General features: G+C 39.5%; 2 protein-coding genes across 3 annotated transcripts; both read left to right on the top strand.

The window, feature by feature from the left end:
- Nucleotides 1–13,243: 13,243 nt before the first annotated feature.
- LOC146374744 (kinesin-like protein KIF1B) lies at nt 13,244–25,486 on the top strand. Its single transcript, XM_084949221.1, has 9 exons — nt 13,244–13,357; nt 13,460–13,613; nt 14,152–14,260; nt 14,379–14,445; nt 15,183–15,267; nt 21,960–22,074; nt 22,175–22,308; nt 22,394–22,449; nt 22,630–25,486. Exons 1-6 carry the CDS (start codon nt 13,244–13,246, stop codon nt 22,025–22,027), a joined length of 597 nt encoding a protein of 198 aa, XP_084805347.1. The 3' UTR covers nt 22,028–22,074; nt 22,175–22,308; nt 22,394–22,449; nt 22,630–25,486.
- Nucleotides 25,487–41,724: 16,238 nt separating this feature from the next.
- Nucleotides 41,725–45,732, top strand: LOC146374743 (kinesin-like protein KIF1B). Of its 2 annotated transcripts, none has more exons than XM_084949182.1 (4): nt 41,725–41,809; nt 44,065–44,179; nt 44,280–44,554; nt 44,735–45,732. In XM_084949182.1, exons 3-4 carry the CDS (start codon nt 44,537–44,539, stop codon nt 44,999–45,001), a joined length of 285 nt encoding a protein of 94 aa, XP_084805308.1. In that variant the 5' UTR covers nt 41,725–41,809; nt 44,065–44,179; nt 44,280–44,536; the 3' UTR covers nt 45,002–45,732. The 2 variants fall into 2 exon arrangements, with proteins under 2 accessions (XP_084805308.1, XP_084805307.1); XM_084949181.1 differs by lacking the exon at nt 41,725–41,809 and having other exon boundaries at nt 42,395–44,179; nt 44,280–44,413; nt 44,499–44,554.
- The last annotated feature ends 26,357 nt before the right edge of the window (nt 45,733–72,089 follow it).

Raw genomic sequence — 72,089 nt, 5'->3', positions numbered from 1 at the left:
TGGCCACGTTATTGTCCTGATCCTCCAATTTTCCCTTTCCAATGTGACTAAATAAAATTCAACTTTTTTTTTTTTTAAATAAAAGCAGATGAACACCCAGATATTTCTTACACTAAGAATCCTCCAACAACCTTTCAAAAGAAACATTTTTTGTCTTTCCTCAATTTTGAGAGTAACTGAAGCCACAAACCTGAAGCTCGAGACCCCAAACTAACCAAATTTAATGTTTCCTTAATCAGCACAGTAATTTTTAACTCTTTGTGTGTTATGTTTACTCACAGTTTTGATGCTTGCTTCTTCGACTTGATCCACGATTAGCTCTTCACCATCGCTCTGCTGTTTCTCTCTCCTCATGCTTCTCCTTCATGCGTCCTGTCCTCAAATATAATCCAACCTGCCTCCTTGTTTCCTCCTTGACTTGTATTAGCAAAATTTCCAGTTAAATTAAGAGAAATCCAGAAAAGTTTTCCTGCTTCAAAAGCTCTTCCAGTTGCCTGTCTTCTTGTCCTCCTTTAAATGTGCATTTTTCTACATTTGTATTTATTTGACTTCATATTGCCATGACAACATAGCACAGAGCATCATGGTAGATTAAGGCAGGGGGTTCTGTCCTCTGCAGAAATGCTGGTGTTCCATAGTGATGTAAAAGTATGTTAATAATCTTTAAACAGACACTCACTGATCCTGTAAGAGCAGGAATTTAACTACAAACCCTCACAGTCCCCATCAGCATAGCTGGACTGGCCATCGGGCATACCGGGCATTTGCCCGGTGGGCCGATGGTCATTTTTCGTTTTAAATGGGCCAATGTTTTGTTGTTGTCTTTTTTTCGTAACCGTGTAAACAGTGAAAGGTGGCGGATTGGACAGATGCTGGCAGACGTGTAAAAATAACTCAATTGTTTGGTAGTGGCTATGGTGGAGCTTACACGGATTCAGTAAAATTAGCAAGTGGTGGAGGCCAGCAGGTGGATGGGGGAAAGGGGTGGCGGAGGTGGAGAGACCCAAGGCGGCCGCCAGTCCGACTGTCAGGTGAAATGAGCTTCAGGTAAGAAGTTATGACCTGCAGTCTATCTGGGTCAAACCAAGTTTAGGTGTAGTTTATTTTCCTTGTGCTAACTTGTGCTAACGTTGTGCTACAGTCAGTTACAATAACTGGTACTGTGTACTAGCTAGCATGATGGAGTTTCTGTACAGTTGGGTGGGTGCTATGATGTTACTGGTGAACTTTATTTTATTCATATGGTTACTTAGTAGAGTTGCCAACCGTGCCATAAAAAACGGAATCCTCTGGTATTCAGAGTTAATATTATGCGTTTTGTATTGAGCTGAAAATAAACGCGATTTGTCCCGTACTTCAGCTACAATAAAAAAAGACACAAAGCTGGAGTTATTCTGTGTCTTTACGCTGTCAGCTGCCTCTTCTTCTCTCACTCTCCCCCCTCCCTCTCCTGCTGCTACTTCAATCATGAAACTGATCAATGATCAGCTGATCGGCGTTTCTGCCACAAGTCCCGTCTCTCTTGCTTGTTTATCTCCCGCTTTGCGCCAGAAAGAGGAAACTAGCGGAGGTCGCGTTAAACAGCAGAAGCGCCTTTAAACTTGATAAGCTGTTGTTAGAATTTATTTAATATTACTTTCTAGTATCAGCTGATGTTTGTTGGAGCCACAGCTGTAAAAGCTGCTGGTCACGATATCGGTTTGGTTATCTGGTGAGAGGGAAACATGAAGATGAAACCAGGAGATGTCCTTACTGAATCATCAGAGCTGAACAGGTGATGGAGAAACAGGTTTGTGGTAAATAAATAGTTGATGAAAATATCACTAAATCTGTCATTTATTATTTTTAATATTCAGTAATGGTCATGTCTCACCTCTAGTCTTCTCTGTCTTAATTTCAGGTTTCCACCATATGTTGTAGATAGTTCAGGAAGTTAACTCAACCAAGCAGTCTTTGGGTTTCGGCTAAGTACTGTTTAGAATAGCAGAATAGGGAGGATGGTGTAGGTTTAAGTTTATTAGATTGATACATATGTACCAACAAGACAGTGTACATCACTGTCACAACGACGTTTGTTTTCATTCAAAGGCTTTATGGTTTTTCCTATAATACCTGGTGGGCCGGTCTCTAGTCAAAATGCCCGGGCTGATTTTTTGTCCCAGTCCAGCTCTGCTGTGGGGTAGTCCAGTTTACTGAAGAACGCCTCAGGCTGTCCAATAAATATAAATATCATGCTTTATTGCAGCTTGAAAAACTCCATGCCCTTGGCTACAAACCAGCACTGCTTCTTGGGAAGAAGAGCAAAAAAGGAGAACTCGGATATGAAATATTAACCCCTGGCTGCAGACTAACAGCCTATGTTCAGGAATCCCTTCAGAGGATGGGCTGATGTTATGAGTACCTTTGTAAAGGTAAGATTCAGATCCTGCAGTTTTAAAGTTATGATTTATGTTTAGTGTCTAAAAATATTTTCTTATGTTTACCTGTTAGAAGACCATTTTACTGTAAAAACAGAAATTCAATCATCAATCCTTCTCCCATTTTCACATAAGCAGCACATCATTTATAAGTGTTGGTTTCTTCCTCAGCAGTAGTTAACAACATATGGTGGCTTATTTTTCCTTTCCAAATCTTGAGTGACAGCCACTTTTGCTGCTGTCACGCTTAAAGATAGAAAGAAAGCAAAGTTATCAAAAGACTGATCTGCAGATTGCAGCTACTTAGACAACTGACAATCTGTTTGTGCCTGTTTTCTTCCTTCATTGATATATGTGTAACTGATACATGTGATGTGTAACTGATACATGTGATGTGTGAATGAGAATCTATGTTAATTAAAGTAGTATTAAAGTACTTACACACTGTAAATGGCATAAAATCAAGTGATGGTGTAGCTTAATAAAATAGTGATGGGTATAGATAACGTTGCATTGGAACCTTTGTGGATATTTAAATGTTAGTAATCTGGGCAGAAATGATCACATTTTACTTTAGTTTGTTTAAAGAGCACATTGTACACGGGCCTTGAAGAAAAGGTATGTAGTCTTAAGCACGATGTTTTGGTGGAGTCAGGGGTCTGTAGCATTTTGCACTTCCAGTAGACTGACGTTTGGTCATCATCATCATCATCATCACTGAGTCACAACATCTTCTCCTTCACCCTCACACTTTAACTCCACTCTGTTCCCTTTCATACGTCATATATACTTAGTCTGCTACAAACCAGGAGGCGTAAAGCAGGATAAAGTTCAAAGTTTGACCCATTGTGTAAACTAACTCGAATGATCAACAACCAGGAGGAGGCAACAATTATGGAGCCACGGGAGGTGAGGACCACGCAGGTGGAGGAAGTGAGGAATGTGATGGAGAAGATTGAGCTCAACAAGGGACAGGATGACCCACTGAGCACTTCAGAGGGGCAAGTGGAGCACGCAGGCAACAAGACCAGCAAAGGTGATTTGTATGTTTGTATGTATTGTATGCTTTATATTTGGAGTCCAGGCTGAATTTTAGAGGAGTACCTGATGGCTGAAACAACAGTAATTTATGTTCCCTGACCAAGGATCAAGGAACATGTATTTTACACCAGTTGATACATGTACAGTCAAATCTATTGAATGTTGATATTATTACATTTAATGTAACCATTTAAAATGATTTTGTTTTTGTTTTTCTCCTAAAATCACATACGTCAACACAGGATCCACCAGGGGGAGAGTTTTTGGTGAAAGCCACAAAAAGACAAAGATGGGTATGTCATTGTTTGTGGAAGTATTTAGAATAGTTTGATACACTGTAGTAGAGTGTGTATGGTAGTTGATAAGAGATTTTTTAGTTTTGTGATTATTGTTTAGTTGTAGCTTCATTTAAGATAGGAGAGCTTGTGAGTTGGAACCACCACAGGAAAGGAAAGTGGAACCAGATGTGTAGAGGAATGCGGTGACATACATACTACATCCTGAGTTAACGGTCACCCCCCTCTCTCACTCTCCTTTTAAGGAAATGTTTAAGTTTCTATACATACCAAGCTATCTCCTATTTCAACAGACAAGCTAAAGGTTTCTCCTATTATGGAAACGTTTTTGTATACTGAACATACCACTCCCACTTCCTTGAAAGCTCACTTGGAGTATAAATAAAGAATGCGCTGAGAGCCCTGGGCGGTTTTTCTGTCACATCTGTTGTGCGCACTTTGACAGCAGAGCAGATCGGACTGACCGCCCATGCGCATGTAAAAATTAGATATCTGAGTGTGACTTCATTTGCCTTTCTAATAACTTTTCTCTTCACATTTTCTTGGTCCTCCGAGCCGGAGAGGAAGCATCGGCCGCTGTGTCCTGCCGTCGTGGAAAGCTGCACTGAAATCTGTCCTCTAGGTAGGAGTGAAAAAGTCCAGGGACGCTAAAATTCGATTCCTGGCCAGTGTTTTATCAAGTGGTCCACGACGCTGGGATCCAGTGGCTGACTTTCAACATAGCCAGAGAATCTTGGGAAGGTAAAGGAAGTCACTCATTTACACTCGCGTAAAACGAACTTTGGTCTCACCCGCCGAAAGGGTGTAATTAGTCTAATCCACTGCACGGATTTGTAAAAGCGCTGGGGTGATCCACCGAACGGATTTGTAAAAGCGCTGGGATGATCCACCGAACGGATTTTCAAAATAAAAGCGCTGGGGTGATCCACCGAACGGATTTGTAAAAGCGCTGGGGTGATCCACCGAACGGATTTTCAAAATAAACGCGTTGGGGTAATCCACCGAACGGATTTTCAAAATAAAAGCGTTGGACTGATCCGCCGAAAGGATTTTCAAAATAAAAGCTTTAGGACTGGCCTTCCGAAAAGGTCTGCGCGATTGTGTGAAATGTCTGTTTAAATGTTTGTGTTTTCTGTGTGTTGAGAGTGAATTGATTTAAACAGCACAAATACGCTGCTGAATCACTCTCATTGTTATTGTCATTTTATTTCCTGTCAGTAGCTGAAGTACTGGTGACAAAAGAGAACGGTTGAGTTCCGCCTCATAAAACTGACACCGCTCCACTAATTAGAGTGGAGTAGAAGGGCGTAGTCAGTAACCACTCTTTAAGTCTAATACCAGAGAAGGCTCTGCAGTTCTGTTTTAATGGGTAATCAGCCCACTAAGTTTACTGTTGACGAACAGTGGTTAGGAAAAAAGTGTCCAGGCGCCGGACAAATTAGTGTGCAAAGATGGAGAAATTCTAAAAAGACTAAATGAGAATGTAGCCCATCTGCATTAATACAACTTAAAGAAGCATTACTGAAAAGAAATAGGAGAGACAAAATAAAGAAAGAAAGAAGGAAAACGCACGTAAGAATTGGAATATTTCCAAGCATGGAAGAGAGAGGCAGATAGACGATGTGAGAATAAACAAAAGAAACACGAAAAGAAGAAAGAAAAGGCAGAGGTATTAGACCCCCCACCATATGCTCCACTCGCTGCTGCGAGGCCGACCCCCACTTTTGCTGCTGTGAAACCAGCCCCCACTTCCGCTGCTGCGACCCCCCTTAAACAATCCTGTGATCCGTTCAGACCTCAACCTGGTCCTTATGCAGAGGCACAAAACATGTTAGATAAAATAGCACTAGGTGAAAATCCACAGAAAAAAAAAAAAAAAAAAATAGGAAAAGATCGCTACGGACGAGATATGGGAGGTGATGTTGATCCACCTGGTCCTCCCGGCATTTTTCCTATGATAGCAGTACTAAACCCCAGATACGGCCAACCCGCAGGGGAAGGTGGAGAAGGTGGAGAGGTAACAGACAGGGACAGAGGAGGATTTAAAGGAAAGGGCCAGAGATATGTAGGACAGACAGACTTACGCGAAAGAAGTGAAGAAAGAGATAATACGTGTTGGAATTGTGGCAAGGAAGGGCATTTCGCCAGAGATTGCAGACATAAAACAGACAAACGGCAATATTCAAATGAATGACTAAATGAGAAAAAGCCAAATGAAAATGATAAAAGTGACGCAGAAGTATTTACTGTCTATCAATTAGTGTCTGAAGTAAAAGGCAAACCTACACTGACAGTATATGTTAATAGCAAACCAGTGCAGATGTTATGTGATACAGGAGTATGTAAAACCGTTTTGAACAGAAGACCACAGGAAGTACAATTCTCAGAAGATACTCTAATAGTAAAATCAGCATCAGGTCACACTACAGTGCAGTGACTAATAAAACCCTTATTAAGTGAAAACTAGAGATCAAAATAGTTTAAAGTAGTTTAAAAAGGTTGGAAACAGACCCCACCGAATAGATATAAATATAAGAAGTACAAAAATAAAATAAATAAAGACAAAATTATATTAGAACTTATTTTTACCGTATTGAAACTAATAATAGGAAAGATAACAACCTGTAAGCTGATATTAACAATGAAACATAGTTGGCATGACAATCATGCCCAGAATGTATAAAATCAATGAAAGGAAATAATTCACACGAAAACTTTTTAAATAAAATAGAGAGATGCATAAGGTACATTAGGGCTGTGTCATTGTTCAGCCAAGGAAAGTGTGTGAAAAGGTAAATGTCTCCAGCTTGGGAAAGGGTGAAACTGCAGATCACCCGAAGCCCTTGATGGATACAAAATAAAATATAAAATATATAATAATAAATTGCTTGGTTCGTCACGCAACAGAGAGAATGAATGTGACTGAAGGTTGGATCTGAGATGAGACAAACAGAAGACCAGTCTAAAAAGTAGGCACAAACCTGTTCAGAGAAAAGCAAATTTGTACAGATTGGATGAATTCTAAATTATCTGTTTGCTGAGTAAGATGATCCTAACTGTTAAATCGGCTCAGTAGTAGTATAGTGGTATACACTAATAAAATATTGTAATATACTATTGTCATAATATAGAAAGACAAAGATGATAATATTAATAATGACATAATATTAATAATGAGAAGCAACCTAGTCAGTTATGATGTGAGGTGGATGATTGTTATGAAGTAGTCTGCATCAAGCTTAAGGTTTGCTCAAACTCAGTATAATGACACATGAGATGAAGAAAATAAAGAAACTATCTAAACTAATTACGTGCATAGAGGCACTTGACCTGCTTAAACATCTGTCATTTATCCTGGATAAAACATTACTGAGATATAGAGCACACCTATAATAACAACTAATAAGCCAAACCCTGTAGACAACAGCTAAAGCTACAGGATTGAGAAGCTGAATTAAATATGTGGACACCGCTAAGTTGATGAGCATGTTACACATTTTCTTTTATTTTTATTTATTTGTTTTTAGAGCAGAAGCTGCATTAAAAGCCAACACACGCAGCTGTCTGTGAGCTCAGTTTTTCCCTCACACTTCTGCTCTGTTTCAGTAGCAGCATTTTTCTTTTGTGTCCTGACTCATGTATGTTTTTTGTTTTTGTTTGATTATTTTATTTTGTTGGTTTGGAAGCGAATTTGTGACCATACTTGTGGATCACAGTGACACATAGTGATTAGGCATATGATTTACAAATGCCTAGTTTTAGAACTGTGAGCAATTCAAAGTTTAAAATATATATATATAAAAACCCTAACTTCAAAGTTTGAAATGTGTGAGATGGGTGAGATGGGTGGATTCTTTGAAAAACTAGAAATTATCTAAAAATGCATTAAGTGAAGATGTAATGTTGCATCTATAGAGAAGAAAGACGAAGCATTCAGTTATTTAAAAATAGGCATTACAGACAGATACAGTTTTAGCACTGCCTGACTATGATAAGCCTTTCTACTTACGTGTAGATAGAGGAGCAGGTTATATGGAAGCTGTGATAACACAGGCATTTGGAGAAAAACAACGCTCGTTAACATTCCTGGTGAAATTTAGACTCGTGTAAATTAGACTCTGTAGCGTCAGGCCTGCCTGCATATGTAAGCCTATGCAGCCGCAGCAGAGGCAGTAAAAGAGTCGGCTGCACGTATGCAGTCATATGTGCATATGAATTGCACGCAGGCCAAAATATAAATATATACACTGACAGCCAGTTTGTTTTTTCAGCAGTGCACCACTTTGCCAAAATTTGGCATAACAGAGGTATGGTCACCTCTACGGATAACCCCGTGCAACACGGCAGCTTATTAAAAATCTTATTGGAAGTGATTAGCTTGCCAAAACAATTGGCACTTTGTAAATGTGCAGCACATCAAAAAGACAATTTTATTGTCACAAAAGGAAATAATTTTGCAGATCAAACAGCAAAGCAGGCTGCACAACAAACGATAACGCTTCTAACATCCGAACATTGTACACAAATACCACTTGATGTACAAAAAACCGAACAAAAAGCTGCAACAATCACTGAACAGAACAAGTGGCTGAAATGTGGAGCACAACTGAAAGATGACTTAATGGTCTGTGATGGAAAACCAATATTACCAGAGTCGTTACACAGGACAGTGGCTGTAGTGACACATGAAGTAATACATGTGTCAACAGGAGGGAAATATAGTATAGATAAATAATACTTTTACACTATAAATTTTGAAACTTCAGCGAAAAATTTGTAAGAACATGCCTATTCTGTCAAAAACACAACTCACAAGGAAACTTAAGACCTAAGAGAGGCCAGTTCTCCACACCATCCACATGGATTTTATTGAATTGAATGAATGTCAAGGATTAAAATATGCCTTAGTGATCATAGATGTGTTTTCAAACTGACCAGAGATATATCCAGTGAAAGCAGAGGCAATCTCCATTGCAAAATGTTTATGTAATCATTTTATTCCAACATATGGTATCCCTTCTCTGATAAGATCAGACAATGGGACACATTTTGTCAATGATGTGATCAGTAAGGTCTCTGAAGCACTAGGATTCAGCATAAGAAATCATTGTGCTTATCATCTATGGAGTGCAGGGTTAGTAGAGAGAACTAACAGCACCATAAAACAGAGACTCAGAAAATGCCTGAAATAGATTAAAATGCAAAGGGTTTAGTTTATTTAAAAGGCAGTGTGTGTGAGAGGATTATGAAATTATTGTGTGAATGACGTTACATTTTAGATTAGAAGTTAGTAGAATTACAGAGGGTTTGTAGACTGTAAATACAAAATGAGTTTGATTAGCCTGTAGAAACACAAAAGAGAGTAACAGGAAGTGTGTGTGTGACAGGAACTTTGCATGCCCATATAAGGAGTGAGCACCCAGAGAGAAAAACAGAAGAGACAGACTCTAGCCAGATGAAGCAAATGGAGGCTTTAAGAAAAGAAATGAAAATGATATTAATGGTATGGTTTAGTGTGTCAATATAGGTCACAAATAAATAAAGGTGGACTTTTCTCAACCTAGAATTTTGAGCATAGCAGCAAAACCATAGATTAACATAATTGGGAGAAAACAAGCCAAAGTTTGGCTTAAAATTTTATAGCTTGACCTCCCACTTGTCCCGATCCTGAAAAGAAGCTCAAAGGACAGTCAATCTCCTGATGAAGACCAACAGAATATCGTGGAATTGAAGAATTAACAGCAGGCTGGTAAGAACAGTGTGACATGACTGTTTAAAGGCACTGAATGTGATATTTTGCCTGGCTGGGACTTAATCTAAAAGGAAGAAACAGAGAAGAAACAGATTGTGTTTGCTGGAGATTTAAGACAACAAAGGACACTTTGAGAAGGGTACAGGGGCCAGTGGGAAGGTGAAGCCCAGAGGAGTATAATTGGGTTGAAATTGAAGCCTGAACTTATGATGGTGTTTAGAGATGTCCACCAGATCACAATAAAGAGGTAAACAAAAATAGAAAACACACATATATAAATTGTTACATGTGAAATTATTTTTGGAAAGAATCAGAAGTAAGATAGTTTGAATCAGACCTCAGTGAAAAGATGCATGAATTGATGAAAGTGAACCAATAGATAAATCTGTTAGAAAGACAACTTTAGTAGAATGAATGGCAAAACTAGTAGAAAATAGGGATATTGTTTTGAACTGCCGTGCGACGCTTCTCAAGTCTCTTGCAGATTAAAACCAGGCGATTGGGTCCTTATACGAGTACTCCAGAGAAAGAATTGGAACCCATCCCGGTGGGAAGGTCCATACCAAGTACTCCTAACGACGCCAACAGCTTGCAAAATCGCTGAGAGGCCCTCTTGGATCCACCAGAGCCATTGCAAAAATGGAAGTGAGTGACAGCACAACCTAAAGACACCACCACCCCGACTCTTTGGTGATCTACAGGTGAAGGGAGGGCTGATTGGGTATATCCCGCCTTCTACTTCTCGCCTGTAGTCTACTCACCAGAGTAAATCGGTGTGTCTGGTCATCATGAAGATTATTCTGCTTACCACCTTGGCCCTGCTGCTTACAGCATGGACCCTGATGCACTTAAAGGATCAAGAAGCCAACATGCATAGAAGAGCATGGACATATGACAACTCACACCTGGCTGAAGTGACACAGGACCACATCCATCCCTGGATGAACAACGCCTGGTATAGATACATATATAATCGCAAAGAAGACAAAGATTGTTATATATGCTCACACATGCCTGCTACAACACAGCATGCTACATTATATGGCAGACTTATGAACATGATTCAAGTGACATGCGCAGCAAGCTTTGCCAGTCTAGGTTATCAATATTCAGGAATTGTCCTAAACCACAGCGACCTCCTGACTATTGGACTATAGTTTTGGACTGTTTTTAAATGCATCGACCAGCATCAACAAAGAGCAAAATCAGGAAATTGATGCCATAAGAATAACTGTTATGCAACACAGAGTTGCCCTGGACATGATCTTGGCAGAAAAGCGCGGACTGTGTTTTGTTTAATATAACTTGTTGTACATATATTCCAGACAATGTGCATTCTGATAATATGACAAATGCTCTACAATTACTTAGAAACGTTAAACAGGCACAGGTAACCGATTGGGCAAATTTACAAAGTAATTGGTGGAATTGGTTTATGAGCGGCTCATGGAGAACACTGATGCTTAAGGTTTTAATGTTTATTGGCCTAATACTTATTATGTTTTGTATCTTTACTACATGCATTATCCCCTGTGTAAGAGGAATGGTATCAAGAATGATATCCCAATCTCTTGTTGCATATGTCACTGTGCCAGACGAGGAAGAAGGAGAAGACGATGAGTATGAAACAAATGTGATGAATGATTATGTTTGAATGATACACATTTTATGACGACCAGACCGAAAGCACTCACAATGTAGGGTCTGTGTCTGAAACACATTGATGTATTTGCTTAAAATCGCTACAAACAGGAGGGAATGATAAGAGATTTTTTAGTTTTGTGATTATTGTTTAGTTGTAGCTTCATTTAAGATAGGAGAGCTTGTGAGTTGGAACCACCACAGGAAAGGAAAGTGGAACCAGATGTGTAGAGGAATGCGGTGACATACATACTACATCCTGAGTTAACGGTCACCCCCCTCTCTCACTCTCCTTTTAAGGAAATGTTTAAGTTTCTATACATACCAAGCTATCTCCTATTTCAACAGACAAGCTAAAGGTTTCTCCTATTATGGAAACGTTTTTGTATACTGAACATACCACTCCCACTTCCTTGAAAGCTCACTTGGAGTATAAATAAAGAATGCGCTGAGAGCCCTGGGCGGTTTTTCTGTCACATCTGTTGTGCGCACTTTGACAGCAGAGCAGATCGGACTGACCGCCCATGCGCATGTAAAAATTAGATATCTGAGTGTGACTTCATTTGCCTTTCTAATAACTTTTCTCTTCACAGTAGTGTATGGTAGATTCGATTCAAGGAACATTATCATATGCAGATGAAAACAAAAGTTGTGCGATCTCTGAAAGTGTTTTGTTTATTTGCTTTTTGTTTGTTTATTGTTTATGAAACTGGTGACTTGGCTGTGATCTTCAGTCCCAGAAGCATCAAGATCCAGACCTAAGAAGAAAAGGCCACTAGTAAGTATGCTTTTGCTGATGCTTTTAATCACCACAGCTCATTTCATTCAGTACAAATACCTGTAGATATGTGATGATTCCAAGTTTACATTACACTAATGGCAGGAAACTGCATACATGTGTCACCTTATACACATACCACATACTATAGAATTCAGTCCCCTTTGCTTTTTGCAGTCTTATTGCAATATATAAGTACTTTTAACAGATGATGCAAGTACAGTTAAATGCATTCACTCCAGTAAAAATGCTTCTAACACAATGCTGTTGCAAGCAGCAGATTTTCTTTTTCTGTTGTCGATGTAGATTAGATAGAACGTTATTAATCCCTCGGGTGGTTCCTCCGGGAAATTCAGTTTCCAGTATCAGAACACTGACAGAAGTTGCATATTACAGAGTTAGAATATCAAGTAAAGGGGAATGAGAGTATGAGCATAAGCAGAAAAATATAGCACATATACACATTTATAAATACAGAATATATAATAGGAATAATAGTGAAATGTACTCATTAATGAGATGAAGACAGCTAAAGTCTGTTGCACAGTGAGACAACACTACAGCTTAGTTGTTCCTGCCCTCCTTTGTCCTCCTGTTTCCCCTCCCTCTCCCCTCCAGCGAGGAATTAACCAGTTTGATGGCGTGTGGGACAAAGGAGTTTTTAAGTCTGTTGGTCCTAGACCAACCTGTCGCTGAGCAGACTCCTTTGGTTGTTTATGAACATATGCAGAGGATTCCCAGCATTGTCCATAATGTCCCGCATTTTCTTTAATGTCCTCTTCTCTGCCACTGTCACCAGAGTGTCCAGCTTCATGCCAACCACAGTGCTGCTTCCCCAGCACACCACAGCATAGAATAGTCCTCCGGCAACCTCAGGAGCTTCCTGCAGATGTTGAAAGACCTCAGTCTGCTGAGGAAGTACAGTCTGCTTTGGCCTTTTTTATACAGGTGCTGTGTGTTGCATGACCAGTCCAGTTTGTTGTCCACCCACAGCCCGAGGTACTTGTACTTGTTGACCACCTCCACCTCCTCTCTCTCTATCTGAACTGTCAGTGGACCCGGTCTGGACCTCCCGAAGTCCACAACCAGTTGCTTGGTCTTTGAAGTGTTGAGTTGCAGGTGGTTTGTGTGACTTCATGTAATGACGTTTCTCACCAGACTCCTGTACTCCTCTTCCTGGTCATCCTAGATACACCCCATGATGGCTGTGTCGTCCACAAACGTCTGAGATTCAGAGTTGTAGCAGACGTCAGAGGTGTACAGGGTGAAGAGAAGAGGGGACAGCACAGTTCCCTGTGGTGCTGTGATCACCAATGTGATGAACCAGAATGAACCCCTCAGTTTCTTGCACCGTCACAATGAGGCTTTTTCCACCAAGCCTCTGAAAAACACTGGCAAAGGAGCTCCTCCGGGCTTTTACCACGTCCAGAATGTGGGTGCACACACACATCTGCACCTACACACACTAACTGTGCTTCAACGATTTTATTCCAACTCAGTTTGTCAAACCCTTTTTTTTTATCTGTTGGAACAGATTTCTGTCAAAGTTACAAAGTCTTTTATTGAGCACATCAAGAGCAAGCCCGTCGTGTTTGAAGTGTTCGGCCACTACCAGCAGCACTCGCTGCACCTCCATGGCCAGGACGTGAACAGGTTGGTGGGGGTCAAACAGCAGATCCAGTCATGCAGTGATAATTCATATTTAATGCAGCAGATTTTGTTAGAAATGTGTAGACGATTGTATTCTAATCACATTGGCTAATTTTATATGCATATATAAATAAAATGTATTTTTATTATGTCAACAGTCCTCCAACAGCATCCAGGAAGTACTATCCTATTCCCATCCGTTGCTTATAAACTGTCCTGAGGAGACAACTTCAGGGTCAATGACATATCATTCACACCAAAGAAGACGTGAATAGAGCAGTTTTCAAGTGTAATAACATTCCTCTCTATCATATTGAGTATAGACGAATGCAACTGTGAGCTTTAGCGATTAGCCCGTTTCAACAGGACCGTGATCCCGATGTGTGAGACAGCAGGGTGCTGCCACTGGTAGTGTTTTCACGTCACCTATCCATCCTCCATTTAGTCACCCAAAGAATGTAGTAAATACTCCTCACTTTTATTCATCTTCTCTTAAATGCAGACAAATTCCAGCTTGATAACGTTGAGCTTCTGTGTGTGTGTGTGTGTGTGTGTGTGTGTGTGTGTGTGTGCCAGTTGCAGCCTCCAAATTGAACACCATCACCAAATCCAACCTGGGTCAGTGTGTCAGCAAGTACGACCTGCTGGTCTGGTTTGAGATCAGCGAGCTGGAGCCCACTGGAGAGTGAGTATCCACCTGGAGTGTTATATTCACGCACAAGCTTTAAAGGAACCATAAAAATTATCTCCACGAAGAATATTATCATTTGGGATGTTGTGTCACCTCCTCCCTCCATGCACAGGTACATCCCAGCCATCGTGGATCACAGTGGAGGCCTGCTCTGCCATGGTACCTACCTGCTGCACCAGGTACAGGATTGGTGCACATGTTTGTTAGAGTGAATTGTTAAATGTTTGTCATTTTTATGTTTACCATTTGTAGATTGTTTTAAGGAATTCTTTCTGTCCTCCCCTCCCCAGATTCTCGAGAATCTGGATGGGGGGCAGTAGTGTTTTTAATCACAGGAACATCCTTGTGAAGCTCTGTTTGATGTTGGTAAACTTCCTCCCCTTTGTATGGCTTCACTGTGTTATCTAGGGTGAACCATCTAGGGTGTGGGGGAGACTACCCTCTTTATGACCAAGGATGTTCCTCCTGCTTTTATGCTATATGACCCTTTGATCAGCAGGAGAACACACACACACACACACACACAAACACACACACATTCTTACTTAAATACAGAAGTTCACACATATTCATACAATGCCTTGTCTGGGCGTGGCTTTGTTCTGACGTGTTTTGTGTGAACTGTGTCTCAATAAAAAGGGCAGCAAGGGAGGTCGTCGTCGAGGTCATTTTCGTGGTGGACACAGGCCTCCCTTGTGCAAGTGATTGATCGATCGACTGTCTTGTTTTCTTCATGATGAATAAGTCTCTAGAATTAGCGGGGCTTGTGGAAACACAGACCCAACAATGTTGTTTTCTTATTACTCACACAGTGGTAACTGCTTCCTTTGTACACAGTTGAATCTCTTCTTTTAAAGCGTAATGTTGCTCTAGCTGTGCTCACTGTGATCCTGAACTCCTGTTATGTTTGCTGCAGGGGATCCAGCAGAGGATCACAGTGACCCTCATCCACGAGAAGGGCAGCGAGCTCCATTGGAAAGATATTCGTGAGCTGGTTGTAGGTGAGCAGCCTACCTTTAGGGTTTAGTCGTACTATACCTCTGTGTAGAAAACAACAAACCCAAAGCACAGAAACAATGTTTTATAGTGTTTGTGTGCTTTTGATAGAGGAAGACAGGACAGAACATCATTAAAGGGATTTGACTTTGTGAGATCACACTGAAAACGCACCACTCGGTTCACTCTGAGATATTTTCAGTCTGGAAAGATGAATCTGTCGGGCTTTAGGCTGCTTCTCACTTTAAGCAGTTCATGCTGTAGCTGTAGCTGATGGACCAAAAAATTACATTTCATATTTTAGACATTCAGCTGCTGACTCTGAAGCCAACAGGCTCTTGAGTGTGGATGGTTGTGTTGGTACTGGATGCTGTGATAAAACAGCTGTTCTGATCTGTCTTCATTCATGCCTGTCGATATTAAGCCTCCTAAGCTCCAAACCAGTAAAAGCGATCTTTGGAGGCAACACCCTTTTTAGTACTTTTCTGTATTTGTTTGTGATTGTGTGACACTGAACCATAGTGCTATGTATATCCTTTGTAACACTCAGATGTTTCCAGATCAATGTTTCCCCCCTCAGCTGTTTCTCACTATAAAGTCTTACCTCAGTAACAATGAGGCCAATGAGGCACCAGCAGAGCATATCTGGCTCTCAGTCTGTGGCTGATAGTGCCCCCTGCTGTTAATAACAGGAACAGTGCAACCTTGTATAGAGCTCATAGTGATGGTCTTACGATTGCTGCTGCAAGGCAGTCATTTGTATCCATGTGTGCTGTATATTCTGAGCATATGCAGTTATGTGAGCTCTCAGGTTTTATGTATCAGGACATAATTTAAAAAAAACAATCAGGTCCTTAGTAGGTCTTAATATGAGGTAAATGCAACCTCAGATGAACAACACATAACACATTATACCAGGTCATTATTTATTTAACAAACACTGAGCCGAAATTCAGATGTGGTGTTTAAAAAACTAAGTACATCCAAGACTATTTCCATAATTAGTTAAGAGGGTCAGTATCAGCCAAGTGCTAATCAAATGCAATAGATCATCAGTAAGTGTAACCACTACTGTCAGTTTGCTGGTGTGGCGTATTCAGGTAAGTGGTAACATAGTGAGGATTAGAGAAGCAGTTGTTGATACCCACGAATGTGGGAAGGCTTTGAAGTCCATCATTTTACAGCAAGAAAGATTATTCGCAAGTGTGACCAAGTGGTCGGCGGGGTTAGATAAAAAGAAATAATAAAATGACAACGCCACCTAGGGGAATTTCACCCCCAGGAAATATATTTAAGAAAAATGGATAAAAGGAATAAAAGGAGGCCGCAAAAACTATATTAACACAAATTCCAGTACTCGGAGGGAATCTAAGGTTAAGCGAGAGCATACCTGTAGCTGTCATATGATCTGCTCTTGCTGATCAGTCCGTCGCAATGTGCCAGCATTTACTGCTGCTTTGCTCTGAATGCACGGGAGGAATGATCCAACAAAAATCCCGGCTTAGCTTTATAAGGGCTAACGCCATCCTGCAATCAATATGCAGGTGGGTTCCCAATTAACCTAGTTGTGCAGCGAAGAGAACGAGCGCAGGAGAGAGAGAGAGAAAAAAAAAAGGCGAGTAGCCCATCTGGCTACATCTACCCCCCCTTTTTGTATTGGCGCCCCGACAACTTAAGGAACCTAACACCATGGCCTGAATACGGCAAGCTGAGCATTAGCGACTGGCGCAGATTCAACAGGACGTGGCAAGTGATGAACATTTGAGTGCTGACCAGCTGTCGAACGTGCTGTTCTCCGCAAGTGTGGCCCACTCACCTCAGACTGTTCAACAGAGCCTGAGGAAGAACCTGGGGGAGCAGAGGTCGAGGGTGCTACAATCACACTGGGAGTAGACCTGAGCTCCACCGATGGAACTCTAGAGGCATCGGGAAGTGACACCACAGGTGCTACAGGGTGTGAGGGTACCTCAGGGACAAGGAGCCACAACTCGTCGTCACTCAGAGAGGTCTGCTCTGAGTCAGCAGGCACAGGTGGGGGTGGAACCTGTGGACCAGGTGTAGGAGGCCCTAGGCTGACCTGTGCCTTCAACATGTCACGATGGACATGTCGAACCTTCTCCAAGTCTCCCACGGGGGCGATGGTATAAACAGCCCCGTTCTCTTGGGGTGCCCTCAACACCTGATAGACCACAGAGCTCCAAAGGTCCTGGATCTTGTGCCGGCCCCGGGCGCTGTGATCTCGAAGATACACCAGCTGACCGACCTTTAAAGGAACAGGGTGGACTCTCTGGTCATACCGCTCCTTGCGACGGTCAGCGGCCAGCGACAACCGTGCCCGAGCTCCCTCAAAAGCCACCATTAACCTGGCTTGGTGCTCGGCCACCCAGTCCTGTACCTCTCCAGGCACTGGGTCCTGAACGCGGCCTAGAAGGAAATCAATAGGCAGCCTAGGATCCCTGCCAAACATCAAGAAAAACGGTGACTCTCCAGTGCCCTGATGCGGTGTGCTATTATAGCAAAAGAGCACATGCGGTAAGCATGCAGCCCAGTCACGTTTCCGAGATGATGGCAGGGTCCGGAGGAGGTTATGGAGGGTTCTGTTAAACCGTTCGCACTGCCCATTACCCGCTGGGTGGTAAGGGGTTGTACGGGACTTGGCTACCCGATACAACTCGCATAGCTGTTGCATCACCAAACTCGGAGGCTTCCATCCTTCTTGCGGACCAACACGATGGGAGAGGCATAAGGACTGCTACTCTCCCTAATTACCTGGGCCTCCAGTAGCTGGTTGATATGGGCCCTGACAGCCTCATAATCAGAAGGAGGAATTCGCCTGTACCTCTGCCGGACAGGTGCGTCATCGAGCAGCGGTATGTCGTGCGAAATGAGGTTTGTGCAGCCCAAGTCTCCCTCATAAGTGGAGAAAACAGAGCGGTACTTCTGCAAAAGTAACCGTACCTCATGTTGCTCTGACTCAGCGAGAGCAGACAGGTCAATCGTATCCACCATCTCTTGAGCAGGGCTGCTGGTTGTATGGGAGGAAACGGCAACGGGAAAAGAGTGTTCCTCGCTAACACCAGCAGGGAGGCTAACAACAGTAGCTTTGCTTATCACTCCCAAACGGGTCCGCGGGTGGAGAACAGCTTCAGCTGTCCCCACATTGGTGACTGGGATGTAGGCAACGCCCTTATCCACCTGGACCAAACATGGAGAGGCCAGCAACCCAACTGGCAACCCGGACTCAGAAGGCTCAAAAAGCACAGCCTGACCTGACAACTGCTGAAAACAGGTGGTAGCCACCAGCTGCATGACGCCACCAGGTATCCGCACAGCCTGCGGGCCCTGTACCTTAACGGTACCGACCGGGTCTTCTGGGGCTTGGGCTGCAGACTGGTGACACTGATGTAAGGCCTCCAAAACTGGTCTCGGTGCCTGTGACACAGAAGGAGAATTAAACAAGGAGCCACCGAAAGCCCCAAACAGTTCTTGATAACAGCGGCGGATTACATTCATTCCTAAGATGCCAGGGACAGAGGGCGTAGCCCCAGGAGGGTCCTTCACTATAAGGATCCCACAAGAGGGCATTTCCTTGCCACACAGGAGTACACTGAGCTCCAAATAGCCAATGTAAGGGATGGCAAGCCCATTGGCAGCCCGAAGCTGTAACCAATGGCATGACTGAAGGCGTTCTTGTCCCCAAGGGGCAAAATGTGCCAAAAAGAAACTTTCTGTGATGGTGGAAACCATGGACCCAGTATCCACCAAACAAGGGACAGTTACCCCACTAATCAGCACATCCATCTTTGGACACGATGAAATTAACCTGCCAATCCTATCCTTCTGTGAGCCAGTGAACTCCCCACCTGAACTGTGACTCTGCAGCTCAGAGGGCTTTAGTTTTCCGACTGGGTAGCGGGAAGATGATTGCCAACTGCGGTATAGGGAGGGCCTGAATCAGAACCTGCTCTGGTGCGGCATAAAGCCCGCTCCCCAGTGCACTCCCTAGCAAAGTGTCCTGGCTGCTGACACCGGCAACAAATCACCGAGCCAGCCCGTGAAGGCCGAACACTTCTTCGGGGGTTCTGTAAAGAAACCACTGTCTCAGTGAGCTGATTTAACTGCTCTTGTTGGCGCTTTAGGAGTTCCTTTAGCTCACGCCACTCGGACTCGGGTGTACCAACAGGAGCGAACCTAGGGCTAGTGTGCACTCCACACTGGAAACCATATGCCGATGGGTGAGAATAGCCACGGTCGCGAACACCGCCTGAAAACCCTTCTCTTTCCCATCTAATTGCTTCCCCGCGCACCTCTAACAAGGTGGCAGTAGGCATACGGCGAACGTATTGTTTAAGCTCTCTGCGGAGAGCACTGTCAACAACATGTTCTACAAACTGGTCTCGGAGCAACACCTCTGCGTTACGCATACCATCAGGTGCACTTTGTTTTACTTGCTCCATCAGAGCCATTAGCGCTAAGGAAAACTCCTGCAAAGTCTCTCCCTCCCGCTGTCTCCTCAAAAAGAAAGCCTGCTGCAGAGTGACATAGGACTGCGCATTACCATACAGTTCCTTTAAAATGGTCAACACCCGAGCAGGATCCCCTCGCTCTAAATTAGGGCGAAATTTGATCTCCTCCCTTGCTTCTCCCTCTAAATGGTCAAAAATAAAGAAAGCTTGATCAGCAACAGACAGGTGCCGGGCACGCATGCATGCTTGAACCTCTTCGACCCATTCAGCTATATTGATGCCCGTTCTGCCATTGAACATGGGACATTTACGGTCCCTAGGCACCACCACCAAACGCTCTGTAACGGCGGCCTGGCTACCAACATTTGGTATGCAACCAGCTGGTGCGAAGGAGGATGACGCGGCACCACCACCAGACTCGAGCACAGCGCCCCCATCCCGGCGCAATTGCTCATTATCTGCCTTTAACTGCGCTACCAAGTCTCTAAGTTGCTGCAATTCTTCCTCCATAATAAATTTTGACCAAAAAAAAGTAAAATTAAATCAGCAAGGTGCTAAAATCCTATTACTCTTCCTCCTACCTGGATACTGCTGTCTTGTCTATAATCACACTCTAAAACAAATAGAGCCTTCAAACAGGTAAACTGATCTTTGCAAAAAAAATAAATAAAACAATTTACAAGACCAAACGTCTACCTCAAATGTGCATCCTGTCGACCAACGCCAAGTATGTGACCAAGTGGTCGGCGGGGTTAGATAAAAAGAAATAATAAAATGACAACGCCACCTAGGGGAATTTCACCCCCAGGAAATATATTTAAGAAAAATGGATAAAAGGAATAAAAGGAATAAAAGGAGGCCGCAAAAACTATATTAACACAAATTCCAGTACTCGGAGGGAATCTAAGGTTAAGCGAGAGCATACCTGTAGCTGTCATATGATCTGCTCTTGCTGATCAGTCCGTCGCAATGTGCCAGCATTTACTGCTGCTTTGCGCTGAATGCACGGGAGGAATGATCCAACAAAAACATCGGCTTAGCTTTATAAGGGCTAACGCCATCCTGCAATCAATATGCAGGTGGGTTCCCAATTAACCTAGTTGTGCAGCGAAGAGAACGAGCGCAGGAGAGAGAGAGAGAAAAAAAAAAAGGCGAGTAGCCCATCTGGCTACACAAGTTAAAAAATTCAAAGACTGTTTCCAATCTTACCAGGAGTGGACGTCCCAGAAAATTCACCCCACACATCTGAGGCTCTACAGGCCACAGTTAGCATGCTAAATGTTGGAGTTCATGGCAGTGCAATTAGAAAAAGACTCAACAAATATGGCCTGTTTGGAAAGGCTTCCAGGAGAAACCATTTTCCCTCTAAATACAACATGGCAGCATGGGTTAGGTTTGCAAAGTTGAAAACCTAAGCCCTAATGCACAGCTTCAACATTGGTGAAAACCAAACACGGCATATCAGACAAACAGGTCATACCAACGGTTTTGCTCGGGTGATGATTATTTGAGCTTTTTTGCTGCCAAAGAACCTGCAAAGTGTCCAGGTCACTGAGTGAGCCATGAAGTACTCTAGAGTCAAAGAGATCATCGTTGGGTCAGTGACTCCAGAGCGCAGCAGCAAAGCAACAACAGAGTGGTGCTGCAGTGGCTCAAAGTTGAGACTTCAACATGATTGAACGTTAAGAAAGCTGTGAATGAATAAATATCTGCAAACTTTAATGAACCGAAGAAACATTGTAAAGACAAATGGGCCAGAAATCCGTCCACACTGCTGTGAAACACTAATAAAAAATGATTACCTCAAGTTTTTGCTGCTAAAGTTGGTTCCATCAGCTGCTGAATCACAGGTATAATGATGATGTGGTGTAATAATCTAGATCCAGATCCTTAAACTGCTTTTTCACGTGTCTGTAAATGAATTTCTTTCTTATCATTGTCCCGATTGGTGTCGGCTGACACTTGACACTCTGTGGCTCCTGATTTGTCTGTTGTCAAGGTCTAACCTCAGTGCAATTCCTCACGTTTTGTCATGATTAAAGGATGAATGTGAACACCGCTTCAGTCACTGCGTTCACTTCTTGATATGTCAGAACTGTGCTCACGTCACTCACTTTTTTTAACAACAAGACACACTGCTGTAAACAGAGACCCTGTAATGTTAGCACCAAGTAGGACTTCATAAAAAATAATGCTGTCAAGCTAACTTTTCCTCTTTCTGTCTTTTTCAGCACTTTCTATCGCTTTGAGGCAGTGTGGGACAGCTCCCTGCACAACTCCCTCCTGCTCAACTGCGTAACTCCCTATGGAGAGAAGATCTACATGACCTTATCTGCGTATCTGGAGGTCAGCCGCTGCTCTGCCGTGTTGTACCTGTTTTTTTACGTGTTTTTAAGTCTCTTGATGTCATCGTGTCTAACACACACCCTTTATCTCCTCTTTACAGCTGGACCATTGCATCCAGCCTGCCATTATCACCAAAGACATCTGCATGGTCTTTTACTCCCGAGACGCCAAGTTGTCCCCACCCCGTTCTCTCAAGAACCTCTTTGGGACTGAATACTCCAAAACTCCTGACTGGTAAATCTGGGCTGCTGCACTGTGGCCATCTCTGTTTCACAATCAAAGATATCTGCCCTGTTACAAAGTTTCCTTCTTTCCTTAGATAGCCTCATCCTAGAGCACCAGTGGGAGCTAGAGAAGATGGAGCAGCTGCAGGAGGTGGGGCCTTAAAAGATTTATAAAGAAATGAATCTCTGTTTAATGTCGTAGAGGGAAAAAAGACTTTTCAACTCAAAGACCAAAGTGCTATTCTAAAAAGGGTTTTTTAGAGTACAGACTTTACATGACTAACCCTCCCCTCTTCTCCCCACCTCACATTCGTCCCCATCTTTCGTCCAGGTGGATGAAAAGACCCGTCACCTTCTGGCGCTGAGAGAGAAGCTGGGAGAGGCGGCTCCCGTGGGAACAGCTCCCACCACCAAGTCCCTGAGCGAGTCTCTGTCCCCCAGCGTGAGCTGGGGCACTCTGTCCACGTCCACCTCCATCTCCTTGCAGATCTCAAGCACCACCTTTGAAAGCGCCATCAGGCCGAGCGAGAGCAGCGGCTACGATTCCGCTGACATGGAGAGCTGGTGGATCGTGAGAAGGAGCTGGCCACCAAGGTGAGAAAAACGTCGGAGGCAGGATAGACGTAAAACTCTCCCTGCAGATCTAAGCTGGCGAGGCGGCGCGGCGGCCTGACGAAGAACTGATCGGGCGGAGCGGTACGCGGGAAAACCACCGCTTCCATCCTTTCTGAAAAGCCTTTGAAAATACAGAAAATACCAAGTGTTAAAACTTATTCATCATTGTGATTCTTGATGGTTTTCTCTTGTAAGTAGACTTGTGGCTTAAGTCTCTTTTCATGCGACTCAAACCTTTAAGTTCCACAGAACTTTTGCCTCCCCGCTTCCCTCCAGCAACCCCGCTGCCAGCTCAGCTTTCCTCCTCTCTATTCCCTCCCCTCAGCTTTTTGTGTTTTCGTTTCGATGACAATGTTTGGGTCTAATTTTGTTCCGCTTGGTTGTCATTCCCAAACTCCCCTAACTAAGTAGCATGTTGTAGTTGTCTACTTGTGTGTGCACAACTCTTTAGAAACTTTCCGTTTGCCAATCATCTGTACAAAAGAAAATGTCTCTATCGGTTTTATTTGTCTCCTGAAATGAGTTTCATTCTATTTTGGGTTTTTTTTCTGTTGGTTTTTTATTAAATTAACATGCTCGCGTGACACCTGCAGCAGTCCTCAGGAGAAGACCAGGTTTGCTCAGTTTAGAACAAAAAACAAAAATGAACCAAATCAGCCAGCTTACATTTGAAATCATGACGAAAAAATCTACAGATATCTCCAAGTGACGTGTTAGTTTACGCTCTGCTACCTAAACTATAGCTGCTAATAGATTTATAGGGTATTTTTCTTCTCGCAGTGAATTTGCATCAGGCTGAACCGTCTCTGAAACAAAAACTCAAAGTGGGAATGAACTTTGACAGGAGAGCCTCGCCCGATTTCCTCTGTCATCCACGTCATACTTAGATCCTCCTCAATCTGTGTACATACGCCGCCTCTAAACCCCCGATAGTGCCAGTGTCAGTTAGTGAGTCAGTAAAATACTGACTCACTAACAGGGTTACAAGGAGATGAGGAGGAGGACTAGGAGGATGAAAACGAACTAAGGAGAGAACTTGATTTGTACATGCAGTCTGTTCTGGGATGAGTGTGGTAGTTAACCCTCATTTAACACATCCCTCTCTGCTCCTCTAGCTCGCTCTATCTCACTGAGAATCAGAAAGCCTTGACATTTAATGCTATTAACTTTACACTCTTGTTGTAAAGACGCAAAGAAAACACAGTGAAAAGGTTAGAAGGACGTAAGGAAAAAGAATGAATGAATGGTTTAATAGAAGGAAAGAAGTTAAAGGGACTACATATTCAAAGGTCTTATTTCTGATACTACCCCATGAAAATATTTGCTCTGTGTGCCGTGCTGCAGCTGCTACATTCGGCTTCGGATTCACTTTTTGGCGCCTACGCCTCTCGAGATGTGTTAATGCAGAAAGGTATTGAAAAACTCTGGTCAACCAACCAGCAGTCTGCCTGCTGTGTCGTATGAAATGCGTGGAAGGAGAGGTACCAACTGTCTGTTACATATAGATGAAAAATAAAGCTCTGACGTGACCTCGGGTCAGCCAACCTGACGGTCAGAGAAACAGAAACGTGCTGGATTGTGGATCTCTGAGCTGCACATCAAAGATGCACCTATGCACAGATCAAGTCTCAAAAGTGCAATGTACCTCATATACATGTTGATGCGAAGCGCTGCCAGAGCAAACGTTTCCACTTCATTTGCAGAGGTGTTTTTATTTTGGATTGTGTATTTATTGTTTGCAATGTTTAAATATTAGTTTGCAGATCTTTGCACATATTAATAAAAGGTTCAACTAACTGATCATTTAAAGTCTGTGCGGTTTAGTTGTTCCACTCATATTAAACCAAATGATGGTGTGGCGGCCTGTTCTAGTGTGAACTAAGAGAGGGTTTGAATGTAAGAGAGGGGGGGGAAGGAAAAGGAGACCTAACATGTAACCCCTGCACCTCGACTGAGGAGGTGAGTTACATTAGTGCTTCCTCTTTATTAGAAAGCGGGTTGAGTGAATCAGAAGTCTGTTATTTTTTTTGGAGATCTACTCATTAGTCATGCGAGGCATCCATCTGAACTCTATCAAAATAAAGGTGTATTTGAACTCATTTTAATTTTTTCTAATATCAGAGATATAGGACTATACAAAGTAGCTGGTGACATCTAAAACGACAGCAGACTTATTGTGTCTTTCTTCACCTCATCACTTTTTTCTGTGTGTGTTTTTCTGTTGATGCCTTTCAAACAAAACTAGCCATGATATTTTCCACCTTCCCCCTCTGACAATTAATATCAGTTAACCCCGCCCCCTTTCAGATTTGTTCACCAAAAGAAAAGAAAAAAAAAAAACGTCATTAACGCTGTTTATTATTTGTCAGACCGGTTTCATTTTCATACTTTGTAAATATCTATGTTGTATGGAGCTTGAACTAAAATGTAAATATGTTTACTGTATTTGTAATAATTATAATCCATTCGCTGTACAGCATAGATGTGTCATGCAGATATCCTAATTCTGTGTATGGTAATCTTGCACCATTGAACTGTTAGTGAATGAGGCAACAATAAAAGTGTGAAACGTGCATTAGCAGATCAAGTGCTGCCTGCTTATTTCCTGCTTTATGTGAGCTTCTGCTGTAGTTTATTATGTGCTTTTAGCCCCAAGAAACCACCCTTTTACTGTAGCGCACAATAAGATCTTCTGATGTTTGGTGTCATCTTCCTGTGATCTCCTGTGAACAGGTGGATTAATTCATTTCAAGTTTATGTATGTATATGTATGTATGTGTATTAAGGACCGACACAGACAAAGAATGAATCAGACAATGAAGCAACGTCCTTTTTAAATGTTTATTTATAAACAGGATAAAACCATTCAAGTATTGAGTCATGAATAAAACATCAACCTCTGATCTGCTAATTGGGAAACAGAGGATGTCAGTGTATTTTTCAGTGCTAGTCCAAATTGAGTGAGATGACTTTACATTTGAATAGGTTGGATTACAAGTTATATTTGGTTTTAATTGAATGAGTTCAGTTTGATTTAAATCGAGCCAATTCACAACATATAAACTTGAAATATATGGTAAGATAAAGGTTGTGCAATAATACAGAGAAAGCCCCAACAATCAAATGACCCCCTATGAGCAAGAACTTGGCAACAGTGGGAAGGAAAAACTCCATTTTCGGCAGAACCAGAATCAGGGAGGGGCCATCTGCCTCCACCGGTTGGGGTAAGAAAATGAAACTAAACTATAGGAAGACAAAGAGGAAAGATGTTCATGATATATATGAAACTTTCCGCTAGCCCTGACTAAAATATTGTTTTTGACAGGAAAGTATTGTTTCATTCATGTTTATTCCACGAGGTGGACAGCAGGAATAAAACAAACCAGATACTAAGAAATAAAGTATACAATGAAATTTTCTCGATATGCTAAAATTCCCACTGAGACTGGATAAGATTATTCTAAAACTGGTCAAAATACAATTCTCTTCATGCACAGAAATCCCACCCAGTCCCACAACCCAGGACGAATATTCCTTGTGTGTTCTTGAGCTGGACAGAAATTCCTCTTGCTGAGCGGGGTCCACGCCAGCCTTGTGTCAGGCAGACGAGGAGCCTCCTGTCCCAGTCTCGTCCGTCCACTGGGTCCATCACATCCCAGCCCAGTTCGAATTCTGCATTGGAGTCCGTCGCTCGATACCACCGCGGCTCCCCTCACGTCATCACCTGTAAGTAAAAACAAATAGGAGCCAGAACCATCATCCCGGAAGCTGCCCTGGCTTATAGCCATGGCGACCCTCTCCCAACACGGCTGCACCCAGTGAAAAACAGTGAGACACTACTCACAAATGCAGGCAGTGGTATACATCTGCCCTGATGTCACTCACACACATTGTCTCCTACTGTCGCCGTTCCTGCTGTCGGGACTGGGTCACCACATCACGCTGACCGGTCTCCAGACGAGGCGTCGCACCCCCCATGATCACGCAGCGGCTCCCTCTTTTCCACCTGGCCTTCATGCGTTCCTCTTCCAATCTAGGGCCTCTCTCCTTCCAGTGCTCAGCTTGCTTCCTTTTAATACGACCTTTAAACAGCTGAAAGGACACCTCTGGACACACCCATGCCTCAACATGTGATCACTATCAGCTAATTTGTCCCATTGCCAGCCAATCCACAGTGGATTAAAAGAATGTAAAATAACACACTGAAACAATGTGATACAAACAGAATAAAATCATGCAAATAAAAACTACACTCACAAATAAACACTAAAATCAGAAAAAAAAACAATATAAACGATGAATAAAAATTTCTACTGTGTGAAACAGTTTCAGTCTTTGAATATTTTTCATTTCTTACAATCAGAATTCTCCAATAGACTTTTAGAAGAAAATTATTTTCTTTCATGCATCACCAACTGAACCTTTTATGTTAACGTCTCAAGCTCAAGCCTAACCTCATTGAATTTTGCTTAGCAAAGTACTTTTCAACTCTAATAATTAGTAAGATTATATTTCTTATCATCTGTTGGTCGTCTGACCTGATAAACTTCAATGAACATTATAACACAGGACTGATTGTCTCTATAAATGGGCTCCTGCACGCTTGCAGACATTTTTCCATCACAATTATGGATGATGAAGGATTTGATTAAAGCTGTGAAACATTACTGATAACCTTCATGTGATTTTACGTTAAAGCCAATTTTCTATTAAAAGCAGGGACTTTTCTAACTGACCTCTGACCTTTGAGCAGTAGTGTGTACTGTATGCTTGTATGTAACTGTATCTGACCTGGATTTTATCACCAGTTTCAAATAAGAATCTTCTTTAAAGTCTGTCTTTCAATACAAAATAAGTTCAACTTTATCAAGGCTGATGGTAAACTGTCCCTAACAAGTCCACTTTATTGCGTGCTCATTGACTTTCTCCTATCAGAGCTGTTTAACAAGTCCACTTTATACATGCTTATTAATCTATCACGCTTATCAGTGGCTCATGGTTGCTTAAAGCCTATGTCTGAACTTGAGCACAGAGGCAGAGCATCATTCATCTTGGCAGCAGCTCCAGGATGACAAACTCCACTTTCTCTGCATCAAGACAGCTCATAGCTTTTTAACAGTCTCTCCTGATAGTCTCATATCATCTGCTCTAATCAATAACCATACACTATCATTACAATGTAGACTACAGCTCAAAAGTCTGAGGTGAATTAGAAATGTCTTGTTTTCAGAATAGACTCAAATTTGGTTTCAGATTGAATCACAGCAATTTATCAAAATAATCATATAAATGCTTAATATTAACACTGACCACAAATCATCAATGATTTTTAATAGAATATCTACAGAGGTGTTCAGAGACCCATTTTCAGCAATAATCCCTCCTGTGTTCAGTCCCATATGGAAAAGATATATATAAATCTTATAAAGTTTGTATCTGTCTTGTGTGAAACTTGTATGAAAAGCAGATAAGAGTGAAAACAGATATAAGATCCCTTGAAAAATTATATAATGAAACTTGTATGTTTTGGATACTTACTAAAACAATATATGAAAGTAATGAGAAAGTGGCCACTTTCATGAGTAAATCATGTAAGCCTTATATGATTTACTCATGAAAGTGGCCACTTTCATGAGTAATCACATATAAGTTTTTACTATTTCTTTTCCATATGTGGTGGTACATTGTCTTATCTAATGCAAGCTTAACACATTAAAGCCTAACTTATCACTCAAAACAGCTTTTTAAAGATTTTTGCACAAACTGAAACTATTGTGGTGATTAAAGAAACAATAAATGTGTCTGGATCATCCCAGTGTTTGTTTTTAACCTCATGAAACCAAGTTTACAATTTCCTCTAAAGGGGCTGCAACACCCGGCTGCACAAAACCTTCACTTTTCTTAACAGTTTCAGTCTTTGAATATTTTTCATTTCTTACAATCAGAATTCTCCAATAGACTTTTAGAAGAAAATTATTTTCTTTCATGCATCACCAACTGAACCTTTTATGTTAACGTCTCAAGCTCAAGCCTAACCTCATTGAATTTTGCTTAGCAAAGTACTTTTCAACTCTAATAATTAGTAAGATTATATTTCTTATCATCTGTTGGTCGTCTGACCTGATAAACTTCAATGAACATTATAACACAGGACTGATTGTCTCTATAAATGGGCTCCTGCACGCTTGCAGACATTTTTCCATCACAATTATGGATGATGAAGGATTTGATTAAAGCTGTGAAACATTACTGATAACCTTCATGTGATGTTACATTAAAGCCAATTTTCTATTAAAAGCAGGGACTTTTCTAACTGACCTCTGACCTTTGAGCAGTAGTGTGTACTGTATGCTTGTATGTAACTGTGTCTGACCTGGATTTTATCACCAGTTTCAAATAAGAATCTACTTTAAAGTCTGTCTTTCAATACAAAATAAGTTCAACTTTATCAAGGCTGATGGTAAACTGTCCCTAACAAGTCCACTTTATTGCGTGCTCATTGACTTTCTCCTATCAGAGCTGTTTAACAAGTCCACTTTATACATGCTTATTAATCTATCACGCTTATCAGTGGCTCATGGTTGCTTAAAGCCTATGTCTGAACTTGAGCACAGAGGCAGAGCATCATTCATCTTGGCAGCAGCTCCAGGATGACAAACTCCACTTTCTCTGCATCAAGACAGCTCATAGCTTTTTAACAGTCTCTCCTGATAGTCTCATATCATCTGCTCTAATCAATAACCATACACTATCATTACAATGTAGACTACAGCTCAAAAGTCTGAGGTGAATTAGAAATGTCTTGTTTTCAGAATAGACTCAAATTTGGTTTCAGATTGAATCACAGCAATATATCAAAAATAATCATATAAATGCTTAATATTAACACTGATCACAAATCATCAATGATTTTTAATAGAATATCTACAGAGGTGTTCAGAGACCCATTTTCAGCAATAATCCCTCCTGTGTTCAGTCCCATATGGAAAAGATATATATAAATCTTATAAAGTTTGTATCTGTCTTGTGTGAAACTTGTATGAAAAGCAGATAAGAGTGAAAACAGATATAAGATCCCTTGAAAAATTATATAATGAAACTTGTATGTTTTGGATACTTACTAAAACAATATATGAAAGTAATGAGAAAGTGGCCACTTTCATGAGTAATCACATATAAGTTTTTACTCATGAAAGTGGCCACTTTCATGAGTAATCACATATAAGTTTTTACTCATGAAAGTGGCCACTTTCATGAGTAATCACATATAAGTTTTTACTATTTCTTTTCCATATGGGGTGGTACATTGTCTTATCTAATGCAAGCTTAACACATTAAAGCCTAACTTATCACTCAAAACAGCTTTTTAAAGATTTTTGCACAAACTGAAACTATTGTGGTGATTAAAGAAACAATAAATGTGTCTGGATCATCCCAGTGTTTGTTTTTAATCTCATGAAGCCAAGTTTACATTTTCCTCTAAAGGGGCTGCAACACCCGGCTGCACAAAACCTTCACTTTTTTCAACAGTTTCACTCTTTGAATATTTTTCATTTCTTACAATCAGAATTCTCCAATAGATTTTTAGAAGAAAATTATTTTCTTTCATGCATCACCAACTGAACCTTTTATGTTAACGTCTCAAGCTCAAGCCTAACCTCATTGAATTTTGCTTAGCAAAGTACTTTTCAACTCTAATAATTAGTAAGATTATATTTCTTATCATCTGTTGGTCGTCTGACCTGATAAACTTCAATGAACATTATAACACAGGACTGATTGTCTCTATAAATGGGCTCCTGCACGCTTGCAGACATTTTTCCATCACAATTATGGATGATGAAGGATTTGATTAAAGCTGTGAAACATTACTGATAACCTTCATGTGATGTTACATTAAAGCCAATTTTCTATTAAAAGCAGGGACTTTTCTAACTGACCTCTGACCTTTGAGCAGTAGTGTGTACTGTATGCTTGTATGTAACTGTATCTGACCTGGATTTTATCACCAGTTTCAAATAAGAATCTACTTTAAAGTCTGTCTTTCAATACAAAATAAGTTCAACTTTATCAAGGCTGATGGTAAACTGTCCCTAACAAGTCCACTTTATTGCGTGCTCATTGACTTTCTCCTATCAGAGCTGTTTAACAAGTCCACTTTATACATGCTTATTAATCTATCACGCTTATCAGTGGCTCATGGTTGCTTAAAGCCTATGTCTGAACTTGAGCACAGAGGCAGAGCATCATTCATCTTGGCAGCAGCTCCAGGATGACAAACTCCACTTTCTCTGCATCAAGACAGCTCATAGCTTTTTAACAGTCTCTCCTGATAGTCTCATATCATCTGCTCTAATCAATAACCATACACTATCATTACAATGTAGACTACAGCTCAAAAGTCTGAGGTGAATTAGAAATGTCTTGTTTTCAGAATAGACTCAAATTTGGTTTCAGATTGAATCACAGCAATTTATCAAAATAATCATATAAATGCTTAATATTAACACTGATCACAAATCATCAATGATTTTTAATAGAATATCTACAGAGGTGTTCAGAGACCCATTTTCAGCAATAATCCCTCCTGTGTTCAGTCCCATATGGAAAAGATATATATAAATCTTATAAAGTTTGTATCTGTCTTGTGTGAAACTTGTATGAAAAGCAGATAAGAGTGAAAACAGATATAAGATCCCTTGAAAAATTATATAATGAAACTTGTATGTTTTGGATACTTACTAAAACAATATATGAAAGTAATGAGAAAGTGGCCACTTTCATGAGTAAATCATGTAAGCCTTATATGATTTACTCATGAAAGTGGCCACTTTCATGAGTAATCACATATAAGTGTTTACTATTTCTTTTCCATATGGGGTGGTACATTGTCTTATCTAATGCAAGCTTAACACATTAAAGCCTAACTTATCACTCAAAACAGCTTTTTAAAGATTTTTACACAAACTGAAACTATTGTGGTGATTAAAGAAACAATAAATGTGTCTGGATCATCCCAGTGTTTGTTTTTAATCTCATGAAGCCAAGTTTACATTTTCCTCTAAAGGGGCTGCAACACCCGGCTGCACAAAACCTTCACTTTTTTTTAACAGTTTCAGTCTTTGAATATTTTTCATTTCTTACAATCAGAATTCTCCAATAGACTTTTAGAAGAAAATTATTTTCTTTCATGCATCACCAACTGAACCTTTTATGTTAACGTCTCAAGCTCAAGCCTAACCTCATTGAATTTTGCTTAGCAAAGTACTTTTCAACTCTAATAATTAGTAAGATTATATTTCTTATCATCTGTTGGTCGTCTGACCTGATAAACTTCAATGAACATTATAACACAGGACTGATTGTCTCTATAAATGGGCTCCTGCACGCTTGCAGACATTTTTCCATCACAATTATGGATGATGAAGGATTTGATTAAAGCTGTGAAACATTACTGATAACCTTCATGTGATGTTACATTAAAGCCAATTTTCTATTAAAAGCAGGGACTTTTCTAACTGACCTCTGACCTTTGAGCAGTAGTGTGTACTGTATGCTTGTATGTAACTGTATCTGACCTGGATTTTATCACCAGTATCAAATAAGAATCTACTTTAAAGTCTGTCTTTCAATACAAAATAAGTTCAACTTTATCAAGGCTGATGGTAAACTGTCCCTAACAAGTCCACTTTATTGCATGCTCATTGACTTTCTCCTATCAGAGCTGTTTAACAAGTCCACTTTATACATGCTTATTAATCTATCACGCTTATCAGTGGCTCATGGTTGCTTAAAGCCTATGTCTGAACTTGAGCACAGAGGCAGAGCATCATTCATCTTGGCAGCAGCTCCAGGATGACAAACTCCACTTTCTCTGCATCAAGACAGCTCATAGCTTTTTAACAGTGTCTTTCTGTCCTCATACTTCTATACATTCTTCTGTAATAGATAACTATACGCTATCATTGTAATCAATCTACACTACAGCTCAAAAGTTTGAAGTCAATTTTCACCTGGTTTATAATCATGTGATTGGTCCACACACCAGTGTCTAAAAAAACGCTCATTTTTATCTGTGTCTATCATCAAAATTTGAGTTGATTGCAATCTCTCCCTAACAAGTTCACTTTATTGCGTGCTCATCAATCTCCTCTACAGCTCAGCTAACTGAAGTCAGTTAGAAACGTCTTTTTTTCTTAAAAAAAAACAAGATTCTTTTTTATATTTTGTAAATTGGTTTTGAATGCAAATAAATATAATTGCTTAAAACTTGCATTGATCACCAATTATGATTAATGTTTGATAAAATATTTGCTGGTGTATGGATGCAACAATAATGGTGGTGTGTGGATTACAACAATAATAGCGAGTGTGCAGATTATATTACCTTCCCTCAGTTTATCACATTAAATCTCATCTTACTAGTGACCCAGCAGTTTTTCCAAATACAGCTGCACTAACCAACATCATTTTTTCAAGTAATATAAAAATCATTTTTATATATTACCTTTTTAAACATCCCATTTTTTCTTTCTAATGTCATTAAATCAAGTTTGCACATTTGTATAACAACAGTTGGACCTCCAGATCTTTTTAGCTTTTAGTTTTTTCTCAGTGTCACACATGGATTAGTTTTCGTCTCTTTCAATAAGAAAGTCAAATCTTCAGACACTAAAGCAATCTTTGTTTCTTTCAATCATCCTAATATTTTTAATCTCCTGTAATATAATTGCAGTTAACCAGAGCTTAGCTACTCTGATCTACAGTGATTTTGGGGGTTTGGATTTGTTTTTCACAGGTGCAGAGCCTTTTTCTACAAAATTAAGAATAAACTGCATTTTTTTTAAAAGTACCATTAACTATGTAGACTGACAAGTAACTAAACATGTAACACAGTGATCAGTAGAGAAGAAAGAAAATAACCCATTTCAACATTTCTAGTTCAGATCAAAATTATTGTTCTGATTAAGGAAACAGTAAATTTGGCCACGTTATTGTCCTGATCCTCCAATTTTCCCTTTCCAATGTGACTAAATAAAATTCAACTTTTTTTTTTTTAAATAAAAGCAGATGAACACCCAGATATTTCTTACAGTAAGAATCCTCCAACAACCTTTCAAAAGAAACATTTTTTGTCTTTCCTCAATTTTAAGAGTAACTGAAGCCACAAACCTGAAGCTCGAGACCCCAAACTAACCAAATTTAATGTTTCCTTAATCAGCACAGTAATTTTTAACTCTTTGTGTGTTATGTTTACTCACAGTTTTGATGCTTGCTTCTTCGACTTGATCCACGATTAGATCTTCACCATCGCTCTGCTGTTTCTCTCTCCTCATGCTTCTCCTTCATGCGTCCTGTCCTCAAATATAATCCAACCTGCCTCCTTGTTTCCTCCTTGACTTGTATTAGCAAAATTTCCAGTTAAATTAAGAGAAATCCAGAAAAGTTTTCCTGCTTCAAAAGCTCTTCCAGTTGCCTGTCTTCTTGTCCTCCTTTAAATGTGCATTTTTCTACATTTGTATTTATTTGACTTCATATTGCCATGACAACATAGCACAGAGCATCATGGTAGATTAAGGCAGGGGGTTCTGTCCTCTGCAGAAATGCTGGTGTTCCATAGTGATGTAAAAGTATGTTAATACTCTTTAAACAGACACTCACTGATCCTGTAAGAGCAGGAATTTAACTACAAACCCTCACAGTCCCCATCAGCATAGCTGGACTGGCCATCGGGCATACCGGGCATTTGCCCGGTGGGCCGATGGTCATTTTTCGTTTTAAATGGGCCAATGTTTTGTTGTTGTCTTTTTTTCGTAACCGTGTAAACAGTGAAAGGTGGCGGATTGGACAGATGCTGGCAGACGTGTAAAAATAACTCAATTGTTTGGTAGTGGCTATGGTGGAGCTTACACGGATTCAGTAAAATTAGCAAGTGGTGGAGGCCAGCAGGTGGATGGGGGAAAGGGGTGGCGGAGGTGGAGAGACCCAAGGCGGCCGCCAGTCCGACTGTCAGGTGAAATGAGCTTCAGGTAAGAAGTTATGACCTGCAGTCTATCTGGGTCAAACCAAGTTTAGGTGTAGTTTATTTTCCTTGTGCTAACGTTGTGCTACAGTCAGTTACAATAACTGGTACTGTGTACTAGCTAGCATGATGGAGTTTCTGTACAGTTGGGTGGGTGCTATGATGTTACTGGTGAACTTTATTTTATTCATAAGGTTAGTTAGTAGAGTTGCCAACCGTGCCATAAAAAACGGAATCCTCTGGTATTCAGAGTTAATATTATGCGGTTTGTATTGAGCTGAAAATAAACGCGATTTGTCCCGTACTTCAGCTACAATAAAAAAAGACACAAAGCTGGAGTTATTCTGTGTCTTTACGCTGTCAGCTGCCTCTTCTTCTCTCACTCTCCCCCCTCCCTCTCCTGCTGCTACTTCAATCATGAAACTGATCAATGATCAGCTGATCAGCGTTTCTGCCACAAGTCCCGTCTCTCTTGCTTGTTTATCTCCCGCTTTGCGCCAGAAAGAGGAAACTAGCGGAGGTCGCGTTAAACAGCAGAAGCGCCTTTAAACTTGATAAGCTGTTGTTAGAATTTATTTAATATTACTTTCTAGTATCAGCTGATGTTTGTTGGAGCCACGGCCATAAAAGCTGCTGGTCACGATATCGGTTTGGTTATCTGGTGAGAGGGAAACATGAAGATGAAACCAGGAGATGTCCTTACTGAATCATCAGAGCTGAACAGGTGATGGAGAAACAGGTTTACCTTTTAGGTGACATGAATGAGTTGAAGGAAAGCTATGAACTGTTTCTGAGAGACAACTTACACCAGGATCCTTTTCTATGTAGCTGACAGCTGGTAACTGTGCAGGGGCGGGTCTAGCAAAGTTTTGCCATGGGGCCAGGTAGAGCATTAACAGGGAAAGGGGGGCACAAAGAAATACCTTTCTTTCTTATTCTCATTTAAAATTTCTAGCTTTTAACAAATAATTATCCGAATCTTACAACCAAAGTTTTCATCTGATGTCAAATTGATAGAAATCCATTATTGTACATAGTAAGTTTTTTTCAGGGTCCCAACATAATTTCTTCAGAAGAAAGTACTGTACATGATGCCAGTATTTTCCCACATTTTCTAGATACTGTACTAGTACTTTGTGTAAAATGCCATCAAAAAGTCAGTTAAGTTTTATTCTTTCTCACCTGTCTTTCTGTCTCCTTTCACTTTTAAAAGGTTGCCATGTTAGAAAAAATATTTTGCCCTGCCATGCTGTTTATTGATGTGGTAAATAAATAGTTGATGAAAATATCACTAAATCTGTCATTTATTATTTTTAATATTCAGTAATGGTCATGTCTCACCTCTAGTCTTCTCTGTCTTAATTTCAGGTTTCCACCATATGTTGTAGATAGTTCAGGAAGTTAACTCAACCAAGCAGTCTTTGGGTTTCGGCTAAGTACTGTTTAGAATAGCAGAATAGGGAGGATGGTGTAGGTTTAAGTTTATTAGATTGATACATATGTACCAACAAGACAGTGTACATCACTGTCACAACGACGTTTGTTTTCATTCAAAGGCTTTATGGTTTTTCCTATAATACCTGGTGGGCCGGTCTCTAGTCAAAATGCCCGGGCTGATTTTTTGTCCCAGTCCAGCTCTGCTGTGGGGTAGTCCAGTTTACTGAAGAACGCCTCAGGCTGTCCAATAAATATAAATATCATGCTTTATTGCAGCTTGAAAAACTCCATGCCCTTGGCTACAAACCAGCACTGCTTCTTGGGAAGAAGAGCAAAAAAGGAGAACTCGGATATGAAATATTAACCCCTGGCTGCAGACTAACAGCCTATGTTCAGGAATCCCTTCAGAGGATGGGCTGATGTTATGAGTACCTTTGTAAAGGTAAGATTCAGATCCTGCAGTTTTAAAGTTATGATTTATGTTTAGTGTCTAAAAATATTTTCTTATGTTTACCTGTTAGAAGACCATTTTACTGTAAAAACAGAAATTCAATCATCAATCCTTCTCCCATTTTCACATAAGCAGCACATCATTTATAAGTGTTGGTTTCTTCCTCAGCAGTAGTTAACAACATACGGTGGCTTATTTTTCCTTTCCAAATCTTGAGTGACAGCTACTTTTGCTGCTGTCACGCTTAAAGATAGAAAGAAAGCAAAGTTATCAAAAGACTGATCTGCAGATTGCAGCTACTTAGACAACTGACAATCTGTTTGTGCCTGTTTTCTTCCTTCATTGATATATGTGTAACTGATACATGTGATGTGTAACTGATACATGTGATGTGTAACTGATACATGTGATGTGTGAATGAGAATCTATGTTAATTAAAGTAGTATTAAAGTACTTACACACTGTAAATGGCATAAAATCAAGTGATGGTGTAGCTTAATAAAATAGTGATGGGTATAGATAACGTTGCATCGGAACCTTTGTGGATATTTAAATGTTAGTAATCTGGGCAGAAATGATCACATTTTACTTTAGTTTGTTTAAAGAGCACATTGTACACGGGCCTTGAAGAAAAGGTATGTAGTCTTAAGCACGATGTTTTGGTGGAGTCAGGGGTCTGTAGCATTTTGCACTTCCAGTAGACTGACGTTTGGTCATCATCATCATCATCATCACTGAGTCACAACATCTTCTCCTTCACCCTCACACTTTAACTCCACTCTGTTCCCTTTCATACGTCATATATACTTAGTCTGCTACAAACCAGGAGGCATAAAGCAGGATAAAGTTCAAAGTTTGACCCATTGTGTAAACTAACTCGAATGATCAACAACCAGGAGGAGGCAACGATTATGGAGCCACGGGAGGTGAGGACCACGCAGGTGGAGGAAGTGAGGAATGTGATGGAGAAGATTGAGCTCAACAAGGGACAGGATGACCCACTGAGCACTTCAGAGGGGCAAGTGGAGCACGCAGGCAACAAGACCAGCAAAGGTGATTTGTATGTTTGTATGTATTGTATGCTTTATATTTGGAGTCCAGGCTGAATTTTAGAGGAGTACCTGATGGCTGAAACAACAGTAATTTATGTTGCCTGACCAAGGATCAAGGAACATGTATTTTACACCAGTTGATACATGTACAGTCAAATCTATTGAATGTTGATATTATTACATTTAATGTAACCATTTAAAATGATTTTGTTTTTGTTTTTCTCCTAAAATCACATACGTCAACACAGGATCCACCAGGGGAGAGTTTTTGGTGAAAGCCACAAAAAGACAAAGATGGGTATGTCATTGTTTGTGGAAGTATTTAGAATAGTTTGATACACTGTAGTAGAGTGTGTATGGTAGTGTATGGTAGATTCGATTCAAGGAACATTATCATATGCAGATGAAAACAAAAGTTGTGCGATCTCTGAAAGTGTTTTGTTTATTTGCTTTTTGTTTGTTTATTGTTTATGAAACTGGTGACTTGGCTGTGATCTTCAGTCCCAGAAGCATCAAGATCCAGACCTAAGAAGAAAAGGCCACTAGTAAGTATGCTTTTGCTGATGCTTTTAATCACCACAGCTCATTTCATTCAGTACAAATACCTGTAGATATGTGATGATTCCAAGTTTACATTACACTAATGGCAGGAAACTGCATACATGTGTCACCTTATACACATACCACATACTATAGAATTCAGTCCCCTTTGCTTTTTGCAGTCTTATTGCAATATATAAGTACTTTTAACAGATGATGCAAGTACAGTTAAATGCATTCACTCCAGTAAAAATGCTTCTAACACAATGCTGTTGCAAGCAGCAGATTTTCTTTTTCTGTTGTCGATGTAGATTAGATAGAACGTTATTAATCCCTCGGGTGGTTCCTCCGGGAAATTCAGTTTCCAGTATCAGAACACTGACAGAAGTTGCATATTACAGAGTTAGAATATCAAGTAAAGGGGAATGAGAGTATGAGCATAAGCAGAAAAATATAGCACATATACACATTTATAAATACAGAATATATAATAGGAATAATAGTGAAATGTACTCATTAATGAGATGAAGACAGCTAAAGTCTGTTGCACAGTGAGACAACACTACAGCTTAGTTGTTCCTGCCCTCCTTTGTCCTCCTGTTTCCCCTCCCTCTCCCCTCCAGCGAGGAATTAACCAGTTTGATGGCGTGTGGGACAAAGGAGTTTTTAAGTCTGTTGGTCCTAGACCAACCTGTCGCTGAGCAGACTCCTTTGGTTGTTTATGAACATATGCAGAGGATGCCCAGCATTGTCCATAATGTCCCGCATTTTCTTTAATGTCCTCTTCTCTGCCACTGTCACCAGAGTGTCCAGCTTCATGCCAACCACAGTGCTGCTTCCCCAGCACACCACAGCATAGAATAGTCCTCCGGCAACCTCAGGAGCTTCCTGCAGATGTTGAAAGACCTCAGTCTGCTGAGGAAGTACAGTCTGCTTTGGCCTTTTTTATACAGGTGCTGTGTGTTGCATGACCAGTCCAGTTTGTTGTCCACCCACAGCCCGAGGTACTTGTACTTGTTGACCACCTCCACCTCCACCTCCTCTCTCTCTATCTGAACTGTCAGTGGACCCGGTCTGGACCTCCCGAAGTCCACAACCAGTTGCTTGGTCTTTGAAGTGTTGAGTTGCAGGTGGTTTGTGTGACTTCATGTAATGACGTTTCTCACCAGACTCCTGTACTCCTCTTCCTGGTCATCCTAGATACACCCCATGATGGCTGTGTCGTCCACAAACGTCTGAGATTCAGAGTTGTAGCAGACGTCAGAGGTGTACAGGGTGAAGAGAAGAGGGGACAGCACAGTTCCCTGTGGTGCTGTGATCACCAATGTGATGAACCAGAATGAACCCCTCAGTTTCTTGCACCGTCACAATGAGGCTTTTTCCACCAAGCCTCTGAAAAACACTGGCAAAGGAGCTCCTCCGGGCTTTTACCACGTCCAGAATGTGGGTGCACACACACATCTGCACCTACACACACTAACTGTGCTTCAACGATTTTATTCCAACTCAGTTTGTCAAACCCTTTTTTTTTTATCTGTTGGAACAGATTTCTGTCAAAGCTACAAAGTCTTTTATTGAGCACATCAAGAGCAAGCCCGTCGTGTTTGAAGTGTTCGGCCACTACCAGCAGCACTCGCTGCACCTCCATGGCCAGGACGTGAACAGGTTGGTGGGGGTCAAACAGCAGATCCAGTCATGCAGTGATAATTCATATTTAATGCAGCAGATTTTGTTAGAAATGTGTAGACGATTGTATTCTAATCACATTGGCTAATTTTATATGCATATATAAATAAAATGTATTTTTATTATGTCAACAGTCCTCCAACAGCATCCAGGAAGTACTATCCTATTCCCATCCGTTGCTTAGAAACTGTCCTGAGGAGACAACTTCAGGGTCAATGACATATCATTCACACCAAAGAAGACGTGAATAGAGCAGTTTTCAAGTGTAATAACATTCCTCTCTATCATATTGAGTATAGACGAATGCAACTGTGAGCTTTAGCGATTAGCCCGTTTCAACAGGACCGTGATCCCGATGTGTGAGACAGCAGGGTGCTGCCACTGGTAGTGTTTTCACGTCACCTATCCATCCTCCATTTAGTCACCCAAAGAATGTAGTAAATACTCCTCACTTTTATTCATCTTCTCTTAAATGCAGACAAATTCCAGCTTGATAACGTTGAGCTTCTGTGTGTGTGTGTGTGTGTGTGTGTGTGTGTGTGTGTGTGTGTGTGTGTGCCAGTTGCAGCCTCTAAGTTGAACACCATCACCAAATCCAACCTGGGTCAGTGTGTCAGCAAGTACGACCTGCTGGTCTGGTTTGAGATCAGCGAGCTGGAGCCCACTGGAGAGTGAGTATCCACCTGGAGTGTTATATTCACGCACAAGCTTTAAAGGAACCATAAAAATTATCTCCACGAAGAATATTATCATTTGGGATGTTGTGTCACCTCCTCCCTCCATGCACAGGTACATCCCAGCCATCGTGGATCACAGTGGAGTCCTGCTCTGCCATGGTACCTACCTGCTGCACCAGGTACAGGATTGGTGCACATGTTTGTTAGAGTGAATTGTTAAATGTTTGTCATTTTTATGTTTACCATTTGTAGATTGTTTTAAGGAATTCTTTCTGTCCTCCCCTCCCCAGATTCTCGAGAATCTGGATGGGGGGCAGTAGTGTTTTTAATCACAGGAACATCCTTGTGAAGCTCTGTTTGATGTTGGTAAACTTCCTCCCCTTTGTATGGCTTCACTGTGTTATCTAGGGTGAACCATCTAGGGTGTGGGGGAGACTACCCTCTTTATGACCAAGGATGTTCCTCCTGCTTTTATGCTATATGACCCTTTGATCAGCAGGAGAACACACACACACACACACACACACACACACACACACACACACACACACACACACACACACACACATTCTTACTTAAATACAGAAGTTCACACATATACATACAATGCCTTGTCTGGGCGTGGCTTTGTTCTGACGTGTTTTGTGTGAACTGTGTCTCAATAAAAAGGGCAGCAAGGGAGGTCGTCGTCGAGGTCATTTTCGTGGTGGACACAGGCCTCCCTTGTGCAAGTGATTGATCGATCGACTGTCTTGTTTTCTTCATGATGAATAAGTCTCTAGAATTAGCGGGGCTTGTGGAAACACAGACCCAACAATGTTGTTTTCTTATTACTCACACAGTGGTAACTGCTTCCTTTGTACACAGTTGAATCTCTTCTTTTAAAGCGTAATGTTGCTCTAGCTATGCTCACTGTGATCCTGAACTCCTGTTATGTTTGCTGCAGGGGATCCAGCAGGGGATCACAGTGACCCTCATCCACGAGAAGGGCAGCGAGCTCCATTGGAAAGATATTCGTGAGCTGGTTGTAGGTGAGCAGCCTACCTTTAGGGTTTAGTCGTACTATACCTCTGTGTAGAAAACAACAAACCCAAAGCACAGAAACAATGTTTTATAGTGTTTGTGTGCTTTTGATAGAGGAAGACAGGACAGAACATCATTAAAGGGATTTGACTTTGTGAGATCACACTGAAAATGCACCACTCGGTTCACTCTGAGATATTTTCAGTCTGGAAAGATGAATCTGTCGGGCTTTAGGCTGCTTCTCACTGTAAGCAGTTCATGCTGTAGCTGTAGCTGATGGACCAAAAAATTACATTTCATATTTTAGACATTCAGCTGCTGACTCTGAAGCCAACAGGCTCTTGAGTGTGGATGGTTGTGTTGATACTGGATGCTGTGATAAAACAGCTGTTCTGATCTGTCTTCATTCATGCCTGTCGATATTAAGCCTCCTAAGCTCCAAACCAGTAAAAGCGATCTTTGGAGGAAACACCCTTTTTAGTACTTTTCTGTATTTGTTTGTGATTGTGTGACACTGAACCATAGTGCTATGTATATCCTCTGTAACACTCAGATGTTTCCAGATCAATGTTTCCCCCCTCAGCTTTTTCTCACTATAAAGTCTTACCTCAGTAACAATGAGGCCAATGAGGCACCAGCAGAGCATATCTGGCTCTCAGTCTGTGGCTGATAGTGCCCCCTGCTGTTAATAACAGGAACAGTGCAACCTTGTATAGAGCTCATAGTGATGGTCTTACGATTGCTGCTGCAAGGCAGTCATTTGTATCCATGTGTGCTGTATATTCTGAGCATATGCAGTTATGTGAGCTCTCAGGTTTTATGTATCAGGACATAATTAAAAAAAAACAATCAGGTCCTTAGTAGGTCTTAATATGAGGTAAATGCAACCTCAGATGAACAACACATAACACATTATACCAGGTCATTATTTATTTAACAAACACTGAGCCCAAATTCAGATGTGGTGTTTAAAAAACTAAGTACATCCAAGACTATTTCCATAATTAGTTAAGAGGGTCAGTATCAGCCAAGTGCTAATCAAAACGCAATAGATCATCAGTAAGTGTAACCACTACTGTCAGTTTGCTGGTGTGGCGTATTCAGGTAAGTGGTAACATAGTGAGGATTAGAGAAGCAGTTGTTGATACCCACGAATGTGGGAAGGCTTTGAAGTCCATCATTTTACAGCAAGAAAGATTATTCGCAAGTTAAAAAATTCAAAGACTGTTTCCAATCTTACCAGGAGTGGACGTCCCAGAAAATTCACCCCACACATCTGAGGCTCTACAGGCCACAGTTAGCATGCTAAATGTTGGAGTTCATGGCAGTGCAATTAGAAAAAGACTCAACAAATATGGCCTGTTTGGAAAGGCTTCCAGGAGAAACCATTTTCCCTCTAAATACAACATGGCAGCATGGGTTAGGTTTGCAAAGTTGAAAACCTAAGCCCTAATGCACAGCTTCAACATTGGTGAAAACCAAACACGGCATATCAGACAAACAGGTCATACCAACGGTTTTGCTCGGGTGATGATTATTTGAGCTTTTTTGCTGCCAAAGAACCTGCAAAGTGTCCAGGTCACTGAGTGAGCCATGAAGTACTCTAGAGTCAAAGAGATCATCGTTGGGTCAGTGACTCCAGAGCGCAGCAGCAAAGCAACAACAGAGTGGTGCTGCAGTGGCTCAAAGTTGAGACTTCAACATGACTGAACGTTAAGAAAGCTGTGAATGAATAAATATCTGCAAACTTTAATGAACCGAAGAAACATTGTAAAGACAAATGGGCCAGAAATCCGTCCACACTGCTGTGAAACACTAATAAAAAATGATTACCTCAAGTTTTTGCTGCTAAAGTTGGTTCCATCAGCTGCTGAATCACAGGTATAATGATGATGTGGTGTAATAATCTAGATCCAGATCCTTAAACTGCTTTTTCACGTGTCTGTAAATGAATTTCTTTCTTATCATTGTCCCGATTGGTGTCGGCTGACACTTGACACTCTGTGGCTCCTGATTTGTCTGTTGTCAAGGTCTCACCTCAGTGCAATTCCTCACGTTTTTTCATGATTAAAGGATGAATGTGAACACCGCTTCAGTCACTGCGTTCACTTCTTGATATGTCAGAACTGTGCTCACGTCACTCCCTTTTTTTTAACAACATGACACACTGCTGTAAACAGAGACCCTGTAATGTTAGCACCAAGTAGGACTTCATAAAAAATAATGCTGTCAAGCTAACTTTTCCTCTTTCTGTCTTTTTCAGCACTTTCTATCGCTTTGAGGCAGTGTGGGACAGCTCCCTGCACAACTCCCTCCTGCTCAACTGCGTAACTCCCTATGGAGAGAAGATCTACATGACCTTATCTGCGTATCTGGAGGTCAGCCACTGCTCCGCCGTGTTGTACCTGTTTTTTTACGTGTTTTTAAGTCTCTTGATGTCATCGTGTCTAACACACACCCTTTATCTCCTCTTTACAGCTGGACCATTGCATCCAGCCTGCCATTATCACCAAAGACATCTGCATGGTCTTTTACTCCCGAGACGCCAAGTTGTCCCCACCCCGTTCTCTCAAGAACCTCTTTGGGACTGAATACTCCAAAACTCCTGACTGGTAAATCTGGGCTGCTGCACTGTGGCCATCTCTGTTTCACAATCAAAGATATCTGCCCTGTTACAAAGTTTCCTTCTTTCCTTAGATAGCCTCATCCTAGAGCACCAGTGGGAGCTAGAGAAGATGGAGCAGCTGCAGGAGGTGGGGCCTTAAAAGATTTATAAAGAAATGAATCTCTGTTTAATGTCGTAGAGGGAAAAAAGACTTTTCAACTCAAAGACCAAAGTGCTATTCTAAAAAGGGTTTTTTAGAGTACAGACTTTACATGACTAACCCTCCCCTCTTCTCCCCACCTCACATTCGTCCCCATCTTTCGTCCAGGTGGATGAAAAGACCCGTCACCTTGTGGCGCTGAGAGAGAAGCTGGGAGAGGCGGCTCCCGTGGGAACAGCTCCCACCACCAAGTCCCTGAGCGAGTCTCTGTCCCCCAGCGTGAGCTGGGGCACTCTGTCCACGTCCACCTCCATCTCCTTGCAGACCTCAAGCACCACCTTTGAAAGCGCCATCAGGCCGAGCGAGAGCAGCGGCTACGATTCCGCTGACATGGAGAGCTGGTGGATCGTGAGAAGGAGCTGGCCACCAAGGTGAGAAAAACGTCGAAGGCAGGATAGACGTAAAACTCTCCCTGCAGATCTAAGCTGGCGAGGCGGCGCGGCGGCCTGACGACGAACTGATCGAGCGGAGCGGTACGCGGGAAAACCACCGCTTCCATCCTTTCTGAAAAGCCTTTGAAAATACAGAAAATACCAAGTGTTAAAACTTATTCATCATTGTGATTCTTGATGGTTTTCTCTTGTAAGTAGACTTGTGGCTTAAGTCTCTTTTCATGCGACTCAAACCTTTAAGTTCCACAGAACTTTTGCCTCCCCGCTTCCCTCCAGCAACCCCGCTGCCAGCTCAGCTTTCCTCCTCTCTATTCCCTCCCCTCAGCTTTTTGTCTTTTGAAGTTCATTTACGTACAGGTTATTGTATTAGTAAAGCTATACTGTACATAGAGACAGAATATGACATGAAGGGCTACTGACCACAGAAAAGTAAAAGGTAACTGGGCCTAAAGACTAACTGGAGACAAACAAGCTTTCTGTGATTCTATTTGTGTTTTTGTGGTAATCTTGGATATCTTAGCTTGTCTCATTACTGTCATATATGTCCTATCATTAAAACACTGGCTTCTAACAACTAACAGTGTCTCGAAAATAATTGAATAAATAAACAAATAATATGGATGCATGACTCAAATGCATGACTTTTAACTATTTTTTAGGCTGAACACTGCTGCTAATGTGACTTAGGTAAATGGTTTCAGGCTCTCCCCTCCTGACTTTGAGAAAGGTTCAGGATCAGAAAATGTGTGACTCACAGGTGCTGTAGCGTATGGCCACAGCTTCACTCTGAGCTCCATCTCCATAGAGTGCAGACAGTGATATCTCATACTCCTTAAGACACAGGACAACAGTTTATTGAGATATTGTATTTTTTTACTTCATAATATGTACTCCAACAATCCAATAGTTCTTCCCCACCTGTCTCAGGTCGCCTCCACTTAGTGAGGTAAGAAACATCATCATCAGCTGCAACTTCCCAACGCACCGTGATGTCACTGTCTGAGAAATTAGTTGCCCTAAGGTCAGAAGGAGGAGGCACCTTCGCTAGAAGAAAAGAATAATGTGTATGGGAATTTTTTAAAAATGAGAAAGCTACATTTTGACATCTTTCATTATTAATAACATTTACAGTACTGTGCAAAAGTCGTGAGCCACACGCTGAAGTATTTCTTTGGACATTATCTGGTTTTTCCACTCCTTTTTAGTCCAGTTCTTGTACCTGACCATTTTCTGAGTAATGTTTTTTGTTTGTGTAAACACTTTGCACTGACCATTATTGGAGAATTAAAAAGCACCTAAGTCGAGGAATGTGTGTGCACATAACAGAAAACTTGGGAAAGAACCAATTTTAAATCTTTAAGCACTTTGTTACTAGCAGCCTGTCACAAAAACACATTTTGTATAGTGTTTTTTTTTTTAATTTTTTTATCTTGTGAATAAAATGTATACAAATGTGTGTGATTATTCACAATGTGTTAGTGTGTAATCACCCTGAGACATGCATGCCTGTCTGCTAGCGTCAGATCTAAAGCCATTTCTGATTTGGAGATGCAGGCTGCAGATTCTGTCCAGATGATCCCAGCTCTCATCACTAAACATCCAGTCTTCACTTATCAAATGTGTAAAATTCAAGGCTGGTCCTTAAAAGCTCCCAACAACGCAAAAACTGCATAGGCACACAAGTCCCAGCGTTTGCCACAGCAGCAGCAGCAGCTGTGAAAAGAAAGTGGCGAAAGGATGAATGACTCTGTGCTTATCGGCTTTCCGCTCTCCCCCAAGCAGGCGTTGTTCTTGGTAGCCATGACAACGGAGATAGTCCCAGCTTTATAAATAAAGGCCCCAACAGCCCAAAAAAGAAAAAAAACACTGGGATTCCCTGCGCAGACCAGGAATCCCCCTAGCAGACCGAAGCTACAGAGAGGATTGGGAGTGAGTGAGTGACTGAGTGAGAATCGAACTGGCGCCTGTCTGTGCTTCAACCTGCCAGGGGCCGGCAAGTGCTCTGCGCCACCTGCCGGCAGTAGAATTGGTGCAAATTTGATATATTTGACTTCTCTGTTTTTTTCTCTCTGAATTCTTTTTGAAAAGGAAAAATAATCATTTTAATGTGAGGCAAAACATGTATGGTGCTCGGTAAAGATGACACACCGACCCACTTCTTTTTTTGTTTTTTTTTTGTTTGAGAAAGTTTGTTTTCATATTAAACCAGTGTCAGTGACGTCATTCTACGCGACTACCACAGGTAAAGAAAAGGCTGAATCTGTAGATCTTTTTCTTTTATTTTTGTCTAAAACACAAGAGATAAAAAATTAAAAAACAAAACACAGGGAAACATGGGAAATAATGTTTTGTCAGGCAATGACTTGTTGGCACAAGAAGAGTGGTCCTTGGTAGCCATGACAACAAGGAGGTCTGTTTGTTGCTGGCAGGTAAAAGAAAAAAAAGCAAAGAAAAGAAAAAAGTCAGGGGAAGCCCAGGCTGAACAGGGGTCATCCCTTGGGATTTTCACTCCAAGATCGCCCTCCTGCACCTCCCCCTAGCAGGTGAACATACAGAGGCAGGTGAGCCGAGGGCTCGAACCCGGGCCTGTATGTTGCTAGCCTGCTAGCCCGCCACATGTGGCCACATGAGGGGCTAAGAGAGCAGGGAAAATTCTTCTATTTAAAGAGCACTACGTGCACATGGCGCGATCAGCCTTTTCCATTAGCTGGAGACCACACATTTTTGCACTCAAATACTCACCAAATTTTACACACTCACACCTGTTTTGTTTTTTTTGCCTGCACACCTCTTTCTCCACTTATTTCTCAACAACCACTCCTTTTTCATCTCTGTTACCTTGCCTTTATTACATCCTCTTAGCTAGCATCAATGACTGGACAAAAGAGCAACACAGTGCTTTTCTCATCATTTCTTTAGTCATGCTCAATTCATTCGCCTCTACGGATGAGCTAAACCAACTTTACAAAACAAGTTTCCCCGAAGAGCACACTTCTCATCTTAGCTGCCTAGATTTCAGGACCTAGCTAAGGACAGTGGACACAAACACATTTAACTTAACGAAAAATAGCAGCGGGGCATAGCTGGACTGGCCATCGGGCATACCAGGCATTTGCCCGGTGGTCATTTTTCGTTTTAAATGGGCCGACGTTTTGTTGTTGTTGTCTTTTTTTCCATAACCGTGTAAACAGTGAAAGGTGGCGGATTGGACAGATGCTGGCAGACGTGTAAAAATAACTCAATTGTTTGGTAGTGGCTATGGTGGAGCTTACACGGATTCAGTAAAATTAGCAAGTGGTGGAGGCCAGCAGGTGGATGGGGGAAAGGACTGGAGGTGGAGAGACCCAAGGCAGCCGCCAGTCCGACTGTCAGGTGAAATGAGCTTCAGGTAAGAAGTTATGACCTGCAGTCTATCTGGGTCAAACCAAGTTTAGGTGTAGTTTATTTTCGTTGTGCTAACTTGTGCTAACGTTGTGCTACAGTCAGTTACAATAACTGGTACTGTGTACTAGCTAGCATGATGGAGTTTCTGTACAGTTGGGTGGGTGCTATGATGTTACTGGTGAACTTTATTTTATTCATAAGGTTAGTTAGTAGAGTTGCCAACCGTGCCATAAAAAACGGAATCCTCTGGTATTCAGAGTTAATATTATGCGGTTTGTATTGAGCTGAAAATAAACGCGATTTGTCCCGTACTTCAGCTACAATAAAAAAAGACACAAAGCTGGAGTTATTCTGTGTCTTTACGCTGTCAGCTGCCTCTTCTTCTCTCACTCTCCCCCCTCCCTCTCCTGCTGCTACTTCAATTATGAAACTGATCAATGATCAGCTGATCGGCGTTTCTGCCACAAGTCCCGTCTCTCTTGCTTGTTTATCTTTGCGCCAGAAAGAGGAAACTAGCGGAGGTCGCGTTAAACAGCAGAAGCGCCTTTAAACTTGATAAGCTGTTGTTAGAATTTATTTAATATTACTTTCTAGTATCAGCTGATGTTTGTTGGAGCCACAGCTGTAAAAGCTGCTGGTCACGATATCGGTTTGGTTATCTGGTGAGAGGGAAACATGAAGATGAAACCAGGAGATGTCCTTACTGAATCATCAGAGCTGAACAGGTGATGGAGAAACAGGTTTGTGGTAAATAAATAGTTGATGAAAATATCACTAAATCTGTCATTTATTATTTTTAATATTCAGTAATGGTCATGTCTCACCTCTAGTCTTCTCTGTCTTAATTTCAGGTTTCCACCATATGTTGTAGATAGTTCAGGAAGTTAACTCAACCAAGCAGTCTTTGGGTTTCGGCTAAGTACTGTTTAGAATAGCAGAATAGGGAGGATGGTGTAGGTTTAAGTTTATTAGATTGATACATATGTACCAACAAGACAGTGTACATCACTGTCACAACGACGTTTGTTTTCATTCAAAGGCTTTATGGTTTTTCCTATAATACCTGGTGGGCCGGTCTCTAGTCAAAATGCCCGGGCTGATTTTTTGTCCCAGTCCAGCTCTGCTGTGGGGTAGTCCAGTTTACTGAAGAACGCCTCAGGCTGTCCAATAAATATAAATATCATGCTTTATTGCAGCTTGAAAAACTCCATGCCCTTGGCTACAAACCAGCACTGCTTCTTGGGAAGAAGAGCAAAAAAGGAGAACTCGGATATGAAATATTAACCCCTGGCTGCAGACTAACAGCCTATGTTCAGGAATCCCTTCAGAGGATGGGCTGATGTTATGAGTACCTTTGTAAAGGTAAGATTCAGATCCTGCAGTTTTAAAGTTATGATTTATGTTTAGTGTCTAAAAATATTTTCTTATGTTTACCTGTTAGAAGACCATTTTACTGTAAAAACAGAAATTCAATCATCAATCCTTCTCCCATTTTCACATAAGCAGCACATCATTTATAAGTGTTGGTTTCTTCCTCAGCAGTAGTTAACAACATATGGTGGCTTATTTTTCCTTTCCAAATCTTGAGTGACAGCCACTTTTGCTGCTATCACGCTTAAAGATAGAAAGAAAGCAAAGTTATCAAAAGACTGATCTGCAGATTGCAGCTACTTAGACAACTGACAATCTGTTTGTGCCTGTTTTCTTCCTTCATTGATATATGTGTAACTGATACATGTGATGTGTAACTGATACATGTGATGTGTGAATGAGAATCTATGTTAATTAAAGTAGTATTAAAGTACTTACACACTGTAAATGGCATAAAATCAAGTGATGGTGTAGCTTAATAAAATAGTGATGGGTATAGATAACGTTGCATTGGAACCTTTGTGGATATTTAAATGTTAGTTATCTGGGCAGAAATGATCACATTTTACTTTAGTTTGTTTAAAGAGCACATTGTACACGGGCCTTGAAGAAAAGGTATGTAGTCTTAAGCACGATGTTTTGGTGGAGTCAGGGGTCTGTAGCATTTTGCACTTCCAGTAGACTGACGTTTGGTCATCATCATCATCATCATCACTGAGTCACAACATCTTCTCCTTCACCCTCACACTTTAACTCCACTCTGTTCCCTTTCATACGTCATATATACTTAGTCTGCTACAAACCAGGAGGCGTAAAGCAGGATAAAGTTCAAAGTTTGACCCATTGTGTAAACTAACTCGAATGATCAACAACCAGGAGGAGGCAACGATTATGGAGCCACGGGAGGTGAGGACCACGCAGGTGGAGGAAGTGAGGAATGTGATGGAGAAGATTGAGCTCAACAAGGGACAGGATGACCCACTGAGCACTTCAGAGGGGCAAGTGGAGCACGCAGGCAACAAGACCAGCAAAGGTGATTTGTATGTTTGTATGTATTGTATGCTTTATATTTGGAGTCCAGGCTGAATTTTAGAGGAGTACCTGATGGCTGAAACAACAGTAATTTATGTTGCCTGACCAAGGATCAAGGAACATGTATTTTACACCAGTTGATACATGTACAGTCAAATCTATTGAATGTTGATATTATTACATTTAATGTAACCATTTAAAATGATTTTGTTTTTGTTTTTCTCCTAAAATCACATACGTCAACACAGGATCCACCAGGGGGAGAGTTTTTGGTGAAAGCCACAAAAAGACAAAGATGGGTATGTCATTGTTTGTGGAAGTATTTAGAATAGTTTGATACACTGTAGTAGAGTGTGTATGGTAGTGTATGGTAGATTCGATTCAAGGAACATTATCATATGCAGATGAAAACAAAAGTTGTGCGATCTCTGAAAGTGTTTTGTTTATTTGCTTTTTGTTTGTTTATTGTTTATGAAACTGGTGACTTGGCTGTGATCTTCAGTCCCAGAAGCATCAAGATCCAGACCTAAGAAGAAAAGGCCACTAGTAAGTATGCTTTTGCTGATGCTTTTAATCACCACAGCTCATTTCATTCAGTACAAATACCTGTAGATATGTGATGATTCCAAGTTTACATTACACTAATGGCAGGAAACTGCATACATGTGTCACCTTATACACATACCACATACTATAGAATTCAGTCCCCTTTGCTTTTTGCAGTCTTATTGCAATATATAAGTACTTTTAACAGATGATGCAAGTACAGTTAAATGCATTCACTCCAGTAAAAATGCTTCTAACACAATGCTGTTGCAAGCAGCAGATTTTCTTTTTCTGTTGTCGATGTAGATTAGATAGAACGTTATTAATCCCTCGGGTGGTTCCTCCGGGAAATTCAGTTTCCAGTATCAGAACACTGACAGAAGTTGCATATTACAGAGTTAGAATATCAAGTAAAGGGGAATGAGAGTATGTTTTCGTTTCGATGACAATGTTTGGGTCTAATTTTGTTCCGCTTGGTTGTCATTCCCAAACTCCCCTAACTAAGTAGCATGTTGTAGTTGTCTACTTGTGTGTGCACAACTCTTTAGAAACTTTCTGTTTGCCAATCATCTGTACAAAAGAAAATGTCTCTATCGGTTTTATTTGTCTCCTGAAATGAGTTTCTTCTATTTTGGGTTTTTTTGCTGTTGGTTTTTTATTAAATTAACATGCTCGCGTGACACCTGCAGCAGTCCTCAGGAGAAGACCAGGTTTGCTCAGTTTAGAACAAAAAACAAAAATGAACCAAATCAGCCAGCTTACATTTGAAACCATGACGAAAAAATCTACAGATATCTCCAAGTGACGTGTTAGTTTACGCTCTGCTACCTAAACTATAGCTGCTAATAGATTTATAGGGTATTCTTCTTCTCGCAGTGAATTTGCATCAGGCTGAACCGTCTCTGAAACAAAAACTCAAAGTGGGAATGAACTTTGACAGGAGAGCCTCGCCCGATTTCCTCTGTCATCCACGTCATACTTAGATCCTCCTCAATCTGTGTACATACGCCGCCTCTAAACCCCCGATAGTGCCAGTGTCAGTTAGTGAGTCAGTAAAATACTGACTCACTAACAGGGTTACAAGGAGATGAGGATGAGGACTAGGAGGATGAAAACGAACTAAGGAGAGAACTTGATTTGTACATGCAGTCTGTTCTGGGATGAGTGTGGTAGTTAACCCTCATTTAACACATCCCTCTCTGCTCCTCTAGCTCGCTCTATCTCACTGAGAATCAGAAAGCCTTGACATTTACTGCTATTAACTTTACACTCTTGTTGTAAAGACGCAAAGAAAACACAGTGAAAAGGTTAGAAGGACGTAAGGAAAAAGAATGAATGAATGGTTTAATAGAAGGAAAGAAGTTAAAGGGACTACTTATTCAAAGGTCTTATTTCTGATACTACCCCATGAAAATATTTGCTCTGTGTGCCGTGCTGCAGCTGCTACATTCGGCTTCGGATTCACTTTTTGGCGCCTACGCCTCTCGAGATGTGTTAATGCAGAAAGGTATTGAAAAACTCTGGTCAACCAACCAGCAGTCTGCCTGCTGTGTCGTATGAAATGCGTGGAAGGAGAGGTACCAACTGTCTGTTACATATAGATGAAAAACAAAGCTCTGACGTGACCTCGGGTCAGCCAGCCTGACGGTCAGAGAAACAGAAACGTGCTGGATTGTGGATCTCTGAGCTGCACATCAAAGATGCACCTATGCACAGATCAAGTCTCAAAAGTGCAATGTACCTCATATACATGTTGATGCGAAGCGCTGCCAGAGCAAACGTTTCCACTTCATTTGCAGAGGTGTTTTTATTTTGGATTGTGTATTTATTGTTTGCAATGTTTAAATATTAGTTTGCAGCTCTTTGCACATATTAATAAAAGGTTCAACTAACTGATCATTTAAAGTCTGTGCGGTTTAGTTGTTCCACTCATATTAAACCAAATGATGGTGTGGCGGCCTGTTCTAGTGTGAACTAAGAGAGGGTTTGAATGTAAGAGAGGGGGGGAAGGAAAAGGAGACCTAACATGTAACCCCTGCACCTCGACTGAGGAGGTGAGTTACATTAGTGCTTCCTCTTTATTAGAAAGCGGGTTGAGTGAATCAGAAGTCTGTTATTTTTTTTGGAGATCTACTCATTAGTCATGCGAGGCATCCATCTGAACTCTATCAAAATAAAGGTGTATTTGAACTCATTTTAATTTTTTCTAATATCAGAGATATAGGACTATACAAAGTAGCTGGTGACATCTAAAACGACAGCAGACTTATTGTGTCTTTCTTCACCTCATCACTTTTTTCTGTGTGTGTTTTTCTGTTGATGCCTTTCAAACAAAACTAGCCATGATATTTTCCCCCTTCCCCCTCTGACAATTAATATCAGTTAACCCCGCCCCCTTTCAGATTTGTTCACCAAAAGAAAAGAAAAAAAAAACGTCATTAACGCTGTTTATTATTTGTCAGACCGGTTTCATTTTCATACTTTGTAAATATCTATGTTGTATGGAGCTTGAACTAAAATGTAAATATGTTTACTGTATTTGTAATAATTATAATCCATTCGCTGTACAGCATAGATGTGTCATGCAGATATCCTAATTCTGTGTATGGTAATCTTGCACCATTGAACTGTTAGTGAATGAGGCAACAATAAAAGTGTGAAACGTGCATTAGCAGATCAAGTGCTGCCTGCTTATTTCCTGCTTTATGTGAGCTTCTGCTGTAGTTTATTATGTGCTTTTAGCCCCAAGAAACCACCCTTTTACTGTAGCGCACAATAAGATCTTCTGATGTTTGGTGTCATCTTCCTGTGATCTCCTGTGAACAGGTGGATTAATTCATTTCAAGTTTATGTATGTATATGTATGTATGTGTATTAAGGACCGACACAGACAAAGAATGAATCAGACAATGAAGCAACGTCCTTTTTAAATGTTTATTTATAAACAGGATAAAACCATTCAAGTATTGAGTCATGAATAAAACATCAACCTCTGATCTGCTAATTGGGAAACAGAGGATGTCAGTGTATTTTTCAGTGCTAGTCCAAATTGAGTGAGATGACTTTACATTTGAATAGATTGGATTACAAGTTATATTTGGTTTTAATTGAATGAGTTCAGTTTGATTTAAATCAAGCCAATTCACAACATATAAACTTGAAATATATGGTAAGATAAAGGTTGTGCAATAATACAGAGAAAGCCCCAACAATCAAATGACCCCCTATGAGCAAGAACTTGGCAACAGTGGGAAGGAAAAACTCCATTTTCGGCAGAACCAGAATCAGGGAGGGGCCATCTGCCTCCACCGGTTGGGGTAAGAAAATGAAACTAAACTATAGGAAGACAAAGAGGAAAGATGTTCATGATATATATGAAACTTTCCGCTAGCCCTGACTAAAATATTGTTTTTGACAGGAAAGTATCGTTTCATTCATGTTTATTCCACGAGGTGGACAGCAGGAATAAAACAAACCAGATACTAAGAAATAAAGTATACAATGAAATTTTCTCGATATGCTAAAATTCCCACTGAGACTGGATAAGATTATTCTAAAACTGGTCAAAATACAATTCTCTTCATGCACAGAAATCCCACCCAGTCCCACAACCCAGGACGAATATTCCTTGTGTGTTCTTGAGCTGGACAGAAATTCCTCTTGCTGAGCGGGGTCCACGCCAGCCTTGTGTCAGGCAGACGAGGAGCCTCCTGTCCCAGTCTCGTCCGTCCACTGGGTCCATCACATCCCAGCCCAGTTCGAATTCTGCATTGGAGTCCGTCGCTCGATACCACCGCGGCTCCCCTCACGTCATCACCTGTAAGTAAAAACAAATAGGAGCCAGAACCATCATCCCGGAAGCTGCCCTGGCTTATAGCCATGGCGACCCTCTCCCAACACGGCTGCACCCAGTGAAAAACAGTGAGACACTACTCACAAATGCAGGCAGTGGTATACATCTGCCCTGATGTCACTCACACACATTGTCTCCTACTGTCGCCGTTCCTGCTGTCGGGACTGGGTCACCACATCACGCTGACCGGTCTCCAGACGAGGCGTCGCACCCCCCATGATCACGCAGCGGCTCCCTCTTTTCCACCTGGCCTTCATGCGTTCCTCTTCCAATCTAGGGCCTCTCTCCTTCCAGTGCTCAGCTTGCTTCCTTTTAATACGACCTTTAAACAGCTGAAAGGACACCTCTGGACACACCCATGCCTCAACATGTGATCACTATCAGCTAATTTGTCCCATTGCCAGCCAATCCACAGTGGATTAAAACAATGTAAAATAACACACTGAAACAATGTGATACAAACAGAATAAAATCATGCAAATAAAAACTACACTCACAAATAAACACTAAAATCAGAAAAAAACCCAATATAAACGATGAATAAAAATTTCTACTGTGTGAAACAGTTTCAGTCTTTGAATATTTTTCATTTCTTACAATCAGAATTCTCCAATAGATTTTTAGAAGAAAATTATTTTCTTTCATGCATCACCAACTGAACCTTTTATGTTAACGTCTCAAGCTCAAGCCTAACCTCATTGAATTTTGCTTAGCAAAGTACTTTTCAACTCTAATAATTAGTAAGATTATATTTCTTATCATCTGTTGGTCGTCTGACCTGATAAACTTCAATGAACATTATAACACAGGACTGATTGTCTCTATAAATGGGCTCCTGCACGCTTGCAGACATTTTTCCATCACAATTATGGATGATGAAGGATTTGATTAAAGCTGTGAAACATTACTGATAACCTTCATGTGATGTTACATTAAAGCCAATTTTCTATTAAAAGCAGGGACTTTTCTAACTGACCTCTGACCTTTGAGCAGTAGTGTGTACTGTATGCTTGTATGTAACTGTATCTGACCTGGATTTTATCACCAGTTTCAAATAAGAATCTACTTTAAAGTCTGTCTTTCAATACAAAATAAGTTCAACTTTATCAAGGCTGATGGTAAACTGTCCCTAACAAGTCCACTTTATTGCGTGCTCATTGACTTTCTCCTATCAGAGCTGTTTAACAAGTCCACTTTATACATGCTTATTAATCTATCACGCTTATCAGTGGCTCATGGTTGCTTAAAGCCTATGTCTGAACTTGAGCACAGAGGCAGAGCATCATTCATCTTGGCAGCAGCTCCAGGATGACAAACTCCACTTTCTCTGCATCAAGACAGCTCATAGCTTTTTAACAGTCTCTCCTGATAGTCTCATATCATCTGCTCTAATCAATAACCATACACTATCATTACAATGTAGACTACAGCTCAAAAGTCTGAGGTGAATTAGAAATGTCTTGTTTTCAGAATAGACTCAAATTTGGTTTCAGATTGAATCACAGCAATTTATCAAAATAATCATATAAATGCTTAATATTAACACTGATCACAAATCATCAATGATTTTTAATAGAATATCTACAGAGGTGTTCAGAGACCCATTTTCAGCAATAATCCCTCCTGTGTTCAGTCCCATATGGAAAAGATATATATAAATCTTATAAAGTTTGTATCTGTCTTGTGTGAAACTTGTATGAAAAGCAGATAAGAGTGAAAACAGATATAAGATCCCTTGAAAAATTATATAATGAAACTTGTATGTTTTGGATACTTACTAAAACAATATGTGAAAGTAATGAGAAAGTGGCCACTTTCATGAGTAAATCATGTAAGCCTTATATGATTTACTCATGAAAGTGGCCACTTTCATGAGTAATCACATATAAGTTTTTACTATTTCTTTTCCATATGGGGTGGTACATTGTCTTATCTAATGCAAGCTTAACACGTTAAAGCCTAACTTATCACTCAAAACAGCTTTTTAAAGATTTTTGCACAAACTGAAACTATTGTGGTGATTAAAGAAACAATAAATGTGTCTGGATCATCCCAGTGTTTGTTTTTAATCTCATGAAACCAAGTTTACATTTTCCTCTAAAGGGGCTGCAACACCCGGCTGCATAAAACCTTCACTTTTTTTAACAGTTTCAGTCTTTGAATATTTTTCATTTCTTACAATCAGAATTCTCCAATAGACTTTTAGAAGAAAATTATTTTCTTTCATGCATCACCAACTGAACCTTTTATGTTAACGTCTCAAGCTCAAGCCTAACCTCATTGAATTTTGCTTAGCAAAGTACTTTTCAACTCTAATAATTAGTAAGATTATATTTCTTATCATCTGTTGGTCGTCTGACCTGATAAACTTCAATGAACATTATAACACAGGACTGATTGTCTCTATAAATGGGCTCCTGCACGCTTGCAGACATTTTTCCATCACAATTATGGATGATGAAGGATTTGATTAAAGCTGTGAAACATTACTGATAACCTTCATGTGATGTTACATTAAAGCCAATTTTCTATTAAAAGCAGGGACTTTTCTAACTGACCTCTGACCTTTGAGCAGTAGTGTGTACTGTATGCTTGTATGTAACTGTATCTGACCTGGATTTTATCACCAGTTTCAAATAAGAATCTACTTTAAAGTCTGTCTTTCAATACAAAATAAGTTCAACTTTATCAAGGCTGATGGTAAACTGTCCCTAACAAGTCCACTTTATTGCGTGCTCATTGACTTTCTCCTATCAGAGCTGTTTAACAAGTCCACTTTATACATGCTTATTAATCTATCACGCTTATCAGTGGCTCATGGTTGCTTAAAGCCTATGTCTGAACTTGAGCACAGAGGCAGAGCATCATTCATCTTGGCAGCAGCTCCAGGATGACAAACTCCACTTTCTCTGCATCAAGACAGCTCATAGCTTTTTAACAGTCTCTCCTGATAGTCTCATATCATCTGCTCTAATCAATAACCATACACTATCATTACAATGAAGACTACAGCTCAAAAGTCTGAGGTGAATTAGAAATGTCTTGTTTTCAGAATAGACTCAAATTTGGTTTCAGATTGAATCACAGCAATTTATCAAAATAATCATATAAATGCTTAATATTAACACTGATCACAAATCATCAATGATTTTTAATAGAATATCTACAGAGGTGTTCAGAGACCCATTTTCAGCAATAATCCCTCCTGTGTTCAGCCCCATATGGAAAAGATATATATAAATCTTATAAAGTTTGTATCTGTCTTGTGTGAAACTTGTATGAAAAGCAGATAAGAGTGAAAACAGATATAAGATCCCTTGAAAAATTATATAATGAAACTTGTATGTTTTGGATACTTACTAAAACAATATATGAAAGTAATGAGAAAGTGGCCACTTTCATGAGTAAATCATGTAAGCCTTATAAAACTTATATGTGATTACTCATGAAAGTGGCCACTTTCATGAGTAATCACATATAAGTTTTTACTATTTCTTTTCCATATGGGGTGGTACATTGTCTTATCTAATACAAGCTTAACATATTAAAGCCTAACTTATCACTCAAAACAGCTTTTTAAAGATTTTTGCACAAACTGAAACTATTGTGGTGATTAAAGAAACAATAAATGTGTCTGGATCATCCCAGTGTTTGTTTTTAACCTCATGAAACCAAGTTTACATTTTCCTCTAAAGGGGCTGCAACACCCGGCTGCACAAAACCTTCACTTTTTTCAACAGTTTCAGTCTTTGAATATTTTTCATTTCTTACAATCAGAATTCTCCAATAGATTTTTAGAAGAAAATTATTTTCTTTCATGCATCACCAACTGAACCTTTTATGTTAACGTCTCAAGCTCAAGCCTAACCTCATTGAATTTTGCTTAGCAAAGTACTTTTCAACTCTAATAATTAGTAAGATTATATTTCTTATCATCTGTTGGTCGTCTGACCTGATAAACTTCAATGAACATTATAACACAGGACTGATTGTCTCTATAAATGGGCTCCTGCACGCTTGCAGACATTTTTCCATCACAATTATGGATGATGAAGGATTTGATTAAAGCTGTGAAACATTACTGATAACCTTCATGTGATGTTACATTAAAGCCAATTTTCTATTAAAAGCAGGGACTTTTCTAACTGACCTCTGACCTTTGAGCAGTAGTGTGTACTGTATGCTTGTATGTAACTGTGTCTGACCTGGATTTTATCACCAGTTTCAAATAAGAATCTACTTTAAAGTCTGTCTTTCAATACAAAATAAGTTCAACTTTATCAAGGCTGATGGTAAACTGTCCCTAACAAGTCCACTTTATTGCGTGCTCATTGACTTTCTCCTATCAGAGCTGTTTAACAAGTCCACTTTATACATGCTTATTAATCTATCACGCTTATCAGTGGCTCATGGTTGCTTAAAGCCTATGTCTGAACTTGAGCACAGAGGCAGAGCATCATTCATCTTGGCAGCAGCTCCAGGATGACAAACTCCACTTTCTCTGCATCAAGACAGCTCATAGCTTTTTAACAGTCTCTCCTGATAGTCTCATATCATCTGCTCTAATCAATAACCATACACTATCATTACAATGTAGACTACAGCTCAAAAGTCTGAGGTGAATTAGAAATGTCTTGTTTTCAGAATAGACTCAAATTTGGTTTCAGATTGAATCACAGCAATTTATCAAAATAATCATATAAATGCTTAATATTAACACTGATCACAAATCATCAATGATTTTTAATAGAATATCTACAGAGGTGTTCAGAGACCCATTTTCAGCAATAATCCCTCCTGTGTTCAGTCCCATATGGAAAAGATATATATAAATCTTATAAAGTTTGTATCTGTCTTGTGTGAAACTTGTATGAAAAGCAGATAAGAGTGAAAACAAATATAAGATCCCTTGAAAAATTATATAATGAAACTTGTATGTTTTGGATACTTACTAAAACAATGTATGAAAGTAATGAGAAAGTGGCCACTTTCATGAGTAAATCATGTAAGCCTTATATGATTTACTCATGAAAATGGCCACTTTCATGAGTAATCACATATAAGTGTTTACTATTTCTTTTCCATATGGGGTGGTACATTGTCTTATCTAATGCAAGCTTAACACATTAAAGCCTAACTTATCACTCAAAACAGCTTTTTAAAGATTTTTGCACAAACTGAAACTATTGTGGTGATTAAAGAAACAATAAATGTGTCTGGATCATCCCAGTGTTTGTTTTTAACCTCATGAAACCAAGTTTACATTTTCCTCTAAAGGGGCTGCAACACCCGGCTGCACAAAACCTTCACTTTTTTCAACAGTTTCAGTCTTTGAATATTTTTCATTTCTTACAATCAGAATTCTCCAATAGATTTTTAGAAGAAAATTATTTTCTTTCATGCATCACCAACTGAACCTTTTATGTTAACGTCTCAAGCTCAAGCCTAACCTCATTGAATTTTGCTTAGCAAAGTACTTTTCAACTCTAATAATTAGTAAGATTATATTTCTTATCATCTGTTGGCCGTCTGACCTGATAAACTTCAATGAACATTATAACACAGGACTGATTGTCTCAATAAATGGGCTCCTGCACGCTTGCAGACATTTTTCCATCACAATTATGGATGATGAAGGATTTGATTAAAGCTGTGAAACATTACTGATAACCTTCATGTGATGTTACATTAAAGCCAATTTTCTATTAAAAGCAGGGACTTTTCTAACTGACCTCTGACCTTTGAGCAGTAATGTGTAATGTATGCTTGTATGTAACTGTATCTGACCTGGATTTTATCACCAGTTTCAAATAAGAATCTACTTTAAAGTCTGTCTTTCAATACAAAATAAGTTCAACTTTATCAAGGCTGATGGTAAACTGTCCCTAACAAGTCCACTTTATTGCGTGCTCATTGACTTTCTCCTATCAGAGCTGTTTAACAAGTCCACTTTATACATGCTTGTTAATCTATCACGCTTATCAGTGGCTCATGGTTGCTTAAAGCCTATGTCTGAACTTGAGCACAGAGGCAGAGCATCATTCATCTTGGCAGCAGCTCCAGGATGACAAACTCCACTTTCTCTGCATCAAGACAGCTCATAGCTTTTTAACAGTCTCTCCTGATAGTCTCATATCATCTGCTCTAATCAATAACCATACACTATCATTACAATGTAGACTACAGCTCAAAAGTGTTAGGTGAATTAGAAATGTCTTGTTTTCAGAATAGACTCAAATTTGGTTTCAGATTGAATCACAGCAATTTATCAAAATAATCATATAAATGCTTAATATTAACACTGATCACAAATCATCAATGATTTTTAATAGAATATCTACAGAGGTGTTCAGAGACCCATTTTCAGCAATAATCCCTCCTGTGTTCAGTCCCATATGGAAAAGATATATATAAATCTTATAAAGTTTGTATCTGTCTTGTGTGAAACTTGTATGAAAAGCAGATAAGAGTGAAAACAGATATAAGATCCCTTGAAAATTTATATAATGAAACTTGTATGTTTTGGATACTTACTAAAACAATGTATGAAAGTAATGAGAAAGTGGCCACTTTCATGAGTAAATCATGTAAGCCTTATATGATTTACTCATGAAAGTGGCCACTTTCATGAGTAATCACATATAAGTTTTTACTATTTCTTTTCCATATGGGGTGGTACATTGTCTTATCTAATGCAAGCTTAACACATTAAAGCCTAACTTATCACTCAAAACAGCTTTTTAAAGATTTTTGCACAAACTGAAACTATTGTGGTGATTAAAGAAACAATAAATGTGTCTGGATCATCCCAGTGTTTGTTTTTAACCTCATGAAGCCAAGTTTACATTTTCCTCTAAAGGGGCTGCAACACCCGGCTGCACAAAACCTTCACTTTTTTCAACAGTTTCAGTCTTTGAATATTTTTCATTTCTTACAATCAGAATTCTCCAATAGATTTGTAGAAGAAAATTATTTTCTTTCATGCATCACCAACTGAACGTTTTATGTTAACGTCTCAAGCTCAAGCCTAACCTCATTGAATTTTGCTTAGCAAAGTACTTTTCAACTCTAATAATTAGTAAGATTATATTTCTTATCATCTGTTGGTCGTCTGACCTGATAAACTTCAATGAACATTATAACACAGGACTGATTGTCTCTATAAATGGGCTCCTGCACGCTTGCAGACATTTTTCCATCACAATTATGGATGATGAAGGATTTGATTAAAGCTGTGAAACATTACTGATAACCTTCATGTGATGTTACATTAAAGCCAATTTTCTATTAAAAGCAGGGACTTTTCTAACTGACCTCTGACCTTTGAGCAGTAATGTGTAATGTATGCTTGTATGTAACTGTATCTGACCTGGATTTTATCACCAGTTTCAAATAAGAATCTACTTTAAAGTCTGTCCTTCAATACAAAATAAGTTCAACTTTATCAAGGCTGATGGTAAACTGTCCCTAACAAGTCCACTTTATTGCGTGCTCATTGACTTTCTCCTATCAGAGCTGTTTAACAAGTCCACTTTATACATGCTTATTAATCTATCACGCTTATCAGTGGCTCATGGTTGCTTAAAGCCTATGTCTGAACTTGAGCACAGAGGCAGAGCATCATTCATCTTGGCAGCAGCTCCAGGATGACAAACTCCACTTTCTCTGCATCAAGACAGCTCATAGCTTTTTAACAGTCTCTCCTGATAGTCTCATATCATCTGCTCTAATCAATAACCATACACTATCATTACAATGTAGACTACAGCTCAAAAGTCTGAGGTGAATTAGAAATGTCTTGTTTTCAGAATAGACTCAAATTTGGTTTCAGATTGAATCACAGCAATTTATCAAAATAATCATATAAATGCTTAATATTAACACTGATCACAAATCATCAATGATTTTAAATAGAATATCTACAGAGGTGTTCAGAGACCCATTTTCAGCAATAATCCCTCCTGTGTTCAGCCCCATATGGAAAAGATATATATAAATCTTATAAAGTTTGTATCTGTCTTGTGTGAAACTTGTATGAAAAGCAGATAAGAGTGAAAACAGATATAAGATCCCTTGAAAAATTATATAATGAAACTTGTATGTTTTGGATACTTACTAAAACAATATATGAAAGTAATGAGAAAGTGGCCACTTTCATGAGTAATCACATATAAGTTTTTACTATTTCTTTTCCATATGGGGTGGTACATTGTCTTATCTAATGCAAGCTTAACACATTAAAGCCTAACTTATCACTCAAAACAGCTTTTTAAAGATTTTTGCACAAACTGAAACTATTGTGGTGATTAAAGAAACAATAAATGTGTCTGGATCATCCCAGTGTTTGTTTTTAATCTCATGAAGCCAAGTTTACATTTTCCTCTAAAGGGGCTGCAACACCCGGCTGCACAAAACCTTCACTTTTTTTAACAGTTTCAGTCTTTGAATATTTTTCATTTCTTACAATCAGAATTCTCCAATAGACTTTTAGAAGAAAATTATTTTCTTTCATGCATCACCAACTGAACCTTTTATGTTAACGTCTCAAGCTCAAGCCTAACCTCATTGAATTTTGCTTAGCAAAGTACTTTTCAACTCTAATAATTAGTAAGATTATATTTCTTATCATCTGTTGGTCGTCTGACCTGATAAACTTCAATGAACATTATAACACAGGACTGATTGTCTCTATAAATGGGCTCCTGCACGCTTGCAGACATTTTTCCATCACAATTATGGATGATGAAGGATTTGATTAAAGCTGTGAAACATTACTGATAACCTTCATGTGATGTTACATTAAAGCCAATTTTCTATTAAAAGCAGGGACTTTTCTAACTGACCTCTGACCTTTGAGCAGTAATGTGTACTGTATGCTTGTATGTAACTGTGTCTGACCTGGATTTTATCACCAGTTTCAAATAAGAATCTACTTTAAAGTCTGTCTTTCAATACAAAATAAGTTCAACTTTATCAAGGCTGATGGTAAACTGTCCCTAACAAGTCCACTTTATTGCGTGCTCATTGACTTTCTCCTATCAGAGCTGTTTAACAAGTCCACTTTATACATGCTTATTAATCTATCACGCTTATCAGTGGCTCATGGTTGCTTAAAGCCTATGTCTGAACTTGAGCACAGAGGCAGAGCATCATTCATCTTGGCAGCAGCTCCAGGATGACAAACTCCACTTTCTCTGCATCAAGACAGCTCATAGCTTTTTAACAGTCTCTCCTGATAGTCTCATATCATCTGCTCTAATCAATAACCATACACTATCATTATAATGTAGACTACAGCTCAAAAGTCTGAGGTGAATTAGAAATGTCTTGTTTTCAGAATAGACTCAAATTTGGTTTCAGATTGAATCACAGCAATTTATCAAAATAATCATATAAATGCTTAATCTTAACACTGATCACAAATCATCAATGATTTTAAATAGAATATCTACAGAGGTGTTCAGAGACCCATTTTCAGCAATAATCCCTCCTGTGTTCAGCCCCATATGGAAAAGATATATATAAATCTTATAAAGTTTGTATCTGTCTTGTGTGAAACTTGTATGAAAAGCAGATAAGAGTGAAAACAGATATAAGATCCCTTGAAAAATTATATAATGAAACTTGTATGTTTTGGATACTTACTAAAACAATATATGAAAGTAATGAGAAAGTGGCCACTTTCATGAGTAATCACATATAAGTTTTTACTATTTCTTTTCCATATGGGGTGGTACATTGTCTTATCTAATGCAAGCTTAACACATTAAAGCCTAACTTATCACTCAAAACAGCTTTTTAAAGATTTTTGCACAAACTGAAACTATTGTGGTGATTAAAGAAACAATAAATGTGTCTGGATCATCCCAGTGTTTGTTTTTAACCTCATGAAACCAAGTTTACATTTTCCTCTAAAGGGGCTGCAACACCCGGCTGCACAAAACCTTCACTTTTTTCAACAGTTTCACTCTTTGAATATTTTTCATTTCTTACAATCAGAATTCTCCAATAGACTTTTAGAAGAAAATTATTTTCTTTCATGCATCACCAACTGAACCTTTTATGTTAACGTCTCAAGCTCAAGCCTAACCTCATTGAATTTTGCTTAGCAAAGTACTTTTCAACTCTAATAATTAGTAAGATTATATTTCTTATCATCTGTTGGTCGTCTGACCTGATAAACTTCAATGAACATTATAACACAGGACTGATTGTCTCTATAAATGGGCTCCTGCACGCTTGCAGACATTTTTCCATCACAATTATGGATGATGAAGGATTTGATTAAAGCTGTGAAACATTACTGATAACCTTCATGTGATGTTACATTAAAGCCAATTTTCTATTAAAAGCAGGGACTTTTCTAACTGACCTCTGACCTTTGAGCAGTAATGTGTACTGTATGCTTGTATGTAACTGTGTCTGACCTGGATTTTATCACCAGTTTCAAATAAGAATCTACTTTAAAGTCTGTCTTTCAATACAAAATAAGTTCAACTTTATCAAGGCTGATGGTAAACTGTCCCTAACAAGTCCACTTTATTGCGTGCTCATTGACTTTCTCCTATCAGAGCTGTTTAACAAGTCCACTTTATACATGCTTATTAATCTATCACGCTTATCAGTGGCTCATGGTTGCTTAAAGCCTATGTCTGAACTTGAGCACAGAGGCAGAGCATCATTCATCTTGGCAGCAGCTCCAGGATGACAAACTCCACTTTCTCTGCATCAAGACAGCTCATAGCTTTTTAACAGTCTCTCCTGATAGTCTCATATCATCTGCTCTAATCAATAACCATACACTATCATTACAATGTAGACTACAGCTCAAAAGTCTGAGGTGAATTAGAAATGTCTTGTTTTCAGAATAGACTCAAATTTGGTTTCAGATTGAATCACAGCAATTTATCAAAATAATCCTATAAATGCTTAATATTAACACTGATCACAAATCATCAATGATTTTTAATAGAATATCTACAGAGGTGTTCAGAGACCCATTTTCAGCAATAATCCCTCCTGTGTTCAGTCCCATATGGAAAAGATATATATAAATCTTATAAAGTTTGTATCTGTCTTGTGTGAAACTTGTATGAAAAGCAGATAAGAGTGAAAACAGATATAAGATCCCTTGAAAAATTATATAATGAAACTTGTATGTTTTGGATACTTACTAAAACAATATATGAAAGTAATGAGAAAGTGGCCACTTTCATGAGTAAATCATGTAAGCCTTATATGATTTACTCATGAAAGTGGCCACTTTCATGAGTAATCACATATAAGTTTTTACTATTTCTTTTCCATATGGGGTGGTACATTGTCTTATCTAATGCAAGCTTAACACATTAAAGCCTAACTTATCACTCAAAACAGCTTTTTAAAGATTTTTGCACAAACTGAAACTATTGTGGTGATTAAAGAAACAATAAATGTGTCTGGATCATCCCAGTGTTTGTTTTTAACCTCATGAAACCAAGTTTACATTTTCCTCTAAAGGGGCTGCAACACCCGGCTGCACAAAACCTTCACTTTTTTCAACAGTTTCAGTCTTTGAATATTTTTCATTTCTTACAATCAGAATTCTCCAATAGACTTTTAGAAGAAAATTATTTTCTTTCATGCATCACCAACTGAACCTTTTATGTTAACGTCTCAAGCTCAAGCCTAACCTCATTGAATTTTGCTTAGCAAAGTACTTTTCAACTCTAATAATTAGTAAGATTATATTTCTTATCATCTGTTGGTCGTCTGACCTGATAAACTTCAATGAACATTATAACACAGGACTGATTGTCTCTATAAATGGGCTCCTGCACGCTTGCAGACATTTTTCCATCACAATTATGGATGATGAAGGATTTGATTAAAGCTGTGAAACATTACTGATAACCTTCATGTGATGTTACATTAAAGCCAATTTTCTATTAAAAGCAGGGACTTTTCTAACTGACCTCTGACCTTTGAGCAGTAATGTGTAATGTATGCTTGTATGTAACTGTATCTGACCTGGATTTTATCACCAGTTTCAAATAAGAATCTTCTTTAAAGTCTGTCCTTCAATACAAAATAAGTTCAACTTTATCAAGGCTGATGGTAAACTGTCCCTAACAAGTCCACTTTATTGCGTGCTCATTGACTTTCTCCTATCAGAGCTGTTTAACAAGTCCACTTTATACATGCTTGTTAATCTATCACGCTTATCAGTGGCTCATGGTTGCTTAAAGCCTATGTCTGAACTTGAGCACAGAGGCAGAGCATCATTCATCTTGGCAGCAGCTCCAGGATGACAAACTCCACTTTCTCTGCATCAAGACAGCTCATAGCTTTTTAACAGTCTCTCCTGATAGTCTCATATCATCTGCTCTAATCAATAACCATACACTATCATTACAATGTAGACTACAGCTCAAAAGTCTGAGGTGCATTAGAAATGTCTTGTTTTCAGAATAGACTCAAATTTGGTTTCAGATTGAATCACAGCAATTTATCAAAATAATCATATAAATGCTTAATATTAACACTGATCACAAATCATCAATGATTTTTAATAGAATATCTACAGAGGTGTTCAGAGACCCATTTTCAGCAATAATCCCTCCTGTGTTCAGTCCCATATGGAAAAGATATATATAAATCTTATAAAGTTTGTATCTGTCTTGTGTGAAACTTGTATGAAAAGCAGATAAGAGTGAAAACAGATATAAGATCCCTTGAAAAATTATATAATGAAACTTGTATGTTTTGGATACTTACTAAAACAATATATGAAAGTAATGAGAAAGTGGCCACTTTCATGAGTAATCACATATAAGTTTTTAGTATTTCTTTTCCATATGGGGTGGTACATTGTCTTATCTAATGCAAGCTTAACACATTAAAGCCTAACTTATCACTCAAAACAGCTTTTTAAAGATTTTTGCACAAACTGAAACTATTGTGGTGATTAAAGAAACAATAAATGTGTCTGGATCATCCCAGTGTTTGTTTTTAATCTCATGAAGCCAAGTTTACATTTTCCTCTAAAGGGGCTGCAACACCCGGCTGCACAAAACCTTCACTTTTTTTAACAGTTTCAGTCTTTGAATATTTTTCATTTCTTACAATCAGAATTCTCCAATAGATTTGTAGAAGAAAATTATTTTCTTTCATGCATCACCAACTGAACCTTTTATGTTAACGTCTCAAGCTCAAGCCTAACCTCATTGAATTTTGCTTAGCAAAGTACTTTTCAACTCTAATAATTAATAAGATTATATTTCTTATCATCTGTTGGTCGTCTGACCTGATAAACTTCAATGAACATTATAACACAGGACTGATTGTCTCTATATATGGGCTCCTGCACGCTTGCAGACATTTTTCCATCACAATTATGGATGATGAAGGATTTGATTAAAGCTGTGAAACATTACTGATAACCTTCATGTGATGTTACATTAAAGCCAATTTTCTATTAAAAGCAGGGACTTTTCTAACTGACCTCTGACCTTTGAGCAGTAGTGTGTACTGTATGCTTGTATGTAACTGTATCTGACCTGGATTTTATCACCAGTTTCAAATAAGAATCTACTTTAAAGTCTGTCTTTCAATACAAAATAAGTTCAACTTTATCAAGGCTGATGGTAAACTGTCCCTAACAAGTCCACTTTATTGCGTGCTCATTTACTTTCTCCTATCAGAGCTGTTTAACAAGTCCACTTTATACATGCTTATTAATCTATCACGCTTATCAGTGGCTCATGGTTGCTTAAAGCCTATGTCTGAACTTGAGCACAGAGGCAGAGCATCATTCATCTTGGCAGCAGCTCCAGGATGACAAACTCCACTTTCTCTGCATCAAGACAGCTCATAGCTTTTTAACAGTCTCTCCTGATAGTCTCATATCATCTGCTCTAATCAATAACCATACACTATCATTACAATGTAGACTACAGCTCAAAAGTCTGAGGTGAATTAGAAATGTCTTGTTTTCAGAATAGACTCAAATTTGGTTTCAGATTGAATCACAGCAATTTATCAAAATAATCATATAAATGCTTAATATTAACACTGATCACAAATCATCAATGATTTTTAATAGAATATCTACAGAGGTGTTCAGAGACCCATTTTCAGCAATAATCCCTCCTGTGTTCAGTCCCATATGGAAAAGATATATATAAATCTTATAAAGTTTGTATCTGTCTTGTGTGAAACTTGTATGAAAAGCAGATAAGAGTGAAAACAGATATAAGATCCCTTGAAAAATTATATAATGAAACTTGTATGTTTTGGATACTTACTAAAACAATATATGAAAGTAATGAGAAAGTGGCCACTTTCATGAGTAATCACATATAAGTTTTTACTATTTCTTTTCCATATGGGGTGGTACATTGTCTTATCTAATGCAAGCTTAACACAGTAAAGCCTAACTTATCACTCAAAACAGCTTTTTAAAGATTTTTGCACAAACTGAAACTATTGTGGTGATTAAAGAAACAATAAATGTGTCTGGATCATCCCAGTGTTTGTTTTTAATCTCATGAAGCCAAGTTTACATTTTCCTCTAAAGGGGCTGCAACACCCGGCTGCACAAAACCTTCACTTTTTTTAACAGTTTCAGTCTTTGAATATTTTTCATTTCTTACAATCAGAATTCTCCAATAGATTTTTAGAAGAAAATTATTTTCTTTCATGCATCACCAACTGAACCTTTTATGTTAACGTCTCAAGCTCAAGCCTAACCTCATTGAATTTTGCTTAGCAAAGTACTTTTCAACTCTAATAATTAGTAAGATTATATTTCTTATCATCTGTTGGTCGTCTGACCTGATAAACTTCAATGAACATTATAACACAGGACTGATTGTCTCTATAAATGGGCTCCTGCACGCTTGCAGACATTTTTCCATCACAATTATGGATGATGAAGGATTTGATTAAAGCTGTGAAACATTACTGATAACCTTCATGTGATGTTACATTAAAGCCAATTTTCTATTAAAAGCAGGGACTTTTCTAACTGACCTCTGACCTTTGAGCAGTAGTGTGTACTGTATGCTTGTACTGTGTCTGACCTGGATTTTATCACCAGTTTCAAATAAGAATCTACTTTAAAGTCTGTCTTTCAATACAAAATAAGTTCAACTTTATCAAGGCTGATGGTAAACTGTCCCTAACAAGTCCACTTTATTGCGTGCTCATTGACTTTCTCCTATCAGAGCTGTTTAACAAGTCCACTTTATACATGCTTATTAATCTATCACGCTTATCAGTGGCTCATGGTTGCTTAAAGCCTATGTCTGAACTTGAGCACAGAGGCAGAGCATCATTCATCTTGGCAGCAGCTCCAGGATGACAAACTCCACTTTCTCTGCATCAAGACAGCTCATAGCTTTTTAACAGTCTCTCCTGATAGTCTCATATCATCTGCTCTAATCAATAACCATACACTATCATTACAATGTAGACTACAGCTCAAAAGTCTGAGGTGAATTAGAAATGTCTTGTTTTCAGAATAGACTCAAATTTGGTTTCAGATTGAATCACAGCAATTTATCAAAATAATCATATAAATGCTTAATATTAACACTGATCACAAATCATCAATGATTTTTAATAGAATATCTACAGAGGTGTTCAGAGACCCATTTTCAGCAATAATCCCTCCTGTGTTCAGTCCCATATGGAAAAGATATATATAAATCTTATAAAGTTTGTATCTGTCTTGTGTGAAACTTGTATGAAAAGCAGATAAGCGTGAAAACAGATATAAGATCCCTTGAAAAATTATATAATGAAACTTGTATGTTTTGGATACTTACTAAAACAATATATGAAAGTAATGAGAAAGTGGCCACTTTCATGAGTAAATCATGTAAGCCTTATATGATTTACTCATGAAAGTGGCAACTTTCATGAGTAATCACATATAAGTTTTTACTATTTCTTTTCCATATGGGGTGGTACATTGTCTTATCTAATGCAAGCTTAACACGTTAAAGCCTAACTTATCACTCAAAACAGCTTTTTAAAGATTTTTGCACAAACTGAAACTATTGTGGTGATTAAAGAAACAATAAATGTGTCTGGATCATCCCAGTGTTTGTTTTTAATCTCATGAAGCCAAGTTTACATTTTCCTCTAAAGGGGCTGCAACACCCGGCTGCACAAAACCTTCACTTTTTTTTAACAGTTTCAGTCTTTGAATATTTTTCATTTCTTACAATCAGAATTCTCCAATAGATTTTTAGAAGAAAATTATTTTCTTTCATGCATCACCAACTGAACCTTTTATGTTAACGTCTCAAGCTCAAGCCTAACCTCATTGAATTTTGCTTAGCAAAGTACTTTTCAACTCTAATAATTAGTAAGATTATATTTCTTCTCATCTGTTGGTCGTCTGACCTGATAAACTTCAATGAACATTATAACACAGGACTGATTGTCTCTATAAATGGGCTCCTGCACGCTTGCAGACATTTTTCCATCACAATTATGGATGATGAAGGATTTGATTAAAGCTGTGAAACATTACTGATAACCTTCATGTGATGTTACATTAAAGCCAATTTTCTATTAAAAGCAGGGACTTTTCTAACTGACCTCTGACCTTTGAGCAGTAGTGTGTACTGTATGCTTGTATGTAACTGTGTCTGACCTGGATTTTATCACCAGTTTCAAATAAGAATCTACTTTAAAGTCTGTCTTTCAATACAAAATAAGTTCAACTTTATCAAGGCTGATGGTAAACTGTCCCTAACAAGTCCACTTTATTGCGTGCTCATTGACTTTCTCCTATCAGAGCTGTTTAACAAGTCCACTTTATACATGCTTATTAATCTATCACGCTTATCAGTGGCTCATGGTTGCTTAAAGCCTATGTCTGAACTTGAGCACA

This window comes from Perissodus microlepis, chromosome 13 (assembly GCF_051167445.1).
Source record: "Perissodus microlepis isolate ML-2025 ecotype Zambia chromosome 13, ASM5116744v1, whole genome shotgun sequence".
In the NCBI taxonomy this organism is placed as follows: domain Eukaryota; kingdom Metazoa; phylum Chordata; class Actinopteri; order Cichliformes; family Cichlidae; genus Perissodus; species Perissodus microlepis.
This window is presented reverse-complemented; position numbering and strand designations above follow the sequence as displayed.

Coding starts and splice junctions, on each gene's coding strand:
- LOC146374744 (XM_084949221.1), top strand. CDS start 13,244: ATGAACCAGAATGAACCCCTCAGTTTCTTGCACCGTCACAATGAGGCT. Junction 14,261..14,378: donor GAGCTGGAGCCCACTGGAGA/GTGAGTATCCAC, acceptor CTCCATGCACAG/GTACATCCCAGCCATCGTGG. Junction 15,268..21,959: donor TATTCGTGAGCTGGTTGTAG/GTGAGCAGCCTA, acceptor TGTCTTTTTCAG/CACTTTCTATCGCTTTGAGG.